Genomic DNA, 72,089 nt, shown 5'->3' with positions numbered 1-72,089 from the left:
CTGAAGTTTTATGGTTTGAAGCTTTTTGCATTAAAAAAAATTGTTTCTTTTGAAGAAAAGTCTCCTCTCAGTATTATAAAGACACAGAAACAGGAATACTACTATAGTTTAAAAAAACCAAAAAACTTGGATAGTATTTTGAACATTAGAGTTGCAAGATTTGGCTGCCTAGTTACAGAGTAACATTACCACATTTTAATGTGGTAACATTAAAATACTTATTTGGGAATGTTATATGAACTTCTTTTAGAGCATTTATAACGTAACCCCAGTTGTCTAAAGAAGTACCAAGATATTTAGGTGTCCAGCTAGAGAGATCTTTGCTCTAATATATCCTTCATTACACTGCTCATAATTGTTAAAACACTACCTAGACAGACAATAAACACTGTGCTCCATATATGCACACATACATATATGAAATGTCACCTGCTGAGGACAAGAACTAAAAATAATAAGAATCAATAGCTTTTCATTCATTTGCCCAAGTGTTCTCTAAAATGACTGATAAGAGACACCTTTTAAACAGCATTCAACCCCTCTCCCCTAAAATAATTAAGCTTTGTTTCCCTCTCAAACGATTTTCATGTTTATAGAAAGCAGTCTATGCTATGAATTTCCCTTCTGCATCAATTATCCACTGGAATGACACAATCTACTGGAGGGAAAGAAAAGAACACACTTCAGAGTATTCCTCCACCATCTGGTCTTTCATAGAGATGCTGTCAAATCACCTTCACTGAAGTACTGAGATGTATAGCAAAAGTGCCTTTTTTTTCAATCTTTGCCTGAGATTACCATGAGGAAATCACAGAGGGTTCATCCATAGATAACTCCTCTGAGTGCATGGGTTTTTCTCCTTTCCCACTGCTTAATAACATATTTGTTGAGATCATTGTCCTTGTGACAATTACATGACTGCAACTTGTAAAATTAATTAAATTATAGCAGTAGTGCTTTGGCTGTGATCCTTTTAAGCATCCAGAATATGGAGAACTGGGCCAGGACAGGCAAAGCAAAAATTGCTCTTAGAGATTAAGATTACAGATTGGTATATTTTAATGTGTTTCAAAATGGACAGTTAATAAAATGTCTCTCATAAAGGCCAGAAAAAGATTAGGAAGACAGGAAATCTGAGAAAGGACAACTCCTGTCAGTAGAAAATCATTCAGAATATCAAGGTAATATTACACAAAACACTCTGAGACAATGTCATGTTGTTAACTGGAAGAATCAAATAAAAAGTAGAGCAAACAAGTACAAGGCAAGGAACACCTACAGAACTATTTCAACTGTTTCAACACATTAAATTAGATGAAACAATTGCCTATAGCACATGGAACAAAGTGATATTTAGCATTCCATGAGTGTTATCTACCAAGAAACAACAGGATTCCATTAAATGGTCAAATTCATATCTCAGTTATAATTCTGTAAATCTGGGGTGAATCTCATAAACCAAACAACTCCAATTATTGTGATTAGGTTTAATTGAGTCTTAACTGGCCATAAGTATTCAATCAGCAATGATAGCTACTTAAATATATCTGCCAACATACAGCAAGAATTATAACATATAATAAAGTGATTGAAATGCTCCTGAGAAGAGATTAGGGAAGGACATGAACGTACCATGGGCCAAATCCCTTAGATACTATAACTAAAAAGACAACTTTAAAGGACATTAGCTTATTTTTGGGTTTAGCTGTTGTTCTTGGAACTGCAGTAACATGGTGATTTCTACCATTCTTTAGGAGGCTTGTTGGCAAATGCATCAGCTTTGACAATAAATCGACAGGGGACGGGCAGAAGAGGAATTCAAGGAAATTTTCCCACCCAAAAATTACTTTCTTACCTTTCCCCTCACTTTTAATAGTCAAATACATGATTCTGCCTTATTCAGTGTTTCTCTTTTGATTGCCAGTTGTCTTTTCTCTTCTAGGTAGAAAAAGCCATAAGTGTATTCCAGACCATCACATTCCAGTGACTCTGTAGCATAGCTGCTGATCATTTCACAGCCTGCATTGGCATTACAGTTCCATTCTTATTTCTGTGACAGAAACTGTAAGAAGAATAGGATTGGTAAACCAAGAAACTGTTAAGATGGTGATTGTAATGAGGAATGAAAAAAAAAAAAAAAAAAAACCAAGGGCAATTTTCCCCTATTCTTATACTCTAAAAATTACACTTGTGCTCCTGCAATGAAATCAGTGATGTTGGTAAGAAGCAGAAATGTCTCAGAATAAAAATTTATAAAAATATCAGACTCCTCTTAAGCATAGACACATATGCAACCAAACTGATTTTTAATTAACATTTTATATCAGAACTCATCAGTACAGTCAAAGTGTTAGTAATGCTAAACTTTCTCCAATGAATTTTCAAAGCACAGCATCATCTGTGAAACTGTTGCAATGGTGCAGAAACAGGTTGGGTATTTTTTCCCCTGTGCAATTTTCTGCCTTAGTGAGGAAGCACACATTAAAAGCTGGTTCATAGCATTCCAATATCCTTTGTAATATTGTAAGTCCTTTTAAAGCTGGTGTGATGCTTCTTATATCTTTTTTTCCAATGTTAACAGAAATTATTTTCAGCCTAAAAAGTAACTGGATGTTATCTCTAGCCTGTGGCTTTTCACTTGCACCAGTGGACTAGAACAACATACTAACAAAAATCAGCTTGTAAGAGAATCAAAAAAGGATGTGTGATAAACAACTTTGTTACAAGTTGGACCATCTCACGTAGCATAGAGTTTTCCCTCTGTTAATGAGCAATAAACCATTTTCACTGGTTGTTCTTTCTCACTTTTTCAGTTTATAGAACTTCAGATGTGGTGGCCTACATCCTACCACTCAGCCTGGTGGGTGCCACAGCAGCCCCGAGAGAAAGAGAAGCTACACATCCTCAAATCTCTGATGCAGGAACAACTGTCTCAAGGGCCCATAGAGACATTCATAAGCCCTTGGAACACCCCTGTGTTTGTGATAAAAAAGAAATCTGGAAATTGGAGGCTGCTCCATGCTTTAAAAAAAATTCAATTCAGTCATGGAGAGCATGGGAGCCTTACAGCCAGTTATCCCATCTCCCACAATGATTCCTGTCAATTGGGATATCTTAATTGTGGATCTCAAAGATTGCTTCTTCACAATTCCACTGCATCCAAATGATACTGCAAAGTTTGCTTTCACTGTGCCTTCCATTAATAATGCTGGGCCAGTGGAGCATTATCAATGGAAAGTACTCCCCCAAGGATAGAAAAATTCCCCCAGAATTTGCCAGTGCTATGTTGCACAAGCTCTTTCATCAGTAAGGGTAAAATTCCCAGGGGCAAACTGTTCCCACTAGATAGATGATATTTTAATAGCAAACCCAACTAAAGAAGATCTTTCACTAATTTGGCCAAGCCTGATGAAAGCATTAAAAGCATTTGGGCTGCAAGTGGCACCAGAAAAGGTACAGCAGCAACTGCCTTGGAAATACCTTGGACTTAAAATCATGAATCAGACCATACAGCCCCAGGCAATTGAATTTTCAACAAAAAATAAAAAAGTTAAATGATGCTTAAAAACTTTTGGGTGCCATAAATTGGGTCAGACTTTATCTTGGATTGACCACTCATCAATTAGTACCCTTGTTCAACCTTCTAAAAGGTCATCCTGATTTAACTTCCCCCAGGACACTGACTCCTGAAGCAAAAGCTGCTCTTGAGATAATAGAGCAGACTCTAACAAACAGAGAGGTCCACTGAGTGTGCCCAGAAGTGTGTATTACTGTGTTTATTTCCAATGCCAATTTACATCCTACCACTATCATTGGACAATGGGATACCCAGCAGTCTGATCCTTTGCATGTTTTAGAGTGGATGTTCTTGCCCTATCAACCAAAACAGACAGCCCCTACCATCTATGAATTAATTGCCCAATTAATTATTAAATAAAACCAAAGGTGTTTGAAATTGAATGCAAAAGATTTTTTGAGAATCATTTTAGTTGCAAAGCAAGAATTTGAATGGTGCTATGCCAACAGCACATGTTTACAAAGTGCTTTACAAAATTTCAAGGGGCAAATTGGCTACCATCTACCCAGCCAAATATATTGCTGCAAATGAATAAGACTACTGAGTTATCCCTAAAACCCCTGAACAGTCAAACACCTTTAAAGGGAATTACTGTATTCACTGATGGATCTGGAAAAACAGGGAAGGCCATTGTAACGTGGAAGGAAGGAGGCGATTGGCAAATATTGGAGGGACAAGAGAATGGGTCACCTCAGTTAGTAGAACTACATGCTGTAACCATGGCTTTTCAGTGTTTTCCCCACACTCCTTTAAATTCAGTTACTGACCCTGCATGTGTTGCAGATATAAAGCAAAAAATGGACCAAGCTCTATTAAAGGGAGTTAACAGGGCACAATTATTTGGCTTGCTAAAAACCTTGTGGCACACCATTCAAGCCAGACCTTGCCCTTATTATATCCTGCATATGAGAAGTCATACAAATGTCCCAGGTTTTATTTCAGAGGGCAGTGCATGAGCAGACTACCTGGCTGGCCCTGCCTGGACAGCACCACAGCCAGATATGCTGGCTCAAGCAAAGGCATCACATGCCTTCTTCCACCAAGGCATTCGAGCCCTACAGAGACCATTTCTGCTCTCCAGCACAGAAGCTCGTAACACAGTAAACCCATGTGCTGATTGCCAAGGTCACACTACTCCATTAAAGTGGGGGTTAACCCCCGAGGACTAAAAGCCCTACAAACATGGCAAACCAATGTCACACATATTCAAGAATTTGGAAAATTAAAATATGTGCACATATAAATTGATACTTTTTCTTCTCACATATGGGCATCAGTACATTCAGGAGAGAAAGGTCAGGATGCCATTGCACATTGGAGATTAGCCTTTGCTGCTTTGGGTATCCCTCGTAACATAAAAACAGATAATGGACCTGCATACTCATCACAAAAAACTAAACAATTTTTATGGCTCTGGGGTGTGGCCCACCAAACTGGTATTCCCCAACAAGCAACTGGACAGGCCATTGTAGAAAGGGCACATGGCACTTTGAAACACGTTAGAAAAACAGAAAGGGGGAATGTGTGGCGAAACCCCACCAAGCAAAGTGGCCAAGGCTGTTTACTCATTAAATCATTTAGCAGTACAGGAGCAATCTCAAAATCCGGTAATTTTTAAATCACTTCCTATCATTGCAATCGTCTGGTGATGTCCATTCACCCAAACCTAGGGTAATGATAAAGGACATGATGACAAACAAGTGGGAAGGTCCATGGGACCTCATTAGATGGGGACATGGGTATGCATGTGTTTGTACAGACACCGGAACGCAGTGGATACCTGCCAGGGGTGTCCATCCTGCTCTACATCATGCTCAGGACCAGAGGCAATATTCTCATGATGATCCTCCAGCAGATGTGGAGGAGCCGTGTGTTGCTCCTGTGCTGAGACTGAGACAGGAACAGGGGAGAGGCAGAATCGTAGAAAAGGCAAAGAAGGCTTTATTCAAAAGAACCGCACATTTTTATAGAGTGATACGATAGGTTCTATTCCTTTGGCTAGCTAACAGAAACATCTTCCTTGCACACTGCCCTTGAGAGGAACAGAAAAACGAAGTCGAAAAACACCACCTGCAAATTGTTTATACTTAACAAGTTATCGCATCTTTCCAACTCCCTAAAATTTCTCACAAGCCGCCGTGGGAAATGCTTGCCATTTCTCTTTCTGTCCCATGGCATCCACAGCAATGATTTAAACAACTTGCCCATGTGCCACACAGGGGACTGGAATTTCTTGAAATGACAAATCTATTTAAGAAGTCTATCCATTCAGGAGCATCAAGGCTTGGTATACATATTTGAATGTCAGGACTTGCTTTGGAGATTTTGAGACAGACCGCTTTCTTCTTGATTGTTTTTCCCACAGTTCTGAGAATTTAAACACTTCCTGGTTTTAGATTGATGCTTTTTATTTTAGAGTTAAGTTGTAAAGTTGTAACCATTGAGATGATTCTTTTTCTTAGAGCTAAGTTGCAAATTTGTACCTGTTGAGTTGTTTCCTGTTGTTAGATGTGAGCTGTAAGTTTGTAGCTGTTAAGCAACCAGCCTGCAGCATGCCATGCTGATAACTTGTATTGCTAGTGGTCCCACCTGACAGCTCCCTCAGTGACTGCTACAAATTCAAGGAAATATGGGACACATCACCAACTAAAAAGAGGCCTGAGCCTGGTAAATTGAGTTGAAGGCATCATCCAAGGCCGAGGTCGAGGTTTTTACACAAAGCCGTAGCTGCCACCCACCTTGCCTGCAAGGGCCCTGCAGAGGATGGCAGACACTGCTTTTGTATTTAAGAACAGAAAGGGGGAACTGTGGTGGCCTACAGCTGGCCTGTAGGCCTCAAAGTATAAATAATTATAAAAAATAAATTAGTATATATTATAAAAAAAAATTTTCTTGGGACTCTAGCTAGTCAGAGTTACCCCGAGAAATGTCAAAAAATCTCTTTTCCCAGCCCGGCCCTCGAAGAAGGAGTCAGAGCTCTTAATTTCTCGGTCTCAAAGTTGTTATTGTATCTTACCTATAAAATTCTTTCTCCTGTCCAGCTGAGGTCTGCTCAGCAGGACAGCGAGGCACTCTGCCTGCCCCCGGGGTGGTGTTATGCCTTTATACCAAAAACTACGTGTACAATATTTACCATAACTTCCCAATACCTATCACCTGTGTTAGACAGTGAGCTTCTACTCTAAACCAATCCAAAAGTGCCAACATCACCCAGAAGATGGAGGCCAAGAAGAAGAAGGAGAAAGGCTGGACATGCCCAGATTCCTCCATCTTGCCCCCTGAAGCCCCATTCTAAAAACCCCAAAAATCTATTTTTCACCCTGTGATAAATTCACTGTCCTTCTAATTAAACTTTTGTGACTTGTAATCCTTCATATAAAGGTTGGTAATTGTTTTTTTCCAAGGGCTAAATCAAAGGCACAGGGGCCTTGGGCTCTGTGCCAAGGTCTCTGAGCCCCCTGGGCAGGGGCTTGAGTCCTCCAGGGCAGCCAGAGGAATTTCCTGGGTTCCGACATAAATTATTATATCTGTTATAAAAAAAAAAAAAAAAAACTATAAAAAGTAGCTACAAAGTTATACAGAAATAGGTGATCAGTCACACAATTCCCTTTCTTACATAATTGGACCAGTAGGAGCAGGCCCAGGCTGTTGGAGACTCAGGCTCCTATTGGCTGGCTGAGCAGGGAGGAACTGGCTCAGCCAATGAGGATTGACCTCATGGGCTCCTAGGGTTTATAGGGGAGCGAGATGGGAATTAAGCGAGCTGCTGCTGCGTGAACTCAGTGTGCCCTGTCACTGCTCCATCCCCAAAACTGTGACATGCATTCTCTGCTGTGCCTCCCCTGAAATGGAGCAGTGAATCAAGTCAAGCGTGGCTGGATAAGTGTTTTCTTAATTTAAGAAACAGCTCATGAACATTTGAATTACCAGCAAAGCAGTTTCATTTCACTTATCCTCAAAAGTTAGAAATATTTCTTCTCAGTCAGGTAATTAGCAACATGAGTGTCAGAGAGCTGTCAGCTGCCCTTTGAAAATGCAACTACCCCTTTAGATATCTACAGTGAATCTCATGAAATGTGAGATGTACATAAAAACAAAATATCAGATCCAATTACCATCTTTTAATTATTTACCATAGACAGGATTTTTAGACTTCTCTTGATAGATTCCTAAAACAGATTCAAAACAGCAGGAATCGTCAGAGAATCCAGCTATGAAACATGGAGATGATGCTGCATCTTTCATGTTTTGAAACTCTGAATTCTGAAGTAAGAAGCCTACAGCATTGTTGCTGTGCATGTAACTCTAATTTATGCCTGAATTTTGCTGGGTTTCCTGAATTAAGAGCTGTTCTCCCTAGGAGCTTGATCAAATACTTTTGTAACCCATCTCTATGACCCCACAGAAACAGCTACCATATCATCTAAAAAGGGGTTTGAGCTGCACTCTCCCCACCTATAGAGTTTTGCTGATGATTTCTCAGATGATGGATATAAATATAGCCTGAAATCTAGATATATCAGACCTCACATCTACACTTCTGCAGGAGGCATTGTATTTCCTACCAAAGATCTAAGGCAGAAGCTCTATAAGTGGAGCCTATACAGAATTACTGAAGTAAGTGGAAATCTGGGAATAAATATGGATAGTTTTAATGTGGTGCCATAGGATTAGTTACCAACACTGTTGAAAAATTACCTAACAGAATCAATATGTAGTTGATATTTAGTTGATTACATAGTTATAGTTAATATCAATACATAAAATCAAAAAAATTATATCTAGGTTTTACAAAAATACAATCTCACCAAATTTAATTTTTTTCTCTTCAGGATCAAACGCTGAAGGAAGGTTATTTTTCTGTTAATATAAAATCATTCATCTGATATCTCTTAAAGCTTGCAAAACTGTTATAATACCTACTTGATTTTTTCCATTTCAATGCATAATACTTCTTGCCAAAACAGAAGGGAAAAAAATACAGTGGCTTTCAAAGCATTAACTCTGAAAAATACTTAAACGTTTTTAGATTTTGTCACCTCCCCACATTGCCCTGAGCAATTTATTTTGAAAGTGGCATCTGTAAGAAGTGTGAGAGAAAAAAAAAAAAAAACAAAAACAATGGATTCAACTGCCCTTATTTTGGGAAATACAACAATTCAACAGCAGGGAAACTTTGAAACTTTTAAAAATTATATTTAATTTGGATGATCACATTTTTACCCCCCTTTCCTCTTTATTTTCCCTTCTTCAGGTATATTTGCCAGAGCTTTTTTGAAAGTCTGGAAAGAGAGTATGTAAATTTAATTCCAGTATCTATCCTAAAAATGAACATTTTCTATTTTATCATATACTATGATCTGTTGTGTGCACACAAAAGTCTTTTAGAATACTTTTTACCTCTCCTGAAGTTACATGTTACCTCTCTTAACCTTAGAAAAGCTATATGCTCTGTATCTCAGAACAAATAAGAATATATGACTTAGGAAGCACTGTAATTAGAAAATTAGTGGTTTCAAACCCAGAGGCACTATAAATAATTACTGTTCTCTACATGTTTGAAAGTTTTATTAATTTTTTGGTTTAAAGTGAATAAATGCATGTGGTTTACCATTTCAAAGCTATATGAAAGTATCTTAATTTTTGAATAATTAGTCACCTTACCCAGACCTGATTTCTCAAAGAAAACTTTCTAGAGTAAACATGTTTAGTGCAGATGTATGATAAAAACAATTTTAATTTAAGATGTACCTTAAATATTTCAGTAAACAAGGAGTCTGAGGCAATGAGAAACTCTTGGAATGGAAACTATTTGAAATGAGGTATACTTCACATGGAAGCCATTAATAAATCACTAATATTCTGCAGTTCTTGCTCACACAGAAATAATATTTCCATTATATAATGCTAATGAAGTCAGTAAGTGGCTTATTGCAGCTGGATTTTATTTTTTTGCTGTTTTTTTTTCATTAGACTCTGACTTTCATAGGTTTATAGAAAAACATTAGCCTTGCAGATGCTGTCCTGAAACACAGACTGTATAACAACTAGAGACAAGAAGAAAACAAAATGTATGCCAGAAAGTAGATTTCCCACTCTTCTGTATATGAAGCTCTTTGATTTTAATGACTTTCATTAAAAAGAAAAAAATTCATTGAATGGAACAAGGAACAAACTGACAAAGATATATTACCAGAAAGCTTTTGTGTCTTCACAAATGCTATTTCACACTAGTCTGCCAATTTTTTGCTCTGCAATTATTTAAATAAAAAAAAAAAGTGAAAAAATGGTGAATGAGCTTAAACACTAATAAGTAGGACATCCACCTTCACAAGGTTTTATGTATTTCTTTTAGATGAGTGAAGAACTGTGGTATCTTGCCACACCTAAAGACAGGCTAAACAAAGAGGACAAAACAAGTTAATTCATTTATAATCACTAGAGCTTCTTTCCAAAGCAGGATTCACTAAGGAAAGTGTATTATTTATGCTATTTTTGTAGCTTATGGCTCAGCACTTTCTGATCATATTACCAGCTTTTTAGAGAAATGAATGATACACGACGCAAAAAAATGAAACTGTCAGAACCTGATGCTTCCAAGGATTTTTTACCAGTATCAGGTATCTACACTGCAAATACTGCTCCTCTGATGGAATTTCTTTCAGTACACTACACAATCAAATAAACACTGGCTTTGTTTCTTCTTCTCTCAAGAGAGAAGGTTGAGACATCAGAAATTTAAATCAGATGTCTCTTAGGTTTACACTTGAATTTTAATATTCACCTCAGTGCATCCTAATGCCAACAACACAAGGGGGAATTTCTTACCTAGCACACCACCTACACCATTTTCATGTAGGTCTCCCTTTCCATGCTTTATAAAACTCAGCCTTTTAAATTTACATCAGGGGTGACTCAACAGATTATCCAGTTTACTGCTCCACTCGGCAAGATCACTAGAGTTGTTCTCCTCATTTGTCTGCACTTTATCTGAACTAGAATAATGAACAAGAGCTGTTTTTCTCATAGCAGTTGCAAGCTTCTCTTCATAGAGTTTAACATGTCAACAAGATTTTAAAAATAAGTGTTGTGATACAGAGATAAAACAATCCTAGAGAGAAAAATAAAGAAACCAGAACTTGACAGACGGTTGCTTAAAGATACTTTTCAACAAATATAGTCCAAATGTAAGAAACACCTTGCATAAAAATTATCTGTGGATTGCTGAAAATATTTTTATTAAAAAAATATAAAATATTTATACAATCTTTTCTTATGTTGAGACACTCAGAAGATCTAGTGTCCTTTCTCCTGTGTGAAGAACAGTTCAGGGAAAATTAGTGGGTGGTGGAATAAGTTTGTTAATTAATGAGCCTAACTTCCAAAACTGAGTATCATGTCCTCTTTGCAAATAATTTAGAGCATGATTTAAGAATTTTTTCAAGGCAAGGCATGAAAGAGAACAATTTCATGAAGTTATTCATATTGTGTTTAATCTTATTTTCATTTGAGAGCACAAATAGAGCAAGATCTCTTTCATAAATGGCTGTAGGGCAAACCAGTGTGATTTTTAGAAAATCATGTAGAGGAAGAAGGTTTTATATGTAGTTCTTTTAATTTCTGAGTGACAATAACACTAAAATATTTATTTTGTAAAAGAGATGAACCAGAATAGTCATTAGATTAACCTTTTGACACCCAATCTTACTAAGAAAGAAAACCCAGATATTTTTCATTTATTATGAGCATTATTAAAATCGTTTTTTTACATGCTTCTTTTGGTTAGAGAGAGAAATACCTTGTGAGTTCATAGCCTTTAGAAAGAGCCAGACAATATCCTCAGGTGGTTCTAAAGAATACATAGCAGCTCAATCAACAGTATTTTTCTCCTAGCATGCTAAATAAATGTGAAAATTTATCCAAATAGGCAGAGAGATACAAGCTTGCTTTTGAGAATGAAGGTTTTACTTGACAAGAAAAAAGAGAAACTTTTCAAGTAGTTACTAATTTGACTTTTCTCTGAAGCCTGTTGGTTTACCAGAAATTTTACCCAGAAGGTATTTTTAATGAGCTACTCAGAAGATTTTGGGGCAAGAGGGGTTTAATACAAAGGCAATTTGTCTTAGTAATTCACATCTGTTTTCTGTACAGTAAGACTGAATTCACTTAAATATTTATGTGTCTTTCATATTCCCTTTTGGCTAGAAATAAAGTGGGCTAAACTTAGCTAAAATGCAACTTTCCTCAAAATCTGGATTTCAGCTGTACATAAGTCTCTTGCTCTGTTCAGAAATGGTTCCCCAACTTCAGAGTTAAACACTGTGAGAGAGCACATAAAAGATAAATTTTAAAAAACTAGTAGTGGAATCAAGACAAGCAGAAAAACTGCAGTAGAAAAATCAACCCAAAAGAGACATTTCTGACTCTCAGGACACTGTTGAGCTGATTCTCAAAGAAAACACATTTTTAATATTAATTTAGGTGCAGAAATGGGGACATCTAGAATAAAAGCAGGTAAAGAGATAAAGAGGCAAAGAGGTAAAGAGTGTGATCTTTAGTTTTTCTCTTTACAGGTTGCTAGAGAGAAAGAGTAAAAACATATATTGTCCAACACAGAAGTTTTCTAGTTTATCCTGTTCTTTTGCCAACAAATTTGAGACAGGAAAGCCACGCTAAGACAATTCAAAATCTTGCTATTGCTCTGGTAGCCTGGGTCTGATGAAGACCAATTGGCTATAGCACCACATAGCATTTCAGAAAACCATATGAGACAACTGAATCTCCTTCTGTTTTAAGTTCAGAACAATTCACAGGGGTCTGACCAATAACAATAGAAAGATTTTAACTAAATATTATTAGAAAGGAGCCTCCTTCAGAAGAGGTAGGGTTCTTCTGTACATACAATTAAAAAAAGAAAGCCATGAAGCCCATAGCATTAGAAGAATATTTTGGAAGCATGATGTATCAAATGGTAAAATGCATATTAAGCAAATTTACCAAGCTGTAAAAACTAAGGAAAAAAACCCCAAATCATGCTGATTGATTAAGCTTTGTGAATATGCATGACAATTTAATTATGAGAGACTGAAGGAAGTAGTCATAGTAAAACAAAACAAGTCATACAGATGAATTGCTATCAAATTAGCATGTATAAACACATTTTGCATTGATGCTATGGGCCCATTCAGTTTAAAGTTTACCCAAGGGAAATTCTTGAAATTTTGAAGCCTGAAGAGAAGATAACAATTTTCAATGCATCCACACTGTGAAATTTTCCAAGATAAGGTGTTAGAATTGCTTCAAATTTTACTTTGTGTTTTGGAATTTAAAAGACAAAAAGTAATTTGTCTTTAAAATTCAGTAATCCATAAACATGAATGGCCTAATGTTTGCCACGTTAACAGGAAAAAGCCTGCAGTTCAGTTTTTGACAAAACTTGCAGTAATAGTCAAGCAGCAGGATTAGTTTTGCATGAAAAATTATTATAGGAACCTAATAAAATTCAGTTAAAATTCTTAAACTCTTCTAGATAAAGCTGGTAATATTACTGAGGTATAATCAAGATACATCATTTAATTAAGAGCCAAGAGTAAGTGTATTTTTTCAGGATTTTTAACGAAGTACACACTAAATAATAATTTATCCTCTGCAGTTTTTCAAATTTAGAAAATTTGGATATCTTAAAAAGTAGAAATAAAATTAATCTTTATATGTTGGATTTTTATAGCAAATAGAAATAATCAGAGAGAGGACATCTAACACTATATTTTGGATCTCATGAAGTCCTCTGTGTTTCATTTGAGCAACATGAGTCTGAAAACATTATTAAAATTCTGCACATTACCACATTAACATATTTTCTTTATAAACCATGAGTAGTACCACACTAGCTAAAACTTCTTAAAATGGCAAAAGTTATTACAATTATATGCAAGTAGATTATGTATTCTAGAAAAAAGCATGATGGGGAGGATGAGTACATCATCTGAAGTAAAGAGAGGACTAGAAGTATTTGCAATAGCATATCCATAGACGTGGTAGAAATTACTAATTTGCCAAGAAGTTTATTGTCAAGAATGAAATGAAATTAACCTAGTGCTAATCAATTAAATACTCTAATTATGTGATAAAAAATACCCCAGAAAACCAGACCCATAAAAGAAAGGCTTTTGCAGCACTAAAAACATTACAGCCTATGCAAGAAAGCATATTTGATCCTTTGTTTGATTCAGGTAAAAATGTCAAAGGATCAAAGATCCTGAAAGGTTTTAATGGAATTGTAAAATATCTGTCAAATGCCACAGAAAAAAGCCAATTTGTAGCTGTACTTCAGCAACACCTGATTTTTAAGGTGGTGGCAGACATGTAGAAACTCTACCTGTGGCCCTACATATTAATATCAGTATCCAAATATCCTAGACCAAACTGCCATTTGATATTTATACCACCAGACCCAATGTGTAATCTAGACATATTCATGTAAATACAAGTAATAAATAACTTACAATGAAGAAAACAAGAAATTAAATTAAATTCCTATGGATTAGCAATAAAGACATCATTTTCATCTCTGGGAAGGTGTTAAGATATTTATGGCATTTAGACTGCAACTGACTGTGCACTCAAGTACCCCAAACCAACCTGATCAAGCTGCTCTATTGATTTTTTTTTCTCATCTTCAGATAAGGTTTGCTTCATTGGCTTTGTTCCATGTCATTAAAAATTACTGGGTGATGATATGGTTTTTTTCCTCATGATGGTTATCAGCCAGCAGTTCCACATACCTGGGATCAATCAATACCCCAGTTTCTATTAAATCCTGAAGTACATTAGTCTTGCCTCCTAGAACTAGCTGCTAGGCTGTATTATTTACCCTCACATACCCTCCCAATACACATCTAAGGATAAAAGTGTTAGAGTTTCATCCTTGAGATGCTCATTGGTGCTGATGAAGCCAAGAACAGAGGATATATGTTAATTCAAATCAGAGAGCCCACACAGGCCTTTGCTTCTCCTGATCAGCTTAGTAAAATGCATCCAATAATTCTTTTACTGGCTCTATCTGTATAATTTGAGACATCAGCAACTGTCTCCTCACTACCTTGCAGTGCACATATCTTTTTCTTACCTTGTCTTTTTCTGACCCTTTCAACTTTTGATAGAGAAGCACTGCCTTAATTTCCCTGGATTTTCTCAATGAGGCACCACCTGCTTTGCTTCTTTTCCTACCTCCTGTGAGGTCCTGAGTAAACTTAACACACCTCAGTCACCAGCTCTAGGACATCACCATTTTATCACCCTTGGAGCTCTCTGAACCCAACTGCTCACAAAGAGAAGTAACACACCCAAAATTGTCTCCAACCTCTAATGCAGACAAGGCTACAGGTGTCTCACAAGAGCTCTTCTGCTGAGAATCCAAAGCACTGTTCTACCTCTCCTTTAATTCAGCCTCTTAACTGGGACTATCTGCGAGGTTGTATTTCTCTCAGGCATTGTGTATCAACAGAGAAAGAAGCCCTTAACATTGTGTTCAGCACTTCTGTTCCTTTTAAGGTCTAGTGTTTTTGTGATCAGTAGAATACAGTAAATGTAACTGTCCACCCAGCATTCTTTCTAATTTAGTGTGTCATTTTCTCAAAGCTTGTGCAATTTAGTACCACCAGTCTGCTCCAAACATTCTGACACAAATGTTGATTAATAATTATTGCATAACTATGAGATTAGGTTTTTATATTTATCAGTACTCAGTTTTAACCCAAAATTATTCTCCATTTTTCATTTAAAAGAAATGTTTATGCTGATTTCTAAAAACTGATCAGGTATGGAATCCCATTTCATGTTCACTGAATAGCTATACTATTTCTCTCTTGAAGGAACACAAAGGAAACTACAACCTTTACCCTTTGCTTGTTCTTCATGGATTCTAGCACGCTGTGAATTCAGCTGTACATTTATTGTGGAGTACAAAAGTCTTCCACAGCACTGCTTCCAGGCATCTTTTAAAAACTGAAGTATTTGTGTGGAGAGGCACTATGCCACCAAGAGTCCTTTCTCTTCACCTCATAACTTAAAATACACTTTTCAGCCTTAACCTACTCTACTCATGAAGTTTGGTTTGACTGTAAAGATATACATGAGATCTACGGAAATAATTGTCTTACTAGAAGAGAGATTTCATTTCAGGAGTTAGTATTTAAATGAGTTTTATAAACAAAATGAAACTCTTCCTAGCTTACTCTTATTTCCATAGACCTCTCTTTATCTTCCAAGTAGTATCAAGGGCTCCATCAAACAGCTTTTATACCAACCAAGAAGCCAAAATTAAAAAAAAAAAAATGGATTACCATTTCTCTATTTTATAAAAGTATTGTGAAGTTTCACTGATTGATACCTACAAAGCAATTATTTCCACTGATTGTTTTCTAGTATTTTAACTTCTAGAACTTTCTTCATAATTTATGTTCGTTACTATTCTTCCAGTACAAATTTAGTGACATTTATTGGTATGTTTTTATTTTAAATACTAACAAAAAATACAACAGTAAAGAAATATTTTTTCAGAAGCAGAAGTGTTTGTAAGGCTATTTTATAGTTTGTATTTTTCTTAACATTTTGCAGTGCAGTAATTAGAGTTCTTCAATCTCTAATTATAGCTACAGCCAGTCTGGACAGTTGGAATTAATTTTGGTGACATTTAAGAGACAATGTACAAATGCCAAACCTCTTAAACCACTATGAAAAATATCCTTCCATGTTTTGTACCCTATAATGTAAGGGGGTTTTTTTGGACAAGGATGGGGTGAGGAGTGCCTAACTTTTCCCATCATTTGTTTTCCTTTGCGATGTTCCCATGAACTGGTTTCTATTTTACAGCAGACACTCTGATCAATGCTCTTTGTAAGCTCTGCTGTCTAACTAGAAATTCATCCTCTGGAAATAAAACTAATTCAGTGAAATACCCCTTCTTCTCTCTGTTTTTAAGATACTGATGCTTAAGATTTGGTTGGTTGGTTTAAAGTTTTGGTTTTAAAACTGGATGTTCAAGAAGCCCCACATCCCAATGGCAGTATTTTTAAGAAGTACCAGCAATGTCTGCATGGACACTTCATAAAAACCACACAAAGCATTTAGCTCTTCTAGTCAAGATGCTTTGTTGGTGTAACAAGAGTCTTAACTGTTTCTTTATCTATCCCAGTCCCAAGTAGGTTGTATGACATTTGTAGGATGGCCAGGATGGAGACAGATAATTTGGCTAGATGGATGTATGTTTCTTATATCTGCATTTTTTTCTGTATTTTCTATAACACAAGAAATGAAAGATTTACTATTATTAGAAAATATATTTATGAGTATGTGTTTTAAAATAACAAAATTTTGGAAGAAATACTTTCAGACAACCAGATAAGAAAAAGAAATCATATAGAGTTCATTAGAGAGAAAAATATGATACAGTTTTTAATTTGCTACAAATATCTGACTAGATCTATGATGCACTAAGCTATAAATTGAAAACCAGCATAGACCTTCAGCTGAAGATATCACTTTGCTGCAGGCTTCAAAACAAGGAAAATAATTGTCAAAAAGAGCTGAAGGGAATAATATTTTTCTTTCTTTATGTTTTTTTCGTAGACTGTCTTTTCTTTTGATTTTGTGTCCTGCTAATAGTATCTTCATGTAGTGCACTATGACTTTGTTTATTTGTAGCAGATGTCTATCTAGTGTCACATTTGACCTCAAATTTATTGCAAATTGTACCTACTAGCTTTCATCCCTTACAACGAAAGGCTACAAAAGGTTCATTTTCTACATCTGGATTTGTACATTAAAAGTTACTGAAACTATAGGTGAGGAAAAAAAGAAAAATTCTTGTCAACATAGCCTTCCTCTGTCATCACAAACCCAAGGAGGGTGTTTAGATTAATCACCACAAACCAGAACTTTTAGAATATATATTTACTTCTTCCTCTTTAAGGTTCTCATAAATCATAATCATCATGTGCCATGCCTATGTGCCCTTGATTCTGACAGCCATAATCTGATCTTATAACTCAAGCTCCCCAGAAAATAACATTTTTCTGAGGTTTTTTCTTCTTACATATGCATTTTCCTGCCATTCTCCAGGAATATAGCTGATTTGAGTTAGGGTGATAGGGTCATTTCAAGGTCACCCAAGTGGATTGATAAACAAGAGGACTGGTGTGAACTGTAGGGTGTCTATATGTGCATTCAGAAGGCTCTTTTTAAAAGGTGGTTAGAAATAGTTTTAATTTTTTTTTATTAATATATTTAAGTCCTTATGCCTTTTAGAGTGAACAAACCAATTAACAATTAACCAGTTAACAATCTGCACCTCAGACTGGTATACATTATTCTTGTAGTCTGAGCTTCATGTTTCAGCTACACAGCTCCATGAGAATTTGAGAGATTTATCATTGCTTTTTGTTACAAAATATCCCATTGGTTTGATATTGATGGCAATTGTGAACTCTGTTTTGGCAATATCATGACCTTCCTCTTATTCCTTGCATAAAGAAAAAGCCAAACCAGCAGTGCTCTATTTAGAAAATTAGACCCTCAGTAAAGTTTATTTACTAAGTTAAATAAGCTAAAGTTTACTTATCTAAGTCTGCTAGACTATTTAGCAGCCTTACTGCAGAGAATGTTTATATACTGTATATTTAGGAACAGAAAAAATGGGAAAAGCAGGACATGCTTAACCAAAAACACACCAAGGTGGTAACTTCTTGAATGTATACTTTTCTCATTACCTAGCTCACTTTCTCAAAGAAATAATTGATGTCAAAAGTTTTTTCCTTCATTCATGTGCTCAACTTCCTCCCAGAAGCTTGCAATCACTGGTATACCTTTCTTCTTCATGAGCCACGAGCCCCAGAACCTGCATTTGGAGCAACTGCAATTCCAGTTTGCCCTGACTGTGGGTACTCTGGACAAACAGCTTTGTCCCTGGGTCCTGGACCTTGGCTTATTCACCAGCATCCCTCAGAGTGCTTGAGGAATCTGCCAAACCTCAGGCTCTTCTTGACTGAATTTTACCAACAGCTTGACACATTTCTTCTCAGCAGCTCTGAATTCTCTAATGGAAATATCATGACATTGCTCAGAAGCACTCGCTAGCTGAGCTGAATGAAGCAGACAGAAACCAAAGACAGCAACCCCACAGGAATTTGAACAGAGTAAAGGCCTCTAATTTATGCAGAGATTAAAGTATGACTTGCTAGGAAGTCTAATTCACCAAAACAATTAGGATTTGATTTTATTCTAGTCTGCAGCAGTGCCATTACCTTTCCATCAGGCTACAGAGATGTTCAGCAGAGAATTGCTTTTTATTTTCCCTCAGAATAACAATTGTTGCATTATGAGTTGCTTAAATATTCATTCAGGTTCAAGAGGTAGGAAAAGTTCCCAGACTTAAAATAAAATCTGATGAGGCTCCTTTCATTTTTGTGGCAGGGTAATCTAAGATGTAGGGGGAAGAAAAAAAAAATAAATCAACTACCTGACTGCTAAGGAAGGGCAGAGCCAACAGTGGGAGCCAACACAGATCCACAGGCTGAGAACAATGGAAACAGAAATGTCATGAAAAATAATTATCTCTGACTTGTTCTTATTGTTGATTCATTTTCTAAAAATGCAGCAAAAGTTAGGCACCTGTAATTTTCTTTTGTAATTCTAGAATATTAAACCATTATAAACTGAAATGGTGTTTTTGCTGTTGTCCTAGGTTTCAAAGTTTACTGTTGAGACTTAGCTTTTCTTGAAGACCAAAGAAGCATACTTCATTTAGTATGTCAGGCCTGAGTCTCCCATTGCCTTATACCTTTTGTGGCTGTTCACTTCAGCTGAGCCTAATATTATTCAGATTCACCAACATTTTCAGCCTGCTAAATAAAAATCTCTAATAAAAAAATCTAATAAAAAATCTCTACTCAACAGCCTAAACAAGATTTACCAAAAAGGGAATGAAAATGCTCAAGAACAAAAAAATTATTGTTCTGGTAGTAAAAATCCAGGTCACACATTTAGAAATACTTCATTCTTGGTGTTCATAGGCAATCTCTAACACTGGTCTGGTTTAAGGATGCAACCAGTTTCTGTGCACACTGAGCTCTGTCTGGCAATTTTTTTCCTGTGATATACTCCAACTTGCACAAAATATATTTGTTCATCTAAGGAACACGATGAGTTTCAGAGAGAATTCAAACCAGCCATGTGTGTCACACCCTTTCTCAGTTTTATCTCATCACAACTACTGACAAGATAAAAAGTGCAATTCCAGAACAACACTGAGCACACTAGCACACCTGAAAGGAGAAGCAATCTCACAGTCAGGGAGATTCACTCTTGCTTTTCCACCTATTCCTTTTTTTTTCCCCCTTCTTTTTTCTTCCCCTGCCTCCGAAGGGCAAAGGGGAAGGGGAAGAACAAGAAGTAAAACTGACTGCTAAAAGAAAGCATGTAAACAGGATTAGTTTCAAAGTTGCTAGGAATGGAAAATTTTCTCTTTCTTCCACTCACATTCTCTTCCTTTTTTTCTTCCCTGGGTTTTCCTTGTTCCTCTTTTTCTCTCAGCACAATCCACCTTCAGTATACATCACTGACACTGCCAGCTCCCATTGCCTCCCTTTTTGCCTCAGGAACAGTTCCTCCATCACCTGTGGTCATGATGGCTCCTCCACACTCACTTTTCATTTATGTCATTTTTATTTCATTTAATTTCCATTCATTTATATTTATCCTGGGAACAGAGAAACAGAACAGTATGCAGTTAGGGGATAGTCTCACCTAAATGAGGAGGCATGTATTTAAACCAGGTTCATTAAAAACCAAAACAAAACTGGCAAAAAACAAACCATTTTCACATTACATTTAGTCATTAATATTCTCAGTGCCATTTGAAACAGGGCTGGGGTTTAGTACCTCATGCCATCTATGAAAGACAACAGATTAAATCACTGCTTTGCTTTAAATAATTTGGGGTTTGATTGGTCCCATTATACTTAGCAATTAGGAGAGTTATAAATTAAAGAAATATAAAATGGATAGATCAATCAAAATTCAGTGTGTAAACAAAGTGGGAGTACTTATGATATAATTTACAGAGTATTCAATACATTATAATGTTGACAATTCATTCAAATGGCAAGGAATGTAACAAAATGTGAAAATAGCAAAACATCAATCAAGTCTCTTGAAAAGACTGCAGCTGAAAAAAGGGAAACCCATTAATTTAATCTCATTTGGCCATTTTTCTCCTCTCTGAAAGAAAACCACAGATCTACTCAATGGCTTCACAGGGCACAGCAGTTGAAAAAGAAAGAGGGAATTAACCAAAATAAACCTCCCAGGGATTCTTTAAATAGATTATTCTATTTGATTTCTTAATTTCTTCAAATGAACCACGTCACACCTCAGTACTGGAGATATTTTAAAAATACAGCATTCAGAAAGGAAGATCACATAGCAGTATTCCTTTTTTAGACCAAAAATCAAAGACAGCCTTATTGATCCAGGCAAGTGTTTACACAGATATCTTGTCAAAGCTGGAAACAGAGCCCACTTTTTTTTTTTTTTTTTTAACATTTTGAGCTAAAATAGATGCACTGGTAACTTTTTTTTTTTACCATCTAAAATCTTCACCATAAAAAACCGTTGTCAAATAGACTTCTCAAAAATTATCTATGTAAAGTCTGGAAATCAAAGATAATCCAGGAAACAGGAGAACTGATGTTGTCAGTTTATGTTTTCAGCTGTATTTTATCATTTAAAAGGAACAATTTGTACCAATTTTGCTCCTCAGTCATGACTGTACATGAGAAGAAGAACTTAACCAGTACCTACTGAAAAGGTGGAGCAGGTGTTCTTTTCCAAACAGGTCTGCAATAAAAAGAAAAAAGATATAAAGTACATTTAAAATTGTTGCTGGAAGTCGCTTGAAAGCCTACATCACCACCCTCTGATACAGAGCAGAATGTAGACTTCTGGAAATCACTGTTATTGGGATTTTAGGGAGCATCTGAAAGTCTCAGGCCTTAAACAATCTCTGCACAGAGTTTAAATTGTTAAAATTCAGGTTTCACTGAAATCATGTCATTTCCTCACTTTGGAGAACTTGAGTTCCCTGTTTCTTTTTTTTTTTTTTTTTTTTTAACTTTGTGGCTAGTGACACAATTTTTAAAAGTTATGAAAGGTATTTAGGCACCATGCCATATTTGATGAACTACCAAAGCCTGTACAAGGTTGAACGACCTGGAGGTCTGAGATTTTTCAGTGCCCCACCAAAAATTAGCAAAATTCACACCAGAGCTTTCAAATCCATATGGAATTTGACCCCAGAGAGAGTATGAAAGAGATGGCCTCTTAGAGAGGGCCAGTTGCCTTTTCCCACTGCCTCTGCATGATGCAGGATAGATCTTTTGCACACAGGGGTACCCCTGCTATTCTGGTGTTTGCAGCCCTAGGCAAATCTGGGACCTCTGGGCATCCTCTCCCACCTTCCAGCTGGGTGTGTGTGTGCTGATGGAAGCTTCTTGGCAACAGCCACACAGTTCTACCATGCACTTCTTTAGTCTGGCTAGCACAGGCCAGCCACAAGTCTTCCTTAGTTACTATACCACTATTTGATATCAATTAACCCTACCTGGAGGAAGATTTTCTGGTAAACCACTAAATAAATTTGCCATTGGACTCACTCTTAAGATGTCATTAAACAAGAAGCTACAAGCCTACAAATAATTTTTGTCAACCAGGATAAATTTACTTTCTGAATTTTTAATTTCACCTCGCTATTTTAATGTCAGAATACTCTATGGTCTTTCACATGATCTTATTAATATTTAAGCATGTTTTTATACATGTGGAGCATCCCAAACACAAGTGTGTAACTCAGTCAGCCTAATAAAAACTCAATTTATCTGAACTGATTTCTAAATTCACAAACATTTTATCCAGCTAACCCTCTCCACCTCCACTTTTTAGCCATGCAGTTGGAGCTACAAAGATGGCAAATTACAACTCTGCTGAGAGGTTTGACTTGGGAGCCCTGACTACATTTTGGCATAATTTCTCATGTTTTTCAGGTGGCTACAAGAAGTTTTTAAGGCATAAAGAATATCTAAAATCTGTGTATCAATAGAAACTGTTGCCAAATGAGGAATTTTTACAGATTTTTCATATATGGTGGCTAACAGAAGAGACAGCAGTGCTACCATGGCTATTCCTGAAAGAAGAGAAATAAGAAAAATTTAGGCAAAACTAAATTAGCTTCTCAGATGAAATTTTATTCTTCCCTGATTCTGGAACTTTTTATCAGATAAAACAAATTGCTGGCCACGTATGCCAGTGCAGAAAGAGGCCTTCAGAGGAGAAACAGTAGAGTGGGCAAAAGAAACACCATCAGCCATGAAACTACTACTCACTAATTCATCAGAAAATCAGAAATCATCCCCTCTTTTTGCAATATTAAAAGAGATTATTTCTTGTGACCACTTAACAACCAAGTGCCATTATGTTCACTTGTGTGAAAGATTTCCAGATTGTTAATAAATATTAATAATAATGCTAAAAATGCTGATGCTAATAATGCTAATGCTAATAATGCTAATAATGCTAATAATGCTAATAATAATAATAATCCTTATACCTAAGTTTTTTTCCTGAGTTCAAATAAAAGCTGTGAATTTAGAAGTATGTAAGTGTAGAAAAATTCTTTTGACAGAGAAGCAGATGATAGTGCTATGGTATCAGATGCACAGTGGATTCTGTATAAAAGATATTTCACTATTTTCTTGTAGTTAGAGGATTTCATAGAACAAAACACTGACCTACTGTGGATTTCACCATTTTGTTCATGTTGAACTTCTTAAAAATTTGCAAGAATTTAAAATACTACAGGAGACCGAGCTGATTTGAATACAAAGTACACTGCCATTTCATTTCCTAGCTCTGAAAACCAACATTGGGTTCTGCAGCATTTTTATCATTTTTCTGTTGACTGACACTTGGAAACACCCACTTCATTCCTTGCAGCTTCACCCACTGAATCATTTCCAATTGAGTTGAAGAAAAGTGCAGTGAAAGTCCATAGATGAAAAATCTTATCTGACTACTGTGTGACTCCTTTTTCTTTTTTTTTCCTGTTCTTTTTTCACCCTTTTAAAAAAAAATCATTGCCTGCACTTCTGTCAGACTCAGAATGTTTTTTTTAAGGAGAATGTGCAATCTCTTTTTAGTAATAATTATGAAATGTATAAGGTAATTTCAATATTTTATTTCTCTACTTATAACAACTTTTAGGGTGCCAAAGTACATGCAAAAGTGTTCATACAGCTTTCATTGTCTAAAGTCATAGTTAACATTAAACTGTAAATGGAGTGGTTGTCTACAATAGGGTTTTTTTAATAGCAAATGCAACATATGCCAAAGCCTCAACAAACACAATTATCCAAAGTTGTTAAATTCAGTGTTAATTTTCCATACTCACAGTGCCAGAAATATGTTTCGATTTTTCTTGCCACATTTGTGTATATATACAGCATGGGAAAAATAAATGCATTCTCATTTCAGAAGTAGAGGCAAATAGGATTCCTCAACAAGTAAGAAACTGGAATCCATTTGTAAAATCTGTAAATTTTGTGCATCTATACAAGCATGTGGTGGGTTGAGAGCTGGCCAAATTCCAGTGCACCCATTAAAATTATTTATTCATTTTCTGCTGTGAGATAAGGATAAGGAGAAGGGCAAAAGGAGGCACTAAACTTTAAAGGGTATAAATAAAGTTTCATTAAAAGAACTTAAAGAAGAATAATAAGAATCAGAATAAAACTTTAGAACACTTCTACTCCCCTATCTCTTCCTTTCTTTCCCATTGACAACATAAAAAGACAGAATCTGGTATTTTCAGTCAGCTTACCAATTCTAAAATAATCTTTCCTCAGTCCACTTAGAGAGAGGAGTGTCTCCTGCCATGCCATGGAGATTTTTCCACAAGAAACAGTTCTCTCATGGTTTTAATTTTCATGAATGGCAGCTGCCTGGAAATCTGCAATCATTAAATCCCTCCCACAGTTTGGTAGTCTTCCCACAACTACCAAACATGGGTCATCTCAACTCATCCTTAAAATTGCTTGATTTTAATTGCTTGATCAAGCAATTTTAAGGATGAGCTGTTCTAGCATAGAAACAAAAGTTCTCTTCATTTATCTCTGGGAACAGAAGTTTTCTTCTTCTATCCCTGGAGCAAGGTTTTTCATCTCTCTCATCTTTCTCTTTCTGTTCAAGGTTTTCATTGGATCACAGCTACTTGCACATCTGCTTGTTTCAGCACTGGTGCTTCTGTTCACAGCTGTGGTTAGAACACTGCATTCTCCCAGGGCGTTCCATGAGTTACAGGGGAAAAAAGAGTCTGATGTATCAATCATCTCTTCACCATAGCCTTACCACAGAATTTCAGCCCAGGGTTAAAGCATCTCCTCGTTCTCCTCCCATCAGGGATTTGACTCCTTCACTGACCTCACTGTCTCCATGTTATTCTCTTCACGTGCCTTCATTTTTTCTTTCTCTCTGGTTCAGGAGAAGGGTCGGGGGAAGGTCCTCTCCTCTGAAGAAAGCAGGAAGAAGAAGAGCTTTTAGCAGTTTTTTCTTCTCTTAAATATAGTGATTTTAGTGCTTTCCAAATTGGTTACTTGCCATATCAGTTTTTTTTAAAGCCAGCCAGTAATTGGCTCTGCCAAGCACACAGGAAGCTGTAATGTTCTCTAAGAAAGAATTACTTACATATCTGATGTTCTTTTTTCACCCTAACTAAAAACCCAACTATTTCAAACTACCAAAAAGTAGTAAAACTATAATCTTGACATTTTCTTTGTACATATAGGTGAACATATATGTATATGTACACAAAAACATTACCAATGACACTCAAAACTGAGAAAAGAGAAGAAGGTGATGGTCCTACTCTGCTAGTGCAGCCTCACCTTGAGTACTGTGTGCAGCTTTGGAATTATTACAAGGATATTAAGTGGATAGAGAGCATCCAGAGGAGGAACACAAGGATGGTGAAGGATCTGGAGGGAAAGCCTCAGGAGGAGTGGCTGAGATGTGTATTCAGCCTGAAGAAGAGGAGACTGAGGGGAGACCTCGTTGCAGATACAACATCCTCATGAGGGGAAGAGGAGGGACAGACACTGATCTCTTCACTCTTATGACCAGGGACAGGATTTGAAGGAATGGCATGCAGCTGAGTCAGGAGATCTTTAGGCTGGATATCAGGAAAAGGTTCTTCACCCAGAGGGTGGTTGTACACTGGCATAGGCTCCCCAGGGAGGAGCACCAGCCTGCCAGAGCTCAAGAAGCTTCTGGACAACACTCTAGGGTACATGGTGTCTTGAGGCATCCTGCACAGAGCCACAAGTTAGACTCAGTGATCCTTGCAGCTCAGCATTTTCTATGATTCTATATAAGCTATTTTAATAAGAAGCTTTTGGAAACATGAATTCACAGATTTTAATGAATATAGCCTTTTATAACCATTCTCTGTATTCCATACCAACTCCAGAAGACGCATCACTGCTGATTTAACAGAATATTGATTTTAATCTGAGTTTACTTCAGACTTTATAATGTAGTTTCAGAAATCATTATAAATAATGATTAGTTTGAGTGTGCATTATTTGTGCTTTATGGTCATTAGAGTTAATGGGACTTGGAATTATTTAATTGCTGCTATCTTACTTATCCTAGATGTTTCTGTCCTCAGGCAATCCAGACAAAGAGGTATTTGGTCCTCAGAGAGCATTGTTCCCATAAAATAGGAACATGCCAATGGTTTTACTGCAAATGTGCACAAAGCACCAATCACCATGTCTATGCCTATTTTTCAAAACATAAAGGTAAACACAAAACCATGTTTTCAGATCTGAAGATTGACTTACAGCTTTCCTCCTTCGTTTTGTCATCACGCTTGGATAATTCTCATCAGGATTCCTCATGAGAGAAAACAGAGACATGCTTGTTGAGCCTTTCCTGTGGGGATTTCCCAAAAAATGGCCTGGGACATGTTGTATTCTGATTGCTGAACAACAGCCAGTGTGGAAAGATTAAAAAAAAAAAAAAAAAAAAAAAAAGAAAAGGACAAAGATGCTTGCCATTTTCTTCTCAGGGAATTCAGAAGACTAGTAACTGTGTTACACCAAGTTTCAGACTAATCTACATGTTTAAGCCACAGAGATACTGCTTTATAGATTGATTCTGCCAGAGGAAACCATCAGCAGCTGTGGAACAAATCCACATTTCAGAACTGCAACATTTTTGACTAGGTGACAGTGAAAGAGAAGAAATAAAACTGTTTTGTAATAACTGATGTCCTCAACTTTCTCCACCATAGTGACAAGGTTCTTGCATGTTATAAAACTTTGCCAGACATTTAAAATATTTCTCTTTGCAAATAAACACATGCTCTTGTTCATCCAAGGTTGATTTAAAATGAGGAAACACCATGAACAACAAATACCTGAAAGTCACTTGGGTATGGCTTAATCCTAGCAATCAATTATATCTCAATAACTTTTAAAGTAATAGCATTAAGGGAAAAAAGGAAAAACATGTTCAGACAAGCTGGAAAAGAACTGAAGCCTTTGGACACAAATAGGCAAAATTGTCTGTTATGAACCAGCCATCTATGTATCCATGCACCTCAGCAAATACATCCCATGCTAACTGAGCAAGATCAAGCAAAATATCACTTAAAAGAACACAAACCTGGTAGTGATGGTGCTCTATACTTTTCCCTCTGAGAGCTACAAGAGAAACTCATTTGTTGGGTTTCAGTCTTGTCACTCCAGTTCACACCCTCTTTCCATACATTGTGTCTTCCTTCTTAACTGAAGTCATTTCTGATATCTCAATGTCTCTGATATACCTGGATGAAATTGCCATACACTACAACAAAATGCTCATAATTTATTTTTAAGTCTTTTTTTTCTAAGCTACAAAAGTTGCATCAGATGGATAGGCTCTTGACCAAAGGAGCATTTTGATGCACTTCATTTTGTTACTAGAGGTGCAGAAACAGAAGAATCTGAGCTGAGAGTATTGACTAAGTGTAATAGTTTTCATTCTTTGAGTTTTTAAGTCTCCCAATCTTCTCCATTTTTAAAAAGCCTTACTTTTTTTTTTTCAGCTGATCTTGTCAAGCAGCAAAAAGATACTATGAAGAGTTCTGTGACATCTCTGTTTGTGAGCAGACACTGGTCAAATCAGTGTGGCCACAGATGCTCCTATGAAGTTTCCACACAATCCAATTGCATGGCATTCTTCTGATTACAGGTACTGCCATAGTCAACATTATGGACATAGCTCATGTACTACAATAATCTGCCCTTCTAAGCCCTTTCCAAACTAAGAATTTCTTTTTTTGTTTTAGTATTAACAGCAGCATCTGACCAGAGAATATATTGTCAGTTTACATGTAAATCCCAGGAAACTGGGGGGAATTTATCCCTGTTACATTTCTCACAAACATTTTATCTGCCTTTCCAATTGGTGTGTTGTTTTCATCACACTGGCACTAGGGCTTCTTCTATCAAGTATAAAAATCCCAGAAGAAGGAGCAGATATTAATGGTATCCAAAAAAAAAAAAAAGAAAGTGAAATAATTTGCCATGTTTTAGAATAGCATTGGAATGCATAATAGACTTTTTAACACAAAGTGAGACTGATTTAGAAATCTCTAGAATGACATCTGAAAAGGACTTAGAGAAGCTGGTAAAAACAAATGACAACTAATGTATCTTTCACATTGGCTGTGGCAGTGATTTAGTACGTTGTCTGTGATGCTAAATATACATCATAAATCCCTCCAGCAGAAGCGTTATTATATTCATCCATCTCTACCCCATCAGCCAATAATTTCTTCTTTCATAAGGTTTATTGTGTAAAAAGGAACTCATTATATAAAATAAAATGTAGGCTACAGCCAGTGATCTTACATTAACCTAATGAGGATTTTATCTCAAGAAAGCATCTTGGACAGACCCTGTGGTCATGTTTTATAGTTAAATTCTATTTATTGAGTGACAGTGGGACTTTCATGGAAGATAAAATGATACAGTGGTCTTGATAAACCTACATCAAGTGATCAGTTTTCTCCTTCAGTATAACCTATTGCATACAGTCTGTTAGCAATTTGAATTGGAAAGAAAGACCTTGACAGCTTGTATAAGAACAGGAGAAAAGGAGGCATCATTTTACTGACCGAGACTATATGAAATAATTGAAAGATAAAAGAAAATAGAAAAGGAAAATTAATGTCAATATGAGGAGGGTCTCCATTTCAGTCAGCTGGCAATAGAAATTCAGACCATTCAAACAATTTGGTGGTTTTGAAGCACCTAGTTCACTGTTCAGCCCTCCTGTAATGACAATAAAGCACCAAGGTGGAGACATGCTCCCTGCCTGTATCTTCACATGACTTCAGGATTCAGCCTGAGAATAATTCAAACGGTGAAGCACTGCACTGAGGATTAGTCTAAGGAACACTACACATCTGAAAAATGCAACTGTCCACCACAAGAGTAAAAGTCAGTGGGCAAGTTTCAAAGTGACCATGGGGCTACAGTTTCAGACGTGGTGGTTTTTTTTTGTTTTTTTTATAGTTATGGTATTTGAATTAAGCTATTCAATCATTAAAAGTCACTGAAATTTTCCTCCACTTACGGAGGTATTTATGAAACTGTTATGATAAACACTATGACTAAAAGAGGCAAAATTTCAGGTTTTGAGGGATTTGCAAGGCCAGCTTTAGCAAAAACAGGGAATTCCCTGTGAAAAGCTTCACAGTAGAGATAAACCACCATTTTCTAATGGGAAATATGAGGATTTTACTCAGCTTTAGTGGTACAAACAATTTAGAATAGCTGTTAAAAGATCCTTGTTGCAAGCAGAAGGTTTAGGAATGAAGAAATAAAAAGTCTCTTCAACAGTTGGAGGGAATAAAAGTTTAGCAATTCTGTGTCTCACTTATTCAATTACTAGTGTATTGTGATTTATCTTTTATCGCAGATATACAGCCACCCATTTAATCTAACATAGGCTTTGAATGCACTTTATAATTGTATAATTTATCAACACTTAGCTATTTGAATAATAAAGCCAGCTGATTGGTTTTAGCAGAACATCGATTACGTGTCACTGCCAACATCTCAGTTTTGAGAAATGTTGTCTTCTGCTGCAGAGCATTAGCATGTCTTTGATTTTATGATCATTTCTTTGGCAAGATCAATGAACCTGGGAAAGCCTACAAAATATCAGTACTTAAGGAAAGTCTACCTTGCATCATTTTGCAAGACTTGATCATCAATGCAAAAAAAGCTGCTCTCTGTGCCAGAGCAACACATATTTCCTACGTGGTAGGGCATGAACAGCCATCTCCACAAGGGTTTTCAGAATGATTTCTGTCACTATTTCAGCTGATGCGAAGTATCTCTGTTTACTGTTGCCACAAAATGTAGGGGGATGCAGTATGGGTAAATGAAGGTGGTATAGAAGGTAATCTTATCCCCCAATGAGTTGCAGCTGGAACAATTACTAAAGGTTACAAGCAGGCCTGATCTTAACAGGCCACACCTGTAGCCAATAAGAACAAGTGGTATAAAAGAGTGGGTTGGTGGGACTCTGGAGTCAGATGGCTGCTGCAAGGACCAGGAACAGTCAGTGCTTAGAGAAGCAGCCTGTGAGAAACATCCAGGAGGTCTGAAGCTCAGGTGATATGAAATCCTTGCCCTATAGGGGTGTTAGAACTCGTGCTATCTAAAACAACAATTGGTGACCCCGACATGATTCGGGACTAAACTATATTGCCCTGTGGATTTGGGGAAACTGGATCTGACCATATAACCCAGTGGATTTGGGGAAACAGGCTTTGAATACTAAACTATTGGCAAAATATATCAATTACAGCTATTGGTGTTTGTTAAATATGAGTGTGAAAGACCTTAGAGATGGATGCTTTGTAAACTGGGGAAAGCTATAAAACTGACCTAACATTTAGAAATATATATCTGTGCTGTAACATGCTGTTTGAACGCTTGTATAACTCTTATTTGCATATTTCATTTAGAACTATATCATGATATTATTTGAATATGTACTTCTGGAAATGCTGCAACTCTGGTTAAAAGAAAAAAGAGGTAATTGTAGGGGGATACAGCATGGGTAAATGAAGGTGGTGTAGAAGGTAATCTTATCCCCCAATGAGTTGCAGCTGGACCAATTACTAAAGATTAGAGCAGGCCTGATCTTAACAGGCCACACCTGTAGCCAATAAGAACAAGTGGTATAAAAGAGAGGCTTGGTGGGATCAGGATTCAGATGGCTGCTGCAAGGACCAAGAACAGGCACTGCATAGAGGAGCTGCCTGTGAGAAACATAGAGGAGGTATGAAGCTCTGGCCATATGAAATCCTTGCACTATAATGGTGTTAGAACTTGTGACATCTAAGACAAGAACAAAATTCTGTGGAATATTGTGCAACACACCTCAAAAATAAGGACAAGAAGTGTGGTTTATGTGATTCCCACTGAGAACTAGAGGTGGACATATCAGACTTCTTTACATGATCAATTCCATCACAGAGGTCAGCCAAAAATCAGTGAGGGTAATTCACATTTTGTGCATTATGTTCACTGAAGGAATATTTTTTATCATTCAGTCCTATGACCTGAGTGTCGGAGACCCCCAAGCCTGCATGATTTTAATTTTCAGAGTAGAAGCTTGCATTAGCAGGACTTAGGGGAAATTCTCTAAGATTTATACCAGAGTACAAGAGACTTCTCTTGCTGTTACCCACCACTGTTTTGGGACTGTAGCAGTGAAATTATGCAGTGAACAGGAAAGACTTTGCCAGCCAAACTGAATTCAAAACTAATTACAACCACCTGCTACATGGAAACTTGCTCATGTTCTAGGAGAGGTGAAAAAAAGTGTTGTCTTTCTGAATGCAATCAGCAATAATGGGATTGTACTCACTGCTGGCTTAGACTAATAAATTGACAAAAACAAGTTTTGGGGGATTTTTCATTTTAGAGAGGAAAAGAAAACTAATGCTGCTCACAGAAGAGAGAAAAATCCTTAAAAAATCAATGCAATAAACTAAATTAATGCCAATGAAGCAGATTTTGCATCAGAAAAGGGAAAAAGAAAAAAAGATAAGTTTGAAATAGAAGCCTAAAAATTTTTTAAAAAATCCTGACACAACAAGGCAGAAGGAATTCTTTAAATCACTTAGCAAGCGTTTCATTTACATATTAAATTCTGAGGGCCAAGCTTTTTAACTCATGCACTGGATGTCCATTCCAGTCTTTAGCTGCTACATTATTTCAAAGCTGTTAAAAGCATGCAGACATCTGTGTTGTCCTGCAGACAGGGATATCTTGGCAGATTCCCAGAATAATTAGGAACAAGAAGTTTGGAGCAAGAAATATGAGCATTGCAGCTAATCCTTTTTTGGTCCTGCCACTTGCTGCACGTTGGGCTGTACAACAAAGCAGGTAATCCTACCTGGAACCAGAAAGTGGAAGAATGTTAAACAAAGCATGCCTAATTTGGGTTCAGTGAGCAGGCTGCAGAGTTTGTCAGCTGTCAGTCAGACAGCCAAGGTGCACCAAACAAATCCACCCTGGTTTGCAAGGTGATGCTCCTGCCATTTACTCAGTGGGAGCCCTCCCTGCTTCACTGAAGCTGTCTCCTAAGCCCACAGTGATAAGTGACCCTGAAAAAAGCTCCACAAAAAGATGATCCAAATATCAGCTGAAGCTAAGGCATTTCAGGAAACCCCCCGGGGCGCCAAATTAAGCAACATATTTGGAATTTCAAGTCTTGTTTTTGCTGTGGTGCCCTGTAGAAGAGCAGAGATCTCACAACACAACCACAAAAGTTCTGATATGTCTGAAAGATGTACATGCAGACATTATGCCCTTGTGCACCTAGTTTTTCCTCTCCTTTTTCAATGTGATGTGTGAACTCAATGACAATACCCAAAGAACAGGTGCATAAAGCAAATACACATTGAAATCTCCACATTTTATAATATTTGAAGAGTAAAGAATTGTTTAACAAAGAATACAAGAAATATCCCATTAAGAACACTGGTTTGTCAAGACCAATGTTCTGACAGAAGCCATAGAAGATTCCATTTAGGAATAGGTCACATTCTCAGCCACTTTCTGTGGTACATTTCCCTTTGGATTTTCCCAGTATCCACAGCTGTTGGGTTTGGGATGTTATGGGGTTTGTATACATGTAGTGACCTCAGTATCTGCTGTCCATGCATTTGCAAAATCCCCTTTAGAACATCCTCATTCATCTGCTTTAAAGTTTACTGACTACAAACTTGTGTGTCTCAGAATAATCTGATACATATTGCTTTGAAAATGGTATTTCATTCTGTAATTGAAGATCTAGCTGGTTTTTAATGAACTCCTTTATGGCTAGTGAGAAATTAAGTATTATTCCAACCATGTATTAAGGAATTCAAACCTAGAAATGAAGGGTGAGGTCTTTCATAAGCATTCATCATCTTTGGGATATAAATATCAAAATGTAAATGGCCATTCCATTTTAGGTTTTTCTGTTTTCAATTTAGGGATGGGTTTTTTTATTCAGATTAGTTTTAATACACTCATTCGAACAGATTTTACTTCAGTCACTTTGTACCAAAAATGGGTAAGTCTGTGTTTGATTTTTATGAGGAGAAAGTTGTTAGCTATTTTTCATAGAGGGCCATGACTAATTTTATATTATAGCCATGGCTAATAGATAATTAAGTGCTTCACTCAAATTAGCTATCACACAGCTAGAGGCAAAGTGGGAGGAAGCAAAAAACTTGGATTTTGCAATAAATTTTGTACTACCAGCTTCTGAACACCTCTGAGAAGCAGCTGATAGCAAATGCTATACTGGATAAGCATAACCTATGTTTGCATTTTGTTAATAGCAGTCTCAGAAGCCTAATTAAAAAAAATAAGAGAGGCTTAGCAAAAAAATGACAGGCAGAGGAGGAGGATCTTCCACAGACATAATTGAAGCTGTACAGATTTCAAAACAAATTTCCTAGGTTTTCCTTTTCACTCTGATCCATTATTCTTATTACTTCAATGTAATCCTCTCACAGTGCAGATGTGTAACTTGTGCCTTGCCTCAGTCCATCTCCCTCCTGATCAGCAGGATCACTGACACCTGCCTACTCACATTCTGCTGCAGAAACTCTTCCCTTTCACCAAGCACCCACCTTTGCAGGATTTTGTTGGGTGCCCTAAGGTGACCTAGCACCACAAGAGGTTAGCAATCTGTAAGAGCAATTCCCAAAGCCACCTAAACCAAGAGATGGGTAGTGTGCTTAACGTGGTGCCCTGGGTAAAAAGAAGAATGGGAAGACACCACACCAGCAGAAGGCCTTTTGCAGCACAGCACTCAATGACATCAACTCTTGTAACACCCCGTTTGCATAAAGTTATTAATATTTGAAATATTTTTCTTCAGCTAGCACTTCAAAAAGAGACTCACCCATACATCATCACAATTGCTTTACAGAAGCAGTCTCAAAACTTTACAATGATACATTAGAGCAGACAGCCAAGAAAGAACCATCTACATTTTTCTTCTATTTATCTGATAAATAGAAGCTTCTTATCAGAGCTGAACGACGTACTGTCTCTTTTGTCTCACATCTGCTATTTGGATCAAGGATACTGCAAGTTTGTTTTTATATTATATTGACATAAGCATGAGGAGTTCAGCTGAATTAAGGAAGTTACTCTGATGGCAATATACAACTCCCTGTTTATTCAGCAGATTGTATATTGTGCTTATTTATCATGCATTTTCTGTCACAGCCTGGTAGCTCCTTCACTAATTCTTTACTTGTCTTCTGCAACTCATACTTCTTTTCTTGTAATGTCTAAAGACAAAATTTGATTAGTTTCTTAGCAGATACAATAGATATTTAAATATTAAATAGGGAATCAATACATCAAAAAAAGACACTGAAGCAACGTGAAGAAAAATGGAGGCTAATCATCATCAAGTGTACACTTCTATCAAATTGGGAGAGATACACATAGAGAATGTGGAAGATGTCCTTCACTCAGTTTTGGCAACATGGCAATTTCTGCCTGCTCAAGAAGGCAGCAATAACACAGGTGACATCTTCTCTTCCAGAATAAGTATTGCTCCAGGTACAGAATTTGCAAAACCTCAGGGTTTTAAGGTTAGTATGTTATGGAAAGAGGTGTAAAGTTTTTGTGGTCAAGGTGAGAGTCATGTCTATATTTAACCAGAAAAATACTCTGTGAATCTCTTTTTGCTTTCTGTACCTTCATTTGCAATCAGCAGCCCAGTAAGGAGGAACCCAATGTGCAAATGCTTCTTTGTCAACTCTGTTCATATGTGGCTCTGTTCTACCTTATCCTGTTCTGGATATTTACAGAGCCAGAAATTTTCTGTCAGAAATATCTCAAAACTTACAGCAATGCAATTATTCACTGGATGCAACATTCATGGTACAGGGAATGAGGTGTTTATCTTTGAACTGCACAGTACAAAAGACAGATATTGTGACCACTTATTCCCACTGATCCCAGAGGATGCAGCCTGAAGGGGCCTTAACCAGGAAACCCAGTTTTCTGTCAAGCTCACTAAAGTCACCAGTGGGTGAGTTCTGACCATGGTCATACTTTCTACTTGGATATAATCATAACACAAAATGAACCATACAAGATTCTGTTAAGGAGTCTGTGGTTCTATAATGTGGGAGCAACACCACAGAATGAATTTCCATTGTTCAGGTACTGATGAGTCAATAAAAGCTCTGGTTGTTCCTCATGGACAAAATTAGATATTATTCTCATCAGTATTTAATTAAAAGTTCATCCAACTTATTGTTGAGATTTGATGAGCTTAATATAACATTTCATGTTTTCAATTTTTAAAATTAAAAAAATCTTAAATGAATTTCTAAAAATTGCAGTAGCTGTTGTCAAGTCACTACAGGGTTTTGGAGGTAACACAGACACACAAATATTTCTTTTGAATTTACCTCATCTTATGCTACTCACAAAAAGAACTGAGCTGCTAAAACACCCCTTGCAATAGAAAATCCTTCCAGAGAGAAGAGGTGAGCAGCTCTTCACATCCCCTCCTAAGGAAGCTGCAAAGAGGTTGTTTTCAGTGAGGACAAGCACAGTATCCCAAATCACTCCTCAGAGGACAGTCCTTCCTTCCCTTTCACCAGCTTTGTTGCCCTCTTCAAGGTACATTCAAGCACCTCAATGTACTCATGCTACTTTAAAGTATATGTTGTTAATAATACTCTTCATTCTCCCCATTTTTCTTGATTGTACCTCAAAACCCACAGATTTAGTGAGAAGAGGAAAAAGAAAATCGACTGCACTAGTATAAAATACAAAAAAATTCAGATTAGTCTTCTCTTTGAAGTTGGAAAATAAGTGGATTGTGAGTGAACAATAAACTGCTCCTGTAGGAAATTAGGAGTCATCTTAGTAGTAATATAACAGGGAATATACTTCTGCAACTCAGGAATTTCAGTCCTATTTAGATGACCATGCTTCAGCTGGGTAGGACATTTCAGGAATAAAATAAGGAATAAGCCACAAACAAGCACCTTCAGGAATACAGTGAAACATACAAAAGCTGTTTGGTTTTTACTCATATATGACTAAACACAGAAACATTTGGTCTAGAGAAACACACCTTCAAATGAGCACCCACAACAATTTTTCACCATAGAAAGCATATTATAAAATTTGCAATTTAAGTGTTCTCCATGGCCCCAGGAGAAAAAGGAAAAAGCATTATATGTAAAATTAAAAACTCGTCATGGAATACACTCAGACTGTTACAGAGTTAGGCAGCACAGAGAGCCATCCTTATTTGAGACTATGCAGAACAGAGTGGACAAATAGGTGGTAAGAACAGGGCTACATTTAAAAAACAGATTGTTTATTACTTTTGCAGAGTAGGATGCACAACCCTTACTGCGGTATTTCAGTGATTTGCATGACTGCAACAGAAGTTTAAAAAGATTGTGCAGGAAATTACCACAATTCTGGCTTTGTTTTCAATTTTTGAAGTAGCATGCTGCACTTAAAGTATGTACTTCATTTTCCATCTGTCAGAGAAGAAAAGATGACAATATTTAATTCCTTTGAAGTCTGCATAAGTTGACTAAATTCTTTTGAGATAATACTCTGGTTTTCTATGACATCAAATCACATGTTGTTATAGCATAGAGAGAGTGGCTCTTTATAGCACAGAGTGTCTTGGGGACAGAGTACAGTTTGCTATAGTAACCACTATTCACAAATTTTTAAAAGTTTTTGAAAAATGCCTCTGAAATGTGACCAGTGTATTACCTATATTTATTTTAATACAGCTCCTAAGAATCCTTTTAATCAATGCTTTTGTAACCAATCTGCACACATTGACAAAAGATCTTTCTTCTTCTTGATACAAGTATTAAGCTCCCATTAATACTAACAACAACTTTTAAAAACCTTCCTGTTATGTTTTACAAGAACTCTGGGTGTTCTACTACAGATGTTCAGCTCAAGATTAACTCAGATTCTGAACATTCAGATACAATAAACGGAGTAAGGATCACAAGTAATTTAAGGGGAATCATCTGAAATCAGATGTTGGCTTCCTCAAAGATTACTGGCACAGCAATCTAAATACACAATTGACTTACATACTCACCTGGGCATGAAGAAGCCCACTTCAATGAAAAGAAAACCCAAAAAAGTGCTTTCTCTGTTGGTTTCTCGTGCACCATTGAAACCAGCTGCACTTAAAGGCAGCAGTTCTAAGGAAGGATAACACAGAACTTTGGAGGGGATTAGGCTGGCAGGGATCTTGTCCACACCCCACTGCTTAAATCAGGGCAAACTCAAGCAGGTCTGCTCAGGATCATGTCCAGGGAAGTTCTGAATCTTCAAGGAAGGAAATTCCACAACCAGCCTGGAAATGTTACTTCAGTGTTTGACTGTGCTCTTGGGAAATCTTATCACATAAAATTCTTATATTGCAGTTTATTTGCCCCATTTTGTCCCTTTACTAGATACCACTCCTCTAACTCCACCTTTTTGGTACTTGTTAGGACAATTAAGATGTGATTTCACATGCACAATCATTTTCAGCATGAGAAAGAGTTGAGGGCCTTAACCAAGGAAATGATCTTTATTGTGCTTTTATGTCTGAGTTAAAAATTTCCCATGATATACTTAGAGAGCACTGCTAGGTTGAGGGAAGCAAAAAAACCCCATCATTCCCATTAACAATGGAAAAATTAATGGGATGAGTTTCAACCATATGCAACCAGACAATTTGATTTGACTCCTCATCTATATTGCTTTCTAATTGATGTTAACATGATTAAGCTTAAAGAAGTTGCATCTACTGGGCTTTAATAATTTTTCTGAGATATGTAAACATGGGCAAAATACACCACAGTTTTTAATTTTTAATTCATACACAGCTGAAGTGAATCCATATCACAATGCCAGGATTTGTATTATTTCACAGACATTTCAGAACTATCAACTTGCCTTGATGAAAGAATTTTAAGATCTGTATTTGGCTAATGCACGAAAATTCCATTTGTATTCTAAACATGGACTTTGACCAGAAACACAAAAAGAGCTGTCTCCAGATGCCAGCTGGGACAATCAAGAACCACTTAGCAACCTGTGGAGATTTCAATCACTGAAGCAATTGACAGGTTAGTTGGATCCTAATTATTCCTGAAATGAGGATAAATTTCTGCAGCTTGAAATGACACAGCTAGTATTTTTAAAAAGATAAAAACAATCTAGATAGAATTAGGAAATTGTTCACTTTTATGCAGAAATCATTAATAATGAATAGGATAACACCAGACTGGTGACCTGTGATTAGCTGGGTTCCACAGAACTTCATTTTAAGTCCCTTTGCTCTTAAACATCTGCATAAATGGCTTGGACTGAGGGATACTGAGCAAGGTCACAGATGACACAAAATTGGGAGGAGCAGAATCCCTCAAAAACAGAGAGACCTTGTCAAATTAGACAACTGGACAATCACCAACCAACTAAAGGTCATCAAGGGAAAGTGCCAGATTCTACAGATAGGATTGGGCAACCCTGAATAGAGGTAGGCTGGGGAATGAGATACTGGAAAGCAGGGCCACAAAAAGGGCCCTGGAGCTCCTGGTCAAGGGAAAGCTGAATGAGCCAGCAGTGCCCTGGAGCCAGGAGGGCCAACCCTGTCCTGGGGGCATCAGGGACAGCATGGCCAGCTGGGCAAGAGAGGGGATTGTCCTGCTCTGCTCTGCTCTGGGGCAGCCTCAGCTCGAGTGCTGGGGGCAGTTGGGGTGCCACAATATAAAAGAGACATGAAGTGTCCAAAGGAGGACAAGGAAGATTGTGAAGGGCCTAGAAGGAAAGCAGTCTGAGAAGTAACTGATGTCATTTGGTTTGTCCAGAAGAGGAGACTGAAGGGAGAACCTCATCACAGTCACCAATTTTCTCATGAGGGGAGGAGGTTGGGCAAACCGTGATCTCTCCCATGGTGACCAGTGACAGGACCCCAGGTAATGGCCTGGAACTGTGTCAGGGGAGGTTAAATTTAGATATTAGAATAATGTTCTTCACCCAGAGGGTGGTTGGGTACTCCCCAGGGTCATGGCACCAAGCCTGATAGAGCTCGAGAAGCTTTTGGACAATGTGTGTCATTCCTGGGGATGGTCCTGTGCTCTGATTGCTTCCCTAGGGAGCCTGTTCCTATGCCCATCCACCCTCTGGCTGAAAAACCTTTTCCTGACATCCAACCCAAACATCCCCTGACTCAGTTTCATGCCATTCCCTCAAATCCTGTCCCTGGTCATGAGAGTGAAGAGATCACTCTTCACTCTGCCCTTCCTCTTCTCCTTGTGAGGATGCTGAAGTCTGCAGTGAGGTCTCCCTCAGTCTCCTCTTCTCCAGGATGAGCACAGATCTCAGTCACTCCTCATAAGGCTTTCCCTCCAGATTCTTCACCATCCTCGCGTTCCTCCTTTGAATGCTCTTTAACAACATCTTTGTAATATTGCACCCAAACCTGGATGCAGCACTCCAGGTGAGGCTGCACCAGTGCAGAACAGAGTGGGGCAATCAGAGGGGAATAAAACAGGTTTGAGCCATATTTACAAAGGAATATATGAAATGTGAGACCTTGGAAATAAAAACTGTAAGCCTGACCATGAGAAAAAGCCCACAACTTTTTCTTCTTTCTGAAGAACTAAACACTTCTGTAGCTATCACAAACAACCTAATTGAGGTACTAATTTCTCCAACCATTGTTTTTGTCCTCCCTGAGCTTCGTGGATTTTAAGCTTCAGGCTCAAAGTTTTCTGCTCTCATCAAGCTAAAATAAAGACAATGGAGCTCAAATAAATCCAAGAATTGCTCCCTGACAAAAGCTACTAGGAAAAGAAATCTGGGTGGCCTTTACTCCCCAGACACAAAAATGAATGGCACAAGGATTCTTTTCCACACCTAACAGCAGTTCCTCTGATGAAAGAAAAACAGTAGTGTAAAGCAGACTAAAGTAAGTGACTTTTCCTTCTGTTTTGGATAAACCCAGTCATACCAGAACAGGTAAGTTCTTAAGGTACTTCAGGTTCTACTTTATCCAACTGGGTTTTGAGTTGGTGAGTGATAGAGGTCAATGGCTTAATAATGTACTTGACAAATAGAAGTTCAATCTCAGCAAATCCACAAGAGCATAACTATAGATGTGCCATGAGGAGAAATAGCAAAAATATGAATCAAATTCAAAGCAAGTCTTCATCTTGTGTGCAATTCTCTTTTCAGTTTTCAAAATCACCAGATTAAAGTACCACAAAGAGAAATTTGTGATGAGAAAAAGCTTATTAGAGCATATTGTATTTGTCCTTGGCAATTTAAAATTGCTTTCTACAGCATGTATCTCAGGGCTTGGTTCTGAATGAGCAAAGAGACAGATGTTACTGATCTCCTGTGAAAGAAAAACACTTTTATTGAAATAAAAGGAAGAGTTGTGACTTTATATTTCATCTAATGTTTCCTTTGCTCAGGTTAATCCTGTCTTTCACATCTACTCCAACCTTCCAAAATATTTGTCTTACTTTAGTCTGGCATTTATCTGAAGTAAATAGTTTTCATCTTATCTTCTTACCAGATGAAAGAATTCAATAATTAAGCATGCATATTTTTTTGGGGTGCCTTTTGTCTTTAGACACAGATGGATCTGTAATAAGTATAATGGTCAATGCAATTTTTTTCTATTATCCTAACATTTTAACAGGGGACAAATTATTAATTTGGAATTAATACCCACCAATACCTGTGCAAATTAAATTTTCTTAAATATACATTTGAATTTTTGTGATCACATCACAGTGCTAATTCCCAGTCATCTTCACCCAGCCATTTATTTCTCTGAGGTACTGATTGCATTCAGTCAAGCCCACAGAATGTTATCTCATCTTCCTGCAAGTTATTATTTTTTCCAATAAAAATCACTTTTTAGTCTTGCACAATGCTAAGATCAGACCAACAAGCATGCAGTTACTCAAACCTCATTGATTCCTTCATAAAGTTAAACAGGTTAGTAATGTGAGCTGTATTTTTGCAGCTTGAAGCTGTTAGATTTTTTAAAGTAGCTTTTAATTCTACAATTAAAATATAGATCGTGTTACAAACACAAAGTAAGGTTGGCAAATTTTTGTAATGGCCACATAAATCATATGCATAATCACATTATATTTTTATAACTTGCACATAATTACTTTTCAACATAAATTTCCACTGGTTGCAAACCATTTACTGAAGTAGTACTTTAATTTTAACAATCCAGTAAAACACACAGATTTCATTGCTCATCCTACTTTTACCCTATGGAAGCTTGGCTCAAGGAAAAGATGTTGTTTCCTCAAAGCAAAAATATCTTCCCCACGAGCACTATTTTTAAGATGGGGCAATATGATTAACCTGCTTTTGGGAAGAACCATGAGCCTGTGACTATCCTTTTGGGGAAGGGTTTTTTCTTCTGTATCCTCAAAATGAAGGTTAACTGAGAGGAACTTTTGGCAATGCCTGCATTACTAAGTCTCCATCAGATGTTGGGTGAAGCATTTTAACCCCAGTCCTCCAGAAGGGTATGTCTATGTCCCTTGCAAGGATTTTGTCTCCCAACTGCATGTCGAAGTCACAGATAGTAACAGAATTTTATACTGAGTGTGTCTTTTATCTTTCTTTACAGAGCTTTGTCTTGGTCTTAGATTTAACCACCAGTTAGGAGGTTTTTTCTTTCCTGTAATGTTTTTGAATATAAGAGGAATGAGAGATTTGTAATGGCTTGCTGTTAAAACTAAGAATACACACTACTTTGAACACTTTATTTTAAAAAACCATTCAAACTATAGAATTATCAGTAATACTGATGAATGGCCCACATTTTATAGCCAAATAAACCAACCATAGAAGATGAATAGTAGTTCTTAAAGCACCAGTGCAATCACCAATACCTGTAGTTATTTTTCTCACTGAGATTGCTTCTGTATCCCACTTTTACATGCAGTTAGACTAAGAGAAACATTTGGGAATTGAGAGAGTTCCAAGAGCTCTGTAAAATGAACTTGTACCTGATGGGCTCAGACTCTTTGAGCAGCTGAATTCTACTGGAAACAATTGTGCCAGCATACACACAGGTTTATCCTCAGTCTGGCCCACTTCTCCCATGTCCCTGTCCCATGTCCATGCAGTATAAAGTATTTTCTGTTGTACCCCACAACATATTCTGTCATGGTATCTCTGTAGAGCTTGGCATACCTATACAGAGCCAAACTCCATCTCTCCTGGCTACAACCAAGCTGCTTGTGACAAATCTGACCTCTGGGCAGTTTTAACCCTCATCCAAACAAAAGAGAAAGAAAAGGAAAAGAGTCTATTAGAAAAATAAGGAATGTTTTTAAACCCTCTTCAAACATAGAAGCACCATTCTATACAACCATGACAAGAATAGACATCCCTTTGCCAACATTCTCCCATTACCTGGGAAAAGACAAAAAAAAAAAAAAAATCACATCATGGAATATGGGAGGCCTTTTATCCTGAGAAAGAATAGTGTAATTCCACTGGGACTAGCTACACAGCTCCTGTCTTAGTGAAAATCTCACATCAGAACTCTCAGCTGGAGAACCCTTGAAAGCAGAGACAACCCTCATCAGCAATCTGCCAATGGTATGATCAGTCTGACAATTTTTACAACAGTGCTCTTATTTTTGGAGGCTCCACTAAAGCATCACCTCTAGCAGTTAGATGTTTTGTGAGGCTCTCAGCTTTTATTTTTCAGCTAAGTTTGCAGATCTCACAATTCATGCACTAAAAACCAGAAGGGACTGATGTGATCATTTGTACCCCTGGCACATCATTATAGGATTTCCCTTCACTTGTTCAAACTTCTCTTGAATCAGAGAATTATTTTTGAAGGGAAAGTTTCTGTGCTAGAAATTCCATCACTGCGTAATTTCAGACACAGACTTGAGAAGATTGAGTTCTTCTGCACAATTAAGAAATAAGAAAAATAAATATGAACGTGCAATTTTGAAAAAATAAGTGTTTTTTAAACCTTACATATATACTTTTATTTTTGGAGGTGGATAAAGTTAAGGAGATTTCATTAATAAATTTGTTAGTGCTGCTAATATTATGGGTGAGAACCATATGTTTTATGCTTTTAAGAACCATATTCAAAACTTGGCCCTGTGCATTAGTTCCTCTCACTAAAATATAGGTAAGAGGCATAGAAAATATAAAGATTTTTTTGAAGTCACAAGCTTTTGTCACCTTTTTGCCTTTAAGGATTATCATATTGGCTGCTCTGGTGTCAACAGGAGAGTATTTGATTACTAGTGAAATTATTTCTAGACAATTGACCAGAAATGGAAGAAATTTCAGGCTGACTAGTTATATTTTCCTCATTCAAATCTAACAGATTGTGATAATGAAGAAACACTTTCTACACAGATAGGTGGTAAAAGATTAAAAGTAATTGACAAATAGTCACTGAGTGAAAATTTTGCAAACAAACAATTTCTGCAGCTTACATTTCAGGTTAAAGGAACAGATGTTAAAAGAAATCAAAACTTGCAAGTAATTAAATTCCTGATTTGAGCTTATGCAAAGTCAGGAAAACATAATTGAAGCATTTGGTTTTTTCTCTACATTGGTCAATATCAGGATTCTGTCAGAGTCTTACTTAAACTTTCCCAAACTGATCCAAGGATCTGGAATACTGAACACTTTTTTGATAACTCAATCTCTTCCTATATATGTTCCAATCTCTTCTTTGGTCTGGACTATTTTATATCAGGCTAGAAGAGTTCTTAGCATTTTAGCTTGTGGAACTTCCTGCATAGTTGCCTGTGATGGCAGCAGATTGGATTCTATAATGGCTTTTTATTCTCCAGTCCAATCTTATTAATGCAGACAGGAGTATTGTGGTAATGAAGGTCCTATTATTTTTAATGGTTTGTAAAGAAGAAACTTTTTCTCCACTTTCAATTAACTGTGAACATATTTTGGTGTGAGTTACCCTTTCCTGCATAATCTGTCACACAATTGTAGCAAGTTTTCCTTATGCAACAATTTTCATCACAGACTCTGACAATTCTTTCAAGTACAAATAAATTTTTATGCACTGAAAATCCTTCTGATATTTTACCCAACACAAAGAATCTTTCAGTCTGTGTTCTGAGTGTCCTTCTCAACAGACTATCTTGAAATCCAAATTGGTGCTATATGAGCACACAAAATGCTGTTCAAACAGAAGGCAACAGTTGTTTTGCTAGAATACATCAAAGGTGGGATTTCAGCTTTTATTTTCAGCATGGCAAAAAAGTAACTCTCTGATTTCTGATACAGTTAACCTCTCACATTTAGACCTAAATTAAGAAGCCACAAGAGGAATACATAGATTATCTCTGTTGATTTTCTAACTACTCAAACATGAAAAATTGCTTTTCATAATGCTAGACTTTACTATATCAGCTCCTTCAACTTTATGCTCATTAAAAATATATCATTCAATATTTCACAGCCCACTCCACTCCCTTCTTTGGCACATAACCTTTTGCAAAAACAGGAGGACAAAAATTTGAAGACAATAAAGCAATGAATCAGGTGTTTCTCTTTTGGAGAGAACAGGATGCAATTCTTCACGTATATTGGACACTTCTAATACCTAAAAGCTTCAGAAATGGGTGTTACAGATAAGAAAATGTGTTTAATTTAAGCAAGTAATAATCCATTTCAATTAAAGAGAACTTTAATTAATATTTTATAAAGTCCACACACTTGATGACTTAACTAGATCTTCTGCTTCATTTTTGTAACAATTAGTTTGCCATGGCAGTGATTAGAGTCCCAGCAGCTTCGGTGTTCTAGTTATGTTATTGTAAGGCACTTGTGAAAGTCACCTTCTCCAAATGTACAATATAAGGACAAATAATTTAATTAAAAGTCAAATTTAGGCTGAGGGAACAACTTAACACACAAGCCAAGCAAACTGTGCAATAACTGCAAATGTCATGTAAATATTAAGAATTATTGATCTTGGCTTTCCTTGCTAAGTATTTTTTATGTATAATGATTCATTAAAAGGTATCAAAACAATTACACCTTCCTAAAAGCACATATAGCTGCTGACTTTGTTTTCATGTTGTCACTCCACTTTTCCTTTAATGAGAAATAGTACTCTTCAGATCAAGATGAATACTGACTGGAATGAACTTTGTGCTACATGCCAGTTTATATGCTTTTGGATCACTGGAACTATGTCTAGTCTGTTAAAAAGCAGTTTCTGTAATTTGCTCTGTAGAATTCTGTTATAAACACACACATAATATACTGTCCCAAGCTTCTTGCTTTTTCCTTTTCCTCCACTCCTGGCATTTGATCAAAATTTAGATAAAACAAGTCCCCTTTATCCATATGAGTGTGAGATGCTTTGGGCATTCCTACATGTATTTCATATGGCACTGTTTTCTTTATTCCATAAAACCACAGAGCTCCATCATTGGTCAACAGTTTCAAATAAAATAGCTACTTCCTTTTACTTGGAAAAGAATGTTTGAAGTAAAAAGAGGGTTTGAAACAGCCACTTTTCATCTTGAACCGTGGGCTGCCAGGAAAAAGAAACCTGAAAGAGCTTCCTTGAGTCCCTCAGTGCTGATTCACTTAAGGAGAAGTGAATCCTCCTGAAAAGCCTTTCAGCACTATGAGCTTTAATGATGCCTAGCACAGCAGTGTAATTAACAGTATCATTGATATATCACAATTCTCTGCTTTCCAGTGGCACAAACAGGCTAATGCCAGATTGCTTATTAAAGGCACACCCAGGCTGCAAAAGTGTACCAGATGAAACAATCCCCCAGCAGCCATGTAATGAGGTGTAAACATCTGTAAGATTATTTCAGAACTCTGAATGGGAAGATTAAAATCTGGTGGTGCTGCAGATGTTTTTGTCATCTTCCCCTCAGCTGTTGTCACTGAAAATAGATCAGCCCTCCAATGAGGCTGGAATGCCAATGGCTCAAACCTTGTTTTTCCTTAAATGCTTTAGTGCATTGCTATCCCTAAATTACTCAAAGACCTTCAGACTAAAAAAGCAGAAAAAAAAAAACAACTGGTGAAACCTTTCAGAAATATATTTAGAAATAAATATTTCTAATTACTTTTAGAAAAATCTGCTACAGGTGAGCATTTTTTGGCTGCTCTTCTTTCTGGTAGTACCAAAGCTTAATGTATTAGCAAAGGAAGAGAAGAATCTATTTGTGATTTGAAAAATAATCACACATTGCATCAGCTGGGGTGGAGTAACTCCTGCCCTCTTTCAGACTTCTTTAGAGTAGTCTCAGAGCCAGCATGGGGCAGGGATGTAAAAATTTTAACCAAGCAGGTAGAAAACTTTTATAGGATTGCAGAGAAAACTAAAGAGTATGATAGAAAATGCAATGCCAGAATTCCCAAAGTTCCTAATCCTGGTTTCTCACTTTCTTCTCACACAGGTGAGGCAATTTCCAACTAAATGAATTGTTGACACTTTTTAATACTTTAATGAAACATAAACAACAACACCTTTTTTAAAGAAACCACTGGACTCTCTCCTGCTTTTTCTCCTGTAAAAAGACAAAAATTGCACCTTTTTTTTTTTTTTCAGCCCAGCCCCTTCACATTATTTTCTCGTGATTGCATGGGCCCACACACATCAGCTGAAAGTAGTGAAACAGCTTCATTTAGCTAAAAGCAAGAAAATGCTTGTGATTGCCTTAAGCTATTCTTTTGCTGGGGCATGAGCAAAGAGACCCCTTCAATTGCCAGTGCCAGGAGCAATCTGGACAATCACATCATAAATTTATGGACTTTCACTTTGTAACCCATTGTGTATCCTAGCCCAGGCATTACTCTGACTGATTCAGGACATAATTCCTGAGACAGTTAAAATGAAGAAGTCTATTTTACATTGACAGAAATATTTTGCAAATATTTATCAAAGAAAACCTTTTCATGACAGTCTCAATAAAAGGATTCAATAATATTGCCAGATTTATAGTCTCAAAGACCAAAATTTAGAAGAACAAACTGTAACAAAGCCCCAGCCTCATAGCATGCTAGTTTAAATAATTAAAAAAGGAAAATAAAAGTAGCTGCTTTTCCTTACTTCATATAAGCAGCTGGTTTTTCCCTTTTTTTTTGTTTTAAGGGGGAATGGGAGAGAACAGCAATTTGTTTCCTTCTGTAAAATACTACAATTGTTACCTCTGATGATATCCCTTCAACTATTTTTACATTAAAGCCATTTCCCATAATATCTTCTAATCTGTATTCATAATTTTTCGATTATTTTGACAGAATTTTCTCTCCAATGCGAATTTCAGTTTGCAGAAGAAAAATATAAAATATATTCAAAGCTCTTTTTTATCAATGTTTCTATATTTTCAAAAGAGGATTTTTTAATTTAAAAAAAAAAGTCCATATATTTCAAGTTTTGCATAGAACATGATAGAGTAAAATAAATAAAAGTCACAAAAAAAAAAAAAAATCAAGAGTAATTTGTTGTTGTTCACCTCCACCCTGGATGTTATTTTCAATTTTTTAATGTTCTGAGACCTGATCAGATCTCAGCAGATTTTATAGCTGGGGAGTTTGCATGGCTTGGAAATTTCCTTATTTCTCAACAGAAGGGCAATAATGCAAATAAAACTCAAAATAAAATCCTCTGACTTTATCTAACAAAATTAACTTTCTTGAAATAAAACATTCTAAAAGTTCCATATTGATTTTCCAGGATAGACATTTTCTCATAGTAAATATGTTTAATGTTTTTTTGTCTAAATCTACAATTTTATTTTCTCTTTTGCAGAAGTTTACCTCTCAAGAGCGAAAAATAGGCAGTAAAACCCAAAAACAAGTTGGCAAAAGAGTAGGATCACATATGGCTCCAGACTGCAGCATCCACCAGGGAGTTATATTTTGGTGTCAGAGGAGGAGAAAATGATCAGATAATTTACCTCAAATTTCAGTGCTGGGATATTCTTACTTCTGTAATGACCACAATGGAATACATTTCTTATATCACTGGGACTAGATCAGGTCCTACCTACACCACTATGACACATTTATTGACACCTCACAGCCTCCACATCATTCTTAGTTTTTTCAGATCTATTTTCCACACCAAACCAAAAAACAAACAAAAAAACCCCAAACAAATAAAAAACACCACAAAAACCAAAAAACAAAGCAAAACACAAAACAAAATAACAGCAAAAATACCCTAACAAAACCTCCAGAGAAAGGAAGTTACTTAAGATTTATGAATGTGGTCCTTCCACTGTGTTCAAACTCAGCTGCACTGAAACCAAACTTTGGTTTCAGGTATTTTTATTCAAAGCAATTAAAACTCTACTGCACTTCAGAGAACAAACACATACATATCAAAATATTTAAAACTGAAAAGAAAAATTTCCTCTTCACAGTAGCAAGCACTTTTAAATTGCTTTTCCACTTAATGCTACCTCACTTGCCCACCAAAATTAGGAAATCTACTTTCAGGCATCCTTGTTATTCTTCGTAACAATCCCAGAGATGTCTCAGTGAAAGCAGAGTTAAAGCATGCTTAGTTCTTTGCAGGAAATCTGTTCCCAAACCCACAGTCCAGTTCAGTGCCAAATGATGCCTTCAGGTCTCACCCATGGAATCCATACAAGGCCATGGAGATTTTAGCAGCTGAAATTTAATGCCAAAAACGAACATTTGTTATTTGGCAAATCACAAATATACTTTCCCCATCTCCCTTTATTGAGTTTTTCTCATCATGAAATTTATCCCTATGCAATTGGTTGAATTACCAATGGAAAAAAATATTCAAAATCTCTATAAGCCAGGAACTGGTGAGGGGCATGAAGAATGAACAGATTTTTATTGTGGGACTAAACAGACGGAAAAATTTGAATTCATTTCAAAACAAGCTGTGGTCTAGATTCTTGCTTTTCCTGAGACTTCAGTTTGTGTCTCCACCAGCCACTGTTTAGATAAATTTCCCTAGCAGAGATAGATTTACATACAAACACAGTAAGAGTACTATTTTGCCTCCAGTTTTTAACTCACCAGGGAGTCTTAAATATTTGCTGCCCACAGAACCAGAATTGAATTAGATAGAGAACTCAACAGCATTTCTGCTTAACTGTTGACTGATCATCAAACAAATATTATGCACAATAAAAGTCAATTTCTAAAACACTAAAACCCCACAAGCTATAAATTCCTAGTCATCCCCTCTGTGGCATTTGTAGTGTAGACATCTTTTTTAAACTGCTTCCTAAACATGTCCTTTTGAAATTAGGAATTGCTGAGTTGTTGAGTCTTCCATGGGGTATCAGCTGGATCACAGCCCTGACCATCCCTGTTCCCTTTGTTTTTTTAAAAGGGGTTCTTCCAAATGTTGTGATGAGCAGCAAGCTACTCACAGCCTAGGAGTGCTAAACCCCTGAAAAGATAAAGCCTTTTCCCAAAATCTGCTCTCTTTGATCAGTATCTGATCTCACAAGCAGTATCTATCTTGAGCCTGAACAGTGTGGAAGGGTTTCAGTGATGCTTTAAATCCTTTAGGATTTCCAACATTTCACTTGGAGCTTGTCATGGACTCCATTACATAAAGATTAAACACAACTTGAAAAACCAAGAGTTTAAAAGGTCACCTGATTTATTTAAAGGTCTGCAAGAAAACAAAGAAAACTCCTTTGTATTTCACCATGTTACTCCGAAGGCAGCTTTTGAAAGCACTGTGTACAGGTGTCAAAATAACTCACAAGGAGAGTTATTCTAGCAAAGCAAAACCAGAAGAGTGTTCACAATGAAATCTGCCCCTTAGAAAAATTCAACCTTAATTTCCAGACCACAGAAGTGTGAGTAGTAATTTTAATTTAGCAATGCTACCCTCAAGGCACCATCTTTAAGTATGTGCTACTGACAGGAAGGCTGTCTCACTGCCATTTCCAGCAATTTCCAAGTATCAAATACATTGATTCACTTTTATGGGCAAGGACATGTTTAGATCTCGAAAGCACCTTTTAGAATTCAAATGTTGATCTCCTGAAGATTTTCTCTGTCCTGTTTCTTATTGTTGTGTTGGTTTGGTTTTGGCTTGTTTTAAAGAGGTTGCATTTCAAAATAAGGCAAAATATCACAGAAAAATACTTATTTTAGGTAGTGCTTCAAAGCCCACAATGAGTACTGTGGAATACATCTTACCTTTCAGCAAGAAGGCACAGATTTTCCTACCCTTATTCAACTTCAACTGCATTTCCTGTGTGAGTAAAAGGAAACTAGATTGGACCCTTTAGACTGAGATTTTTTCTTTAAGTTAAACACAATTTTAGTAATCCAGAATAATGGTAAAAAGTAATAAGATTCAGAAGCCAGCACTAAGTTTTGGTATAATGACACCTTGGGTTTGTGCAGCCTTTTTTACTGTGTTTTTGCCACCTGGAAAGAACAGTCCCTGTTAACAGTGCACTTTTGTGGGCAGAAGTGCAATACTGAGTCAACTAAAATGTAGAACTTTCACCAAAAAAGCAGGCATTTGAATGACAGTTAGTGGACACTCAATGGCCCAGAGTAAAGAAATATTAAAATCTTAGTACATATGCTAGGCATACTGGAATTAAACTGCAGGATTAATCTTCCAAAAAAATTTTGATAAAATTTTGGTGTCTACTTCTGAGATTGTGTAAAAACATCTGAAATCCATTTATATTAACTAAATAGACTCTGCATTTTTTTGTTTTATCTCAGTTCAGAGACTAAAAAAATTTAAAAAATAAACTTCTTTTCCCATGCAGATATTATTACTTAGTTTTTGTTCCTCTGTTTTCTTTTCCCTTTTTTATCCTATCTTTTTTTAACTGTGGGAAAGATGAATCATATCAGGCATTTTGCACTTCTATCTTAAAACAATGATAGCTCTCCCCATTCTCCTCTCCTCAGCACTAAAACCCATGACTGGTTGCAGGAAAAATTACTCTGTACAGTTTTCTCTTTGAGGTTAATAGCTCTAATTCCTAGGGAACACAATACCTTGATGAAGTCATAGTCATTAAAAGGGACCAGAATTATTTTAGGTCACTTCCATAGAGAGCTGAAGAATTTTAACATCCATAATATCAAAGCACAAATTCATTAGCATAATCAAATGGGCTAGTTCAAATAATTACTGTTCAAAAACCATAATAACAGTCCTTTAGCTAAACTTCAGTGCCCTATATCCCACACAGATACAACCACAGCTTTCTGTCCTACTGTGGCTGGACCATAAAAGCTGTTTATGGGTCTTTTGCTGCATAAAAACATAAAATTATAAGTTAGGCCTACAAAATAAAGTTCTTTAAACAGTATGAGTTCTACAATGCTTTCATAAACTGAAGCCATGATTTCCAGCTCACAGTCAGTGTGCACACATAATAATCATGGTGGCTTAGTTGAGGCAGTGGAAATTAGCTGCAGATATCTTCATTACTGTCAGCCAAAGTCACCTCAAATTGCAATGCAATAGATGAGTTTAAAAATCCTCCTCATTATTGTACATACATCTTCTCCATGCTCCAAATTTTAGGGGCACATATAAGCTATACCTCATGACATGGATACTAATACTTTTAAAAGTCCAGCATTTGTCTTAGATTTGAAGGAAGCACAGGAAGAAGATCACATTGCTCAACAGAAGACAATAAATTCACATTTGAATGGCGAATTCTTTTACCAACTCCCAGGTTATATTTGCTTGGATTTTCTAATTCTCAATTCATTGAAACAAAATTATGCATCCATAGAATAAAAGTAAAACATTTTCCCACAGAATAGCAATTTTAAAAAATTAAAAATTAGAAAAAAATAAATTAATGTTACATAAAATTATTTGTCTCATATAAACCTATTAATGTTTGGTCTCCCAAAAAGTTCCTCTCAATGAGCACAGAAACAAATCACAAATATTTATAACTGAAAATACAATCAATTATGGGGCAGTTAAAAGTTCCTCCTGTTGTTCTTTGAGGGTTCCTATGAAAGAGTAGTGAAAATTCAGTGTGTCGATTTTTTTCTCACTTATGACACAAAAGTAACCACAAGCTAAAAAGTGCTTAAGGGAAAAATTGCTATCTGATGTTTCTGGCTGTTTTCTAGAGTTTTTCCATGTTAATCTGTCAGTGGCTTCCCACTTGGAACTCATTCCTTTGATCTTCAGTGACAGAGGTGCTGGCATTCCTGGAAAAAGATGCCACCACCAGCTTCCCTGACAAATTATGCTTTAGGGATTAAAATTTTTAACAGCTTGGGCTTGGTATTTCTCAGGTGGTGTCCCAACTTTTTTCATGCTACTAAATGCATTCCCCACTGCTGTTATTTCCCCTAATTTTTTCCAGGGGAGATTTCCTCTGGTTTGAGGCAAGCACAACATCTAACTCCTGCAGTAGGTAATTAGAAGTGTATTGCCCTTTCCCCACCATGCAGGTAAGGGCTAATCCAGCCTTGCCAGAACCATAAAAGACTTTTTTTACAACTAAGGTAGCCATTCATGAGTAGGAAGCTCTCTGGATTTTAGTTACCAGTTCCACAAAACTTTGCTTATAAGCGTTTAACAAAAAAGTGTTGCTATGCAATTTCCTGTAACAAACTGGCCAGATAAGAGAATTAGAAGGGAAGTTTAAGACCATCCCTCTACTGTTGAAGCAATGTGTGCTGGTATCAGGAATTCTAATGTTAGGTTTGCAATACTTAATTCTGCAGCTGTTAGTATGTCCAAATTAACCATAACTTCAGAAATTCTATTTTGTGTTGCAGCAAATATCCAGCACTGCCATAGCAGGGACTCTGGGTTTCCTTTGGGGTTAAGATTAGCAGATTTCCATTTCCCACTTGTAACCCATAAACATTGACCTCAGCAGTTTCCAAATAACCTTTGCTCAGGTGATTTTTAACTCTTTTCTTCCTGGGAAGCACACACTGCCTTTTGACATTCCACCTCAAAATCAATTCTGACTGGGTTTTGCTATCATCCAATTCATGTCCAGACTTTGCCATTTTGGTAGCAGCACACAGCACTGTTTCAATAGCAGTTTGCTGACAATCATTTGAGGTTTCAATTTTAACTCAGGGCTGTAATGTTGCTTTTTCCTCATCAGACACCAATGTAAACACCACGTCTTGCTCTTTATCAGACTGACAGATTGACTCACTGCCTCTCAACTCCTCCACAAAAAAGGTCTGAGTCAAAAGAATTTATTCCTGAGAATGTTACTAGCCCTACATCCCACAACTTCTCCTGTACAATTCTCTTCCTTTCATGCACAGACCAAAACTCTGTTTGAAGCTCCCTAAAACACTGGCACTCAGCAGCAAGCAGCCTCTCCACCTGCAGCCCCTTTTTGTTTTCTTAGCTTTGCTGACACTACAATTCTTTCACCAAATCTCGTAAAGACAGTAATATTTCATTTTCAGATTTCTGAGTAACCAGTCTGTCATTATCCCTATTTTCTTATGCCAACTCCACTCTAGGGGGAGAAGGATGATTTACAAAATTTTCAAGAAAGGAAAACAAATTGTTTTCTTTACACTGGCCACCCAGGATAGCAATTTTCAAAAAAACCCTACACAGCTGCTCTCACAAATTGCCTCAGAGGGGAGGCTGTGGTAAAGTTCCCAAAAGTTTCTACGGAAGGAATATTCAAGGTTTCCCTCAGAGGGAAATGTAGTGTCCAAAGGCACTTCAGGTCAGAGGACAGCATCCACTTCTGACAGAAGTGAGGCCATGTAACCATTCAATAGAACACTACAAAAGCTTTAGAGAACTGTAAATATTGAGCAGAAACATGGGAGAAAAACCCCAGTGACCTTAGGCAGATGACTCAGGTAGTGACTTAGGCAGCTTCTTTGGAACATAAAAATTGAAGAAAATATTAAGGCCAAGTTTTTCAGTTACATAAAGTTATAAAAGATTGAACTGTTCAGGATTCCTATTCTTTACTCATGATTAAATACTCATTACAAGGGTATACTTACCCTGCATCTCAAGAAAAACAATAAGGAGTCATGCTGCTGACATCTGCTTGGATCTCACTCGGTGGAGAGGTGAGCCTCCCCAGGGAAGCCTCAGCCACTATCTGAGAACTGCTGTGTGCTAAGGTTAAAAGCACTGAGTGCAGCACTTCCTTAGGACAAACAAACACATTGTGCTCTGATGATGCATTCAGTACCAAAAAATTACATTTTTACAGATCAAAAACCTGATCTTCACTCTGAAATTAAAAGATGAACAAAGCACTATCACACGAGTGTAATTTCTTTCTAAACAGCAGGACTCAAACCACATCCTAGGCTTCATTTCATCCTTCCCCACAGCCATGTCATTCTTCTCCTTTTTATGTGATTACTTACATAGCCCTTGCAGAAAAATCTGTCCCTCTAATGCTTTCAAACACAACTTCACCTTACAAATCTCTCTGCAATGTACATCATGCTGATAAATGCACGTTACAAGATCTGCCTACTATGTCAATTTACAGAGGATACAAACCCTGACAGCTCCTGGCTACAAGGTGCTGCTGCTCAAAATGCATCTCTTTATGCTCTTTCCTCCAGAGTCATCTTCTTTAAACTTCAGAATTTCATTCCACAACAAGGCTGATGCATGCACTGAGGAGTGCATAAATGTCTTTTGTTTGCATTCTCTTTTCCCTAGGGCAGTAGCTCAGTTACAAACCAATTCTTCCCACTCATCAAATAGAAATCCTTGACCAAATACAACAGCCATTTTCTGTAAATAGCTCCCCCCAGTCTTTATATACAACAAAAACATTTCCTTCGTCTTGGAGGCAGCTGCAAAAAATCTGAAGTCTGTGAAGCTAATCAAAAATTAGTAATTTACTTAGGAATGTGATTGCAAATAAAATAAAATTGCAATGGATTTTTTTTTAAATGCACACTTTGGCAAAGTCCCTTCCCTGAAAAGTTTTAGTGCTTACTGCTGACAAAAAATCTTGGGATAGAAAAAAGATATTCTAGATTTTTTTCTTCTCAAACAAATGTGGGCAAATATGACATTCTAATTAAATATGAGATTCTATTCAGGAAGTATTAAGGGTAATTGCCACCAAACTTATTCCTTTTCAAAACTCAAACCCAGCAGTACAAAAATCTGTGGAAAGTTTTAAAATTGCAGAATAAACATTTCTCAGAAATTCCTTGGCAACAAGTCCACAGTCCAACTTTCTGCTTCCTCCCCATGCCACAAGTACAGAGAAATTCCAGGTAAGAGAAAGGCATTCTATCCCTCTTCCATATAAAATAAGCCAAACTAACAATCTCTCAGCACATTTTTTCCTTTCGACAGAAACTTTAATACTAATTGCTTTAAATAGCATTAAATATGATCTTAAGATACATTTTCTTTACTAAAGCCAGGTCAGAATATGACAAGAACTGCATTATCCTCCTCTGAACCAAATTAATTTTCTTTTTAATGTGCAGAACACTGGGCTTGTTAGAGCACCTAAGCATTCACGTGCATGTTTGAATAATTACAGGCACAAACAAGGCAGCAAGTGAGATGCACTATTGCTACCAAGGTTCACTCTGATCTCCTGACTGAGCTTGGAAGGCAGAAGCTGCTGCACTTTCATAATATCAGCACCACTTGTGCCTGCAGACACAGTCTTTCCAAGTGTCATGCAATTACACAGGGAAATGTTTACAGCTTCCTTTGTGCTCACTCACAGGTCTCCTGGTGCATGCAGTCATTTTTAATCAGAGTGAGACTTCCTCTGGTGGATAATGTAGGCCTGCTCTGTTGTGGTGGTGTGAGGGTCCCCAGGATAAGGTGAGAGATGAGAATTGACTCCAAGTTCTCAGAAGGATGCTTTATTATTTTATGATGTTATATTAAAAGAAAGTGATATACTAAAATTAAACTAAAGAAAGAGAGAGGAGACATCAGAAGGCTAAACAAGAATGATCATAAGAACTTTTGACTGACCAGAGAGTCTGACACAGCTGGACTGGGACTGGTCATTAAGTAAAACAATTCACATGGAAACAATCAAAGATGCCCCTGTTGGTAAGAACCTCCAAACCACATTCCAAGCACTCAGAAAATTATTGTTTACATTTCTTTTCTGAAGCCTCTCAGCTTCTCAGGAGAAAAATCCTGGCAAAGGGATTTTCCATAAAATATCATGGTGACACCTGCACCACTCAGCCAAGCACAGGAAACAACACCAGCTCATCCAGGATGGATGATGAAGCATGGAGCACTTCAGACTAAGACAGGAAAATGGTTGTTTGAATACAATGGAAGTTGTGACATGAGCCAGCCTAAAGATGGTGCCAGGACGTGTGGAAGCATGTCCTGTGGATGTGCATCCAGGGAAGGAATGCCTCGAGCCCCTTAAGTGTTCCCATTCCCAGGTTCTGGTGGAACAGGAGTAATGGGTCTGTGGTTTCATCATGCTAAAATATCAAAGATGAAACAATCAAGGATCCAAAGTTCCAAATACATCATTTTTGGCAATGAAGGGACATGCAAACTAATGCATTGATTTCTGTTCTTCTGTTTTTTTAAGTTTTTTAAAGTTTTCTGATGCTTACATTCTTGCAACGAATATTCTCATTCACTTTATGTAAATAACTTATTGTTTTGCATTCTTTTATGAAAGAAGAGAAATTGGATTGACTGTTGGTTGGTCCAGTGTCATTGGAGAGGTGGCACTGTCATCCTCCAATCCACTGCCACTTTTGGAAATCTATAAATGTTAGAGTCAGAAATGAAACACACTCTTTTTTACCTTAGAAAGTTCCATGTCCACATTGTTTTATTTCATGTCCTGTAGCAACAGATTTCACTTGTCAACAGATCACACACTGCCCTCACCAGAGAACAGCTGGGCTGCAACTGCTGTTGCTTTAAAAATAAGAGAACCAGGAACATAAATATTTTGTTTAGTAAGTAAATATTGGAATAATAGAGATTGGGAAAATATAACCTGTTTATCAATATCAGCAGAAAGCTAGGCTGTAGTTTTGATTTTATTATCTTAATCTGCCCCAGTAGGAATTTGTTTGCCTGTCCATTTAAACACTATACATGTTTTCTTTATGATAGCAATCTGAAGAAATTGGACTGTAGCTTGCAATGATTCATGATGACATTTAGTATTCAGATTGCATTCAGCTGAAAGTTATGGTTTCCATGATAAAGAAACAGTATGTTTAAATTTTAGTTTTGTGAATTCTGATTCTACTGCTGAAGCCAAGCAAAAACCCAGAATGGTGTCCATAAAGTCTGTTACAGAACCAGAAATAGCACATAACTATCTAGCAAGGAACCACCTCCAACATCGTGTGTGGAGCCTGAGCCAACACACCACGACTCCATAATCACTTTAAACAGGTTTTAAACAAAATCTCACCTATTTTTAACAAGTTTTATCTCAGAATGATGTTTCAAGTAAGTGCTCATATACAGCAAGATGAAATAATATGTTTAAAATATTATATGATAACGTTTTATACAAGGCCACAATCTTATCAGCTTTATTTCAATAAAAAATATCTTGATGCCACAACAATTTTGTGTTCAAGGTAAGAATTGATTGGGCATCACCAGCAGATAACATGGAATTCAAATTAAAATGAGAAAAGAAGAATGAGAAAGAAAAATGCTATGAGGAACAAGTTTTCTTTATGTACTCATTAACTGGGCTAGATGATCCGGTCCTAGTAAACCTCTAGTTTGCCACCACTTCTGAATGGCAGAGCTTAGTGTTCTGATGAGGTTTTGCTGTTTGCTAAGAAAGACTTTCCAGAAAAGTCAGCAAGACTGAAAAGCAGGACTTTTCCCATAAATCCTACAGTGTTCTGTATTTATCAAAAGCTTACCACAACCTAAAAGAAATGCTAGCAGAGCACAACATAATTTGGAGAGTACTACACAATATAATTTGGAGGGTATAATTTTGATATTTGGGTGTTTTCTTTGTTCATGCAGTGCTAAGAGACAGAAGGCAGATTATTCCTTATGAATACTTTGCAGAGAGATTTCCATAACTAAAGGCTGCTTTTATTTCTATCCTACAATTCATATATATTTTCAGTATAAACCAAATTCCACCACTGATCTGCAGAGTATTTTTATCTCTGCCCTTGGCCTTTTTTTTTTTTTTTTTTACAGAAATACCTTTGGACACCTCTAGTTGCCTGCTGTCTGCCTGTTTTTATTTGATGAGGACAGTGTAAACTGAGACTCTGGATCTCAATGGTACTGTCCCTTGTCTAGCTAGCAATTAACTATTTATACTAGAAGTGCATCTTTGATACTAAAGCTAAAGTATGTCTGTGAGGCTAAAAAGTGATGATATTTCCCTGAGTTTTCTTCATCTTCAGCATATTCTCTTCAGAGAGCGAGAAGGTAGTGAGCCAAACAAGTCAAGTCACATTGGTTTAGATATAGGAAAAATCTCATGGAAGATTGGGGACTTTTTAGGGACTCTTTAGGGACTGTAAATTTTGCAGCAAGCAGTTACTACTTCATTCCTCTTTTAAAAAATATGGCATAAGGTCTATCTAATCCTTGAGTTCCATTTGAAAATTGCACCCAGTGTGCTTACCAACCCTTCTTAAACTCCATCTTTAACTCCTCAATCCATAGGATTGCAAATAAGAAATTACCTCCTTAATCTATAAGGGTAAAAACAAGAAATGAGGAGCAAAGGAAAAGTATTTTAGCAGCCTAGATATAGACCAGAATTTATTTTTTGGTTTTTTTCTTTTAACTAGCAACCCAATGGATTTATATCATAATCTTTGATTATATTATACTCACAATAAATGGGATTTGCAGTCATCAATTCCTCAGCTCTCACTTTGTTTAGTCAATCTCACATGCTGTTTTACACTTCTTATCCTCCTTTTGCCATGAGCATTATAAAACTCAGAGAACACAAATGACAATGTTCAGCTTTTTGCACTCTACGTCCTAGTTATCTGAAAGAAGCCTGAGTTAAAAATGTAAAGAAAAATCTAACTAGCTCTTGAAGTTATTTTAACTTTCTTAATCTGTTGTTTTCTCTGCACTTGTGTCGAAATTCTCTGCACTACTACCTAACTATATCAACACATTTGAAAACTCAGCTTTGTTTTTGGGTTGGTTTTCAGTTGTCATTGAGGTTTCTTTTCCCCCATGTCACCCACAGTCTACAGGAACACCTCTACATGCCATGTAAAATTCACCACCAGATTTGTTCCTTATATACTCAAGGTTTTGTTGACCATATGCATGGCAACCAGATTTTACTGGATAAGGTTGGTGGGGCTGATGATGTAATATGAACTAATGCCTTCCCCACAGCTCTCATTTAAGTTAAATTTTATTTCATGTAAAAAATATTCAGAGTCAATGTAATGTTTTGAAACCAGCATGAAAAGTATTTCAAGATGAGAAAGGCATCTGTGGTTGGATGCACAATCTAGCAATCTAAGACTCTGAGTTTCTCTAAAAGTCTGACAATGTCTTCTCAAAACAAGAGTTGCTAAAATTCCAATGGGTTTGTCTTACTATGACAGTATTTCATAGTAAAATAAATGCTAAAATTCCAATGGTTTCATCTAACTATGACAGTATATCACAGTAAAAAAATTGCTAAAATTCCAGTGGTTTCATCTTACTATGACAGTATGTGAGAGCTGAAGCAAAAACAACTCATTAATTTTCAAACTTTCATGTACACGAGGGTCTTTTTACCAAGAGACAACTCTAAATGTTTTATTCCTGAAAGCAGAGAAGGGGCACAGAACAAGGAAGCTGAGTTGAAAAGCTAGTAGACTTCCTGAGAAGAAATGCAGAATTCCTCAGCAAAGCCAGAATGCCTGTTCAAGAGGCAGCTGTGTGGCATCAGACCATCCCTGGCATAGGGATGCTAAGGAATGTGTGACTTTGCAGCACAACATTACAGAACTGCCTGCTTCATCTCTGTCCTGCCCAGTTTATCTTTTGATCCTGAGCCTGTGCCAGACAATGCAGGGTCTGAAGACCCCTGCTGATAAAACCTTCTATTGATCATGACACTTCCCCTGGACTGAGGACTGCTGGTGCACGCTTGGCTTGCCTGCTGCTTATCAATATTTTGCTTTGTTAAACCTGAGACGTTTTCTTACTGTCCCTGACCTTTACTTTTAAGAGTTTCTTCCACTACAACATTAGCACAGATGATTCTTTCTAAAGGATTTTATTCACCTTTCCTGCAGAGCTGGACTCTGAGCTAAAGCAGCTGAGTTCAGTCTTTCATTCTCATTTTTAAAACCAAGAGTATTTAATGTGTTGAGTGCCACTGCATAGCAAGCATCATGCAATGGCTCTATGATGCACATAAAGTAATACATAAAGTTGAGTCACGTGTGTAGAACAACTCTAAGTAAGTTTTTGAATTGGAATAAAAACATATTCAATTCATCTTTCTGCTCAATAAATGCAAGTATTTAGTGAGGACTTCCTGCTGTGTGTTTCTAAGGAGCAGGCCCCTTCAGCTATGATGAAAATCAAGTGTAAAAAAAGTCTTTGATAATGCCATTCTTCTCAGAGAAAAAACTGGTTGATGTCTTAAGAAATTTTGAGACTTCTTTCTTCACCACTAGAACTTTTATTTTTGTTTGCTTATAATTTGCTCCCCAGCTATTGTATTCCTTCAAAACAAAGCACTTATGCTGTTTTATCTCTGCAATACCACAGAGGTTTTTAGCAAGCAGAATGGAAAACAAGTCAGATGAATTTATTCCAAGTGTGTTTATTTACAACAAATAAGGCTTTCTAGAAGGTTTTTGTTACACTTTTAGAAATTGGCTTATACCATCAATTTCCCTAATATAATGTACAATAGAACACCTTGCAGATAAAGCTACAACAGCACATGGAAGGAAAGACTGATAAAAGACAGATGCCTCATGATGGTGAGAAAACTGAACATAGTGTCTAATGGAGTTCAAAATATTATAAAGAATTTTTATTTTAATATGGAAATTTCCTACCACCTACACATCTTTAACTGAAATTGCACTCCAGCTTTTATGAGTCATTATCATGTCATATCTGAAAAATTCTGAAATTAATCATAAAATTGACATTTCTTTACTTGAAAAATGCAGTCACTGTGGTCATAAACTAATCATCACCAAATATCAACTGCCCTTAAACACATCACAATAATAATTCCATAAGGTCATTTACTTTTCCTTTTTGCCCAACAATTCAATGTGTTTCTTACACCAGTCTGCTCTGTTTTGGTTTGGTGCAATGTACACAGCATCTGCCAATTGTGCCTTTGCATGACTGCATGATTTTTGTCCTGTTGCATGGGCTGGTTTTTTGTTTTGGTTTTTTTTTGGTTTTATTTTTTCCTAGACACAGTGAGAAGACTGGTTCAGTTTTGTCTATTTCAGGTGTTGTGACAGCCTGCAGTGGGCAGGAGTTAAGTTCCCTGTTCTTCTCCTCCATTGCTGGCTGGTGCATGCCTTGAGGCTCTCTTTCAACTCAATCCACAGCTGTGAAACCTGCAGAGCACAGCTCCACCAGCCATGCTGCACTCTGACTTTATCAGAAAGATTTCCACCCATTTCAGTAATCTTTTACAGTCTTCAACTGCTTCTTGCCCCCAAGCAAAATTCTCCTTCTTTCAAAGGCAGACTGAACATTCAGTTTGAAATGTCCCAATCTGAGTATATTTATCTAAGGACTATATTTTATAGATATTGTTAAGCTGATTTTTGTTTTAGTTGGTGGATATCAAATCAACATCTCCCATATTTTAGATGGGAGAATAAACTAGAGAAAAATCTTGCCTGCTGAGTTTCTCTTGCTTTACTAATTGAGTACAGCCTTTGCTTCTATAATCACCTGGAAAGAACTTTAATTTTGAGTAATATCCTGCATATTGTCATAATGATGAAATAACTCCAGTATCTATGACTGACTTGATTACAGCTGCTAAGGAATTCTCCTTTTTCCCCCTCCTCTGTGGAAATTCTAAGGCTTGAAGGAAGAAAAGGTGCTCTGGGCAGTCACTTCTGCAGTTCTGTGAAGTTTCAACTGGCACAAACTCTGTAAGCAAGGGACTGGGGAAACCAGAAGAAGAGGATTGGGCAATTGGGGTAGATCAGCCCAATAAATTAGAGCTGCTTTAAAAAGACTGTGTCATTCCTATTTGTTCAAGGTTCATTCTCAGCCTGAAATCTCTGGGCTGCAGACCTAACCAAGCTGTGCATATCAGCACCAAAAGAGAGTGAAGCAGAGGTCACTATCAGAAACAAAAATGCACTATATCAGTTCATACTCTGTCCCTAAAATTCAGTTTCACATGCAGCCAAACCCATTGGAAAAAAGAAAGATAAGAGCAAAAAAGCAAGAGGAAAACCTGAACAAAATTGGGACATTGCTCCTAAGTTTTGTTCTTTTTTGATTTTCCCCCAAAACTAATTGGTTCAGAAAAACTTGATCAAAGCTACCACATACTGCTCTCACTTCAAAGTGTTACTCAAAGATCTAACCCATTTGACAGTGATTACTTCAATAATGAATGAAATGTAGTTTGCACACAATTAAATTGGTCAATTCAGGAAGCAAAACTAACCCATGGTGTGAAATTTCAACTGCTACCCAAAATTCACACCAGCTGTTTTGTTTCGAGAGTTTCTGTGCCAAAGTGGTTTTTTTTCAAATATATATTTGTAAATTGGAACAGAAACCTTTCCATTAATGCCATGTCAGGATGAACAATTATTAGCACTGACTGAGTAGAACATTTCCTTTCCCCACTGGAGTACAGCTCCTTACAAAACTGATAGATCAGCATAAAATGATCTGAAGAAAGTGTGAACCTTGCAGATTTATTTAACGGATGTTAAATGAAACTGAAGAAAGCACACTTTTTACATTGTAGGCTGTTTCATCAGAAGAGTAATTATTCACATTTTAGTCTTGTGTGTCAAAGCATAATTTTTCTTTACTTGCTAGTCCTTTCCAGTTTTTAACATATGTCTTGATCACAGCAGATAATCTTACTCATATGCCTTTGAAAACAGTGAAAATACACTTGTATCTCACAGGAGCACAGTCACTTTTCCATCTCAGACAGTAAAAACTCTTTAAAATATTTGTAAGCTGCTTGCTTAGAATTTTCAGCTAGAATCTTACAGCACAGATTGTTTCTTATATTTTTGATGTACGCCTAAAGAATTTTTTTAAAGGTTTGCAGCAATCCCTAACAACCACAGCATGCAGCAAGAACCAACAAAATGGGTTTGTTATTATCTGGAGTCAGGATTATGTTATCAGGGGTAACAGAGTTCTAAACATACTCCTAAATATCATTCTCCATAAGTGAAGATCTTTCCTGACCTATTCTTGTGGAAGGAAATCCTATAGCTGAACAGTAATGTTCAAAGTTTTAATATAGTTAATAGAGGTTAAATATAATTATAAAGATATAGTTATAGATATAAGCTAAATATAATTTTAATTAATACAAGCAACACCCACTTTTGAGAAGTTAATTTATATGCATACTAAAGAAGAATATTTTCAGTCGTTTCCTGTTTTTGCAACCTGTATCATGGTCAGAAAATCCATATTGCAAGAGTACATTTACTAGCAGAGATAAGAGACACAGATAGGTGAGATCAAACAGCCATCAGTTCTTACCCAAATGCCTAAAACAAAACCAAAGACAGATCAAAAAGGCTAACATTAACTGATATTTTATCAGTTTTGCCTAGACTTTGTCAGATTTTTTTTTAAACTCTTTCAAACCAAAACCTATACTCTACAACTTGAATTTTCAGGTATTTACTAGTAGGTGTCACAGAAGTAAAAATCATCTGATTAGCAAGACAAACATAGAGACACACAAGGAAAAAGCTGTCACCCACCATTTCAACTGGAATAAAAAGTCATTTACAAAGTAGATTAATTATGTAAGCAGAAGAAGAAGCATTTATTCACTCACTTTATGAGTTATCAAATGAATATCCTACTGAAAATGGAACAAGTGATGAATGTACCTCAAGGTCAATTTCCCACTCTCCAAGAGGTTTCAAGTTTTCAGCCAAATGTAATTTTGTCATTTTTCTCTCATGTTGCAATATGAGTGAGGAAAGGCTGCATCACAGGGGACCCACCATTTCAAATTTGCACTCACTTGGCACAGCTCAAGGGTAATGCTTTAAAAATCTCTCACTCATTTCAACTTAAAGGCTAAATAAAACAGAATTATGGGCGTGGGCAAAGAAAATAATTGTCTTGTTTTGCCCTTATCCCAATATCTTTGGAAAAGCTTCTGCACAATGGTATCAGCAATACTTTTCTCAGTCACACATTTGTACTGGAGGACTAATTTGCTTTCACTTTAAAATAAAGCCAGAAAGATTCCAAATTTTAAATTATATTATACTATATATTTTTATAATATAGTCATATACTTACATTATTATATAATATAATTATATATTATATGTGCCACTTTGTAAATTATGAAATATATAATATATTATTATATACAATATAAATATAGAATAAATTATTATATAGTTATTATATATAGTTATTTTAAATAATATAATATTATATATAACATTGTATATAATGAATTAAAATATAATTTTAATAATATACTCATGAGAAAAAAAAATGACTTAACATTCATAATTAACATTTGACCCTTCTGTTTTCTCCCACACTCAAGCTAGCAAATATCAGCCATTGCAATCAAGCAAGGTTAACTCATGAGGTTGATCTTTAGCTGTGCTGACTCAGTTGATGCTGATGAGATTTTAAAGCTTGCAAGCTCCTTGATTAGGTTGCAATACTGAAGCCTGTTAGCATCACCAGAAATCTCCTGTCTAGACACAGAACCATGTTTTGGGGGGTGTGCACTTTTTAAAAATTCTTTGTCTTCTGTGCAGTCTGACCACGTTGTGCTGAAAGCAGCATCAGCCTATTCTCTACAGATAAAAACAGCTCCTTTCAGATTCCAGGAAAAAAATCAGTCCCTATCAGAGAGGGACAAAAAATGTGCTAGGTTTAGAAGTTCTTTAACATGAGGGTAGTGAGTGGTTGGAAGAGGTTGCCCAGAGAAATTGTCAATGCCCCATCTCCAGAAGTCTCAAGGCCAGGTTGGATGGAGCTTTGAGCAACCTGTTCTAGAGAGAGGTGTCTCTGCCCGTGACAGGGAAGCTGGAACTAGATGATCTTTAAGGTCCCTTGCAACCCAGTCCATTCTGTGACACTGAGTGCCATTTTGGAGTGCCACTTGCTACTTTCAAAGACCCAGTTGCTGACACAGTGTTTTGTGTGTAGCTGCACTCAGCCAGCCTCACCTAGGTTCTGACCAGCAATGAGTGATCATACTGCTCATCTCAGGTGTAATCAAATCATTTAAGATACAAAAACGTATTCACAGATGAGCTAAGCTCTGTTCTTACTAGCGAGATTCTTTCAGATCACTCACCCAGCCAAAAAAAAATGTAATTTAAATCCCAATATACTTTTCAAGGTTTCTGTAAAATTCTGTGTTTTGCCTGGATATTTTCACAATTCTTAGACCAATCTATGCATACAACTGTACTTTAGAAATCAGTGGTGTTAAAGTGACACAAAATGAAAACAGATGGAAGTCATTGATCACATCAACTAAAGGAATTCCCCTGAAACACTGACACCAAACCAAGCAAGCTGATCTTTTGCACACCACATACAGCCTGTTCTGTCAGTGACATGGCTTATAAAAGGAAATATATTCCTTTTCTTTTTTCATTGCCATGATATAAATCGATGCACAATAAGTGGTATTAGAAATCACACTCTTCATAGACTTAGGAGTAGAGAGAAAATATTTTTCTTTTTAAGACAATGGGATGGGGGAAAAAAACCTGGCTTATTCTGTGGTAATGTAGGAGCTACAGGTAGCAATGTGCACTCAAAAGAAATTAAACATTAAAAGAGGCCAAGTTTTGTAGAAATCAAGCTTCTAAAACATAAAACAAAGAGACAACACATTAAAAAAAACCCCTCAAACAAAAAACCCAAACAAATCCATATGAAAACTTTAAAATAACAAGTTGGAAGAAAGGAAAGTGTTTATGAAAGCAAGGAAGAACTGTTTGTTCATAGGGTATTTCTGCACAATATGCTCAGTCTTTCTGCATTTCATCTGGCTGAATAGTGAGAATGGAAAGAGGATCCCAGCCTGGTTGAAATCAGACCTGCATAATGTAATCAAGGGTAGAAAGGCATCATATATTAGATATAATATAAAACAGGTAGAAGCTGAAATGGGGAAAGATGAGCCAAATAAGGCAAATGAGCATAAACTGTGCAAGAGGCTGAGGTAAGACTTTTCCCCAAGTACATTAAGAAGAAGACAGATCAACGGGGTTCAGAGAGATGGCAAAAATAATGTGCTGACAGCAAAGATATGAATGAAAGTAAATGCATTCCTTCATTCCATATTCACATCAGGCCATGGTCACCAAGAGGTGCCATTTATGAAAAGTTGTTATTGGGAATGATATGACATCAGATAATGCTAGAGGAATTCCAAGACATACAATGACCAAAAAAAAACCACAGGGCACCAACAAAACTAATTAAATTGAGATGGCCTCCCATCTTTAATTAAAATATATATTCATTTAGGTTTGCTATCATGTGCATTAAAATATGAAATGAGGATATAGAGATTGATGAAGCCTAAAATAGTATCTGGAGTTAAAAAACACTACCCATCAAATCAAGATTCCAGCACTACAGGAATCGTGTCCATGTTCCATGTCCATGTTCCTGCCCACTGCTATGATCATGCACACAGAAATCCCATAAACCATGACAACTGCACAAGGAAAGCCTACCCAGTACCCAGGCCCTGATTTGAATTAGTAGATTTGTCCTGTAAAATACACAATTAGTGTCAATATCCTTAAGTACTCAGAGATTGTTTTTTATTGTTTTTCAAGGTAATTCCTAATGTGTCTTTGTTTTTTTTTTTTTTTTATACACAGTCACAGCCAGCAGGAACTACAACTCTAAACTAAGTAATTGCATAATGAATTACAGTTTCTCTTCTAACACTAAAATAAATCAGGTTGTAAGCTGGAAGTTAAGTGAGTTGCAGAATTTACCAGGGAGGCTGCTGGCTCTGTGCACACATTTCAGGGAAAAGCCCAAATCAGTGAAGGACCAAGCATATGCATAATTATACTTAAGAGTGTGCTTAAGCATTTCCTAAACTGGCATTGTAAGTAAGATGAAATTTTCTAGGATATCAGTGTGACACTAATTGTAATCAGTGTGAATTTATTCTCTCTGGTGTTTGTTCACAGAGCAATCCTGATTTCAATTGAATGCATCTATTGCTCTCATAACACAGTCCAAATATTTTCTGTCTGTGAGGTGAAACCAGCAGTTTGTGAGCATCTCTGGATTCCTTATATCTCATGTAAGGAATCTCACTTTATTTTGCTGCAAAACAAACATTTTAAAACATTAAGCTGGTCATATGGTATGAATATTTAGCAAAAATATTTATCTAAAAGTAAAGACATGACTAATAAATCACAAATCTGCCAAAACTACTCCAATCAACAGGTTTTAAGTGGAAGTTCCTATGCCATATCTGTGCTATAGATAGTTGAACCTGCCTCCATTCTCTGCTGCCTGGGTCGCTTAGCTGAAATAATTTCAGTGCACAGAGATGTTGAAAAGCAATTTTTCTTCTCTCTGGCTTGGTACTATAGACAATGCAAAAGCCAGGGATCGTTAAGTGATATTTTTTTCCCTCTTCCTGCTCTGCACAGCTGAGTTACAATGTCTCCCTGCTCACCTCACCAGTTTGAGGGCTTATCTCTTCCTTGAGTAAAAGGCCACACCAGGGAGGTAAAAATGGGGGGAACTGACATCCCTTGAGAGAATAATTATTGTCTATCATGCACCACAGGAGAGCTGCTTACACACTCCCCTAGCCTGCAGATTTTAGAAGAGAGGGAATTAGCATTTTCCAGCACCACCTCTAATAGCTCCCTAAATGTGAAGTGCCAAGCAGTTTTGCCTGCAACATCTTCCAGTTAGCTGAATTTAGAAAATTTAGACTTGTTTCCTGCATGAAAAACCAAAGAGCCTATATATGTGTGTGCATGTAATTACTCCAACCCTTTGATTTACCACTCACTCCTGAAAACACATCCAGTCTTAAATTTACAGACTTCATATTATAAAATTAATTGAGACACTTCACTACATCCTCAAACATACCTTCAATAGCTGCAGTACTTTAAGTAAAAAGTACACATTTAATTTTAATTTTAATTTACCTAACTCTAGCTGCAAACTGGATCTTGCATTACTTTTTCCTGTATCATGAAGAATTACTTGCTGCTGGATAGGCTCATCCCCAAAAACATACTTATCATGAGTAGCCAAAATGTTTCTATGCCCTTGTTTCAGCAACTTAGATTTTCTTACCATTACAAAACTCTTCTTTTCCTGAAAGGCTCATCCTTGTATCTTTTCTGAAATCTTACTTGACTTTTGCAAAATTCTTTTAAAATTCTAGGCTGAAAAGAGATTCTGAAAATGGTAGTCTAGCACTACACTCAATACTATCAAATAACAAGCTCAGACTTCCAATTCTGAGCCTATTTCAAATTTCACACTTTTAGCTTCCAGGATTTAGTGAAGTTCACATTCATTTGGCTAAGACAGGCTTTAAAATCCAAATCCATACATTAAGTCTAAAAGTGAGACTTACAGATGGCTCAAAAATTTAAAATTTTAATCTCCATACAGCTACATTAGCCTGGAAAGATAAAAACTTCAGAGGCCAACCAGCTTTCAAAACTCACATTCCTTATGACTACCAAAACTCTGGTGGAGAGTTGTGGCTTATGTCTCAACACAGCTGAGTAAGCTGATGTTTATTTCATGCTTACCTCCCAGCACAGTCAAAAAACCAAACTGTATATGCATCCTGAAATGCAGCAGCATCCTGATTCCTTACAAGCATGGCTGAAAGACATAACTGAACTATAAACAAAAAAGGGAATGTCAACTACCAAATATGTGAGACATTAAGATTTGATCCTCCCTCTTGGAAGGAAATATTCAAATACACCTCTAGAACCACTCAGAAACAGGTATGTGCTTTAAGCCCATTGCTGGTTAACTTCTAAGTATATACGTAAAGATTTAGGCAAGAATTATAAGGGGTCTGAAGGACTGCTCCATAAACACTTCCAGAAACTGCTTCTTTTGGTACCTGTGGCTTTCTGTTCTTAGGGATCAGAAAGTGAACATAATTCTTGCCTTGTTCCCAATTTCTGGAGCTAGGAGGAAACACCCAGGACAGGTTTCAGCTGTATTTTCTAATTTAGAGATGCATGTTTGTGTTTACTTTCTCCAGACCAATGAATCTGCCATTAGACCATGCTGCCTCCCAGAAACCTGCAGAGAACATTCTCCCCATATCACTGAACAAGTCCTCTAAATCTCCAGCAGCTGGAATGATTTAAAACACACACAGCACATGGCAGCTCTCAGGAAACTTTTTGCACAGGAGTTATGCATAACTGACATTCAATTCTTTTCTCTCTGTTTTAACACAGCTCCTAATGGGAACTATGAATTTCAGCTTTAGCTTTGCAAGTACGTTCCCTTTCTTAGACACCACCATCATATTCTGTTGTTCCCATATTACAAAAACACTTCATGTTCTGGAGCCTATTATTTAATTTTTGTGCAGCAATGATCTTTAATATAGTCTGATAATGTATTTAAAATTCCACTTTTTTTTCCCCCCAATCTGGGTGTCAATGCATTACATGCTATAAATATGTGTCTGTGAAAACCCAACAAAACATCTCTGCTGATGTACCCATTTTCCCAGTATCTTGAGATGTAGTTCTTTGCTTCCCAAAAACTCACAAAGCTAAGTTTTGCCACATATATTTCCCCCAGCAATTTACATCACCCCAAATTTAATGCAGAACATTTAAAACCAGTATTGGCACTACAAGGTGACAGTCACTGCCATTTATTTGCTGCTACTCCATAATGTGGATAGGCTCAGATTTCTCTTAAGTTCTTCCATACAAAGCTGCTCATTAAAACTGTTACAGTTGCATGAAAATTAAACATTATTCTCACTTCTAAGAGATATTTCTTCAGCATTAGGGACACCAGAAGGGGTAGTGTTTCACACGAGGAGGATCAGTCTCCAGCAGAAATGACAATTGAACACCTCTCACAAGCACTAAATTCAGTTGAATAAAAGCTAAAAAGCAGAAAATAGACTAACTTGAATTGCAAATGTAATCACTGATGCCAGACACTAACCTTAAAGCTTTCAAGGTGAAATGCACCCATCCCTGCACCATGCTGAGGACTCAGAGCAGTGCCCTGAGTAGGCATTGTGAGAATGCAAGTCATTGACCCCAGCTGTGCACAGGATAGACTTGCCTCAAAGCCCTTCTCACTCCAATTCTATGCATAAACTGAGAGAAAAGCTGCATTTCTCTCCTTCCTCCTATGTGGTCAGAAACACAGGATCTTCATAATAGTGGGAAAGGAGGGCTCTCCCTCCTCCCATCAGGATAAGTCTCAGTCATAGAGCCAGCTTGGCTGAGTGGCATGACAAGCCAGAAGTCAGAGCCCTCATACAGGGCTTGCATCTTGTCCTGTGGAAGATCTGTTGTGCTCTAAAGAATAAACACATTGGCTCTTCAATCATTCAGAAAGAGAGAACAAAGCTACTTCACTCCCAGCCTGTGAAGCCACTTGTTTCAAGTAATGAACTCCAACAGCCTCTTTCTTGTTTTTTCTTTCTTTCTCAGTTTTACTCATGATATCTGCTTAAGTGGCTCAAGCTGACTGCAGTGCAGCTAAGGATCAAACACTTAAACTTTACTTTCAAGCATCAGACACTAGACATGCTTATTAGTATTCACCAGATAATTTCCTACTTTGCTGATAAAAGTTCTCTCAAAAGACATTTCTTTGGTGAAAAAAAAAATCCATATAGAGCAAATGAGCAAGCAAACTATAAATTATTTGAAGGCAATTGTACACAACAATGACCTTGAAAACCAAGAGACTAGGCACTCAACATTCAAATATTTTAATCCTGCTCTTTCAACAGCTAGCATTTTTGGCTGCTGCTGACCTATGGCATGAAATAAGGCAGAATCAGCAATCTTTCCTATGCAGGTAGGTGTATGTGAGTGCACCTACCAGGAAACCACAGGTTTTTTGCAGAAGATGTAAGGTTCTGAATACGACTGGAGAATGCCCTCTGAAAATAAGTAGTATTCTTTCCCAAACTGAAGCTTGAAGACTGAAATATTTGGTAAATAAGGTACTCTCAAAAAGTGGAACTCCTCAGAGGTTAATCCCATGTCCAATCCAAATACCTTTGCAGCTGTACACCATTCCATCCCCCCCCCAAAAAACCAGAGTTACTCTTTGAACCATGATACCAGCCTTGATATGTGATAGATTTCTGGCATTACATTTGCAGAACTCAAACAGATCAGTTAATAAAAGTATTCTAAGGCACTTCTGCACATATAGGTTCAGAATAAACGTTTTGGGGTTGGGAAAGGTTCTGATTAAACATCCAACTGTAAGCAGTAGAGACCTGTGACTAGAAAATAGTCAAATGTACTGAGAAAGTAAAAATTAATGTCTTTTACTTTTTCCACCCTCTTTTTATTAGTACTGCACAGTAAAACATCAGAAATGTACAATGGAAGAGTTGGTGAGTCAGAGAACCCCAATGATTGAA

This window comes from Haemorhous mexicanus, chromosome 4, assembly GCF_027477595.1.
Source record: "Haemorhous mexicanus isolate bHaeMex1 chromosome 4, bHaeMex1.pri, whole genome shotgun sequence".
NCBI lineage: Eukaryota > Metazoa > Chordata > Aves > Passeriformes > Fringillidae > Haemorhous > Haemorhous mexicanus.
The sequence above is the reverse complement of the archived record's forward strand: the minus strand, read 5'-3'. Positions refer to the sequence as shown.